Source organism: Delphinus delphis, chromosome 9 (genome assembly GCF_949987515.2).
Source record: "Delphinus delphis chromosome 9, mDelDel1.2, whole genome shotgun sequence".
NCBI classification, from domain to species: Eukaryota; Metazoa; Chordata; class Mammalia; order Artiodactyla; family Delphinidae; genus Delphinus; species Delphinus delphis.
In genome coordinates this window covers 7,426,801-7,498,889 of record NC_082691.1, presented here as the reverse complement: position 1 = coordinate 7,498,889, position 72,089 = coordinate 7,426,801, and the positions used below count along the sequence as shown (strand labels likewise).

Genomic DNA, 72,089 nt, shown 5'->3' with positions numbered 1-72,089 from the left:
GCCCCCTGCATTGGGAGTGCAAAGTCTAAACCACTGCACCACCAGGGAAGTCCCAGGAGGTCATCTTCCTCCTCCTCTCTTTCCCTCCTCCTTCCTCTCCTTTGTGAGATTTTGCAACTTTGAACTCACTGCTACACTGTTTCCTGGCTTCTGTTGAGCTGCTGAAAAGTCAAATGCCAGACTGATTCCAGTCCTTTGCAAAGTGACCAGTTTTCTGTCTGGGGGCTTTTAAGATTTGCTCTTTATCCTTGATGTTCTGAAATTCCAAAATCATGATCTTTCAATGTGGATCAGTTTTCATTCTTTTTCAATTTGACCAAGTTCTGTGAAAACCTGAATAGGTGAATTTGGGATGCACTGACATCTTTACCATATTTAGTCTCTCCACCCATGAACACAGAATCAATCTCTCCACTTGAAGATCTTCCTTTATGTTTTGCAACAAAATGTTTTATAATTTCCTCTTGAACAGCTTTGCATTTCTGTGAGATACATTCTTAGGTATTCAGTATTCCTAGGTATTCCTTTTTTTTCCCTATTGAAAATTATTTTGTTAAGAGTACATTTTATAATTTATACATTTTATATTTTTTTCTATTGGAAATTATTTTGTTAAGAGTACATTTTATAAATTATAAAAGGCTTATTGCTCGTACATAGACAAACTATTGAATTTTGTATATTGATCCTTAACTTACTAAAGTTAGTGGTAACTGTTCGAATAATTTTTCCATGGAGTCTTTGATTTTCTTTGTAATCAATCAAATTATCTGTAATTATCTGCAAATAGCAATTTTCTTTCTTCCTTTCATTGTAAACCTCTTATTCATTTTCATACCTAAATGTTTATTGATGACTAAGCAGTGTTAGCAGGTTTCTTTCACTGACACCTGCTAACACTTTGTTCCTGACTTTAAGCGGAAAGTGTCAACTACTCTAATATTAAGTAGGCTAATTGCTGGGGATCTCTAGTAGATGCACTATTAGGTTCAAAAAATTCACTTTGATTCCTAGTTTGCTAAGTGCTTTCTTTTTATCATAAGTGAGTGTCATATTATCCAATGCTTTTCCAGCATCTGTTATGGTCAGTATACTGTTTTCCTCATAGTATCTGTTAATAGATTATATTAATTGTTTTTCTAATGCCTTGAGTACTCTTGGTACTGCCATCCCTCTGGCTGGGTTCATACTGCCTGTTCATGGCTTGGACCAACCACCAGTGGGCCCCAACTGTCCCCAACAAGACCAATTCTTCCCTCCCTTTCAACACTCATCACCCTCAGGATTAATTCCATCCTGCCCTGCATCTCTGTTTATCTCCATTACCAAAAGAAGCCCAGATCTTCTAGATCATCCTTTATCACCCAGACTCTTACCTCTGTATGGCTGTACATCTCCTGTTGTGATTCAGACTTTCATGTTCCTCAACCTTACAAATCCTTTCAGGGTCTAGAGTCGGCAAAATGTTCCACATATTCAACTGCCTCTTTTAGCTTCTCGATGTAATTACATTTCCTGTTTTCCCTGAAGCCCTCTTACATGGTAGATGTTTTCTTTCCATACTTCTACAATTGATCCTAGAGTTAAGGCGGTTGGCTGTGGCAGACTACATTTTCCAAAGACGACCACATCATTAGACATCTGATCCCTGTGCTGTTCGTACAATAATGATGTTGACACTCCTTCATTGGAATGTGAGGTCTGAGTTCTTTCCTCTTGAATGTGGATGGGGCTTTGTAACTGCTTCAGTCTCTAGAATGTGACAGAGGTATTAGTGAGACAATAAAAGGCAATACCACCACTGCCTGGCTCTCTCTCCCTTAGGGGTTGCTTGCCCCTGGGAACCCTACCATCATGTGTAAGGCAACCCAGGCCACTGGGAGAGCCACGTGTGGGTGCTGCAGCCAACAGTCCCAGCTAGAAGGGAATGAAATGTCATGGATTCCAGCCCCTAGGCTTTATGTTTCTGGATGGGGCCCCAGACCTTTCAGAGTAGAGATTGACTGTCCCCGTCATGGTTTGTCTGAATTGACTCACAGAAACTATGAAGGATAATAAATGATTACTGTTCTTTTAGGTTTTGAGTTAATTTGTTATGCAACAATAAATAACTAATAGGGGTCCTTAATGTTTCTCATTTCTGTTTCCAGATCATTACCCCAGCTTCCTCCTCACAGAACCCAAGATTCTTTGAAGCTCATGTTATTTCAGCACATCACGCGCCATTCTTATTTCTTGCTATCCCCCATCCCCGGCATATTTTAGCTAATTTGTCACCTCTTTTCCTAACAACTTACGAGTCATCCTTTTTGCTATGTCAGTATTCCCATAGGAGATGTTTCCAATACCCCCGGGCCTCTCATTTTGAGATTTCCACGTCCAATGCACCTGTCCTCTCTCTGTATCAGTCCTCAGGATTTTACTTTCAATGTTGCCATTAGCAATAACTGCAGCCCCTCCATAACCTCAATTTTAAGTCTTTTACTTTCTGACTACCACCCTAAATCATTCCAGCTCACTCTCTCTACACTCCATTTTCAACAACGTTCATCCCAATGGGTCCTCCAATAAATTGACCCACAAACTTGTCCTTCAGATTCCACTCATGTTTCACTTCCCTTCTTCCCTAGGTTGGAGTTCATTGTCCATCATTGTAATCACTTCCAGATCCTTTGCCACTATTTCTTTTCATTCTTGGCAAAATCTCACACCTAGTTAATTCCATTCTCCATGAACACTATACCTGCAGCCATGAAGGGAAAGTAACCAGAGAAAAACATACAGTGATACTGAGTGGTTCTCCCATCAGTCATGACCAGTACACTTAAAAGAGTTTGGGGGGCTTCCTGCCAATCACATCACATCTCCCTTATCTCTTTGACTTCCCTCTCTCACAGAAGTCTCTTTCCCTCTCTTCATGCTCAAGTGATGACTTTTTTCTTGTTTCTATTCGTATGAGAAATATAAACATTAAGTGAGAGCATTCACAGTTCCCACACCAATCTACCTGCATTAGTATATACATGTTCTGCCTTGCTCTGTGCTCCCCTAACTGGCTCCTCCACTTGTGTAGTTATTTGCGTTTCCTCTTTCTGACTCAAGCATGCACTTGAAACATCTACTTTTTTTGTATCAGTAATTTCCTCACTACTGGACCATCTCCATCGTCGTATATGTATGCTTAAAAAAAAAAAAAACTTACTCCCTCCAGCAATGTCCCACTTCTGCGTTCATTTATTTAGAAAAATGTCTGGAAAACATTTCCTGTACTTCCTTTCTCCATTTCATGTTCTCTTATTCTCTCTTGAACCCATTCCAATAAATTTGCACTCCTACTTTTCCACCAAAACCTCATGTGACAAGGTCATCTATGAACTTTAAGTTTCCAAGTACAATGATAATTTCTCTTTCCTCATCTTTGTACCTGAGACAGCAGCAAGTAACACAACTTGCTCTTCTCTGCTGTTTTAAAGGGTGTATACTTCCAGCTATAAAAGGAATAAGTTATGGGGATCTAATGTAAGCTTAGTGATTATAGTTAATGATACCATATTGTACACTTGAAAGTTGCTGAGAGTAAATCTTAATGTGCTCACCACCTACATAAAAAGGTAACTATGTGAGGTGATGGATGTGTTAACTAACCTTATCGTGGGAAATCATTTTGCAACAAAGCTATATATCAAATCATCACAATATATGCCTTAAACATATACAATGTTGCATGTCAATTATATCTCAATAAAGCTGGGGAAAGAAGTTTCTTCACTTGGTTTCTGGGAATGATTTAAAGTTAATCTCCCACTTATTGAATTATCTGTAGTGAGGTGGATAGACCTAGAGTCTGTCATACAGAATGAAGTCAGTTAGAAAGAGAAAAACAAATACCGTACACTAACACATATATATGGAATCTTAAAAAAAAAAAAAAGGTTCTGTTGAACCTAGGAACAGGACAGGAATAAAGATGCAGATGTAGAGAATGGACTTCAGGACACGGGGAGGGGGAAGGGTAAGCTGGGACAAAGTGAGAGAGTAGCATTGACATATATACACTACCAAATGTAAAATAAATAGCTAGTGGGAAGCAGCTGCATAGCATAGGGAGATCAGCTTGGTGCTTTGTGACCACCTAGAAGGATGGGATAGGGAGGGTGGAAGGGAGACGCAAGAGAGAGGGGATATGGGGATATATGTATACGTATAGCTTATTCACTATGTTATACAGCAGAAACTAACACAGCATTGTAAAGCAATTATACTCCAATAAAGATGTTAATGTTGATCAAAAAAAAAAAGAAAAAAAAAGACTACAATACTGAATGTTAGCAAGGATGGCGAGCAATGGGAATTCTCAGCCATGCTGCTCCGAATGTACAGCCACTTTATGAAGTAAATTGGACTTTTCTTGTAAAATAAAATATATACCTTCCAAAAAAATAAAGTTAATCCCCCACCTCAAGGTGTTTTTGCCAATGTAGAATCTCTTCAAGAAAAATTCTTTAGAAGTCGGGTACCTCTAGGGAGTTGTTAAAGAGATGCCGTTTTTCATAAATAAAAATTACCTTTATTTATATAAATGGAGGAGATGAGTAGGCATCGGTTCCTTTTCTGCCTATAAAATTTGTTTACTCCCATTTGACTACTTATCTCAGGAAAAAGCCATTTCATGGTCAGCAAAGTTGTCTCTTGTTTGATCAATGCAATTTCATTTTTGTTGTTTTGTTTAATAAGAATTTAAATCACACAGTAGGATGCAGATGGCGGTTTCTAATTGGATTGCTCAGAAGGAGGTGTCCTTACAGTGTGACTAGCTTTAGGTGGACAGAGTGGGGTCTCTGATGGCAGTCATCTGGCCCTACTATTTATTTACACATTACCACATACGAGATGTATGGCACCTTCAGAGGAAACTAAAATCAAAGTAAATAATAAACGTTAAAACTGGAAGTGACAAAAAGAAAATAAACCGAACATGAAAACATAAAATAGTGCCAAGAATGAGGCAAAATTGAATGAACTGGGTCAGCCGTAAGCTTTTCAGCAGACAAAGCAAAAGGAAAATCTGTTAATTACATAATTCAGTTTCCTGAAAGTTAACTAAATTTTCAAAAGATGTACAACGAGTGTTGTATGAGTTCTGATGAGGACGTCCCCGTAGGGATAATCACTGCATGCAGTTAAAATTATCCTTGACAGAATCATTTATATAAGCTCTATTAATATGTTTATAGCTTCTTTATTTTTCATACTGACACGCATTAAATGTATATGCTATTGCGCTAAAGTGAATTAGAATGAGCAAGAAATCTTGTGGCAGGTGTGACACAGTCCAAATATGCAGCTCCCAGATTTTCTTTGACTTAGAGATGGAGGGAAAATATCTTCAGAGGAAGTTGGCAGTCCTTCCCCTGAATTGTGGATAATCTCAACAAAGCTTCTGATAAGTACTGGGTAGCCACCAGCTCAAGGTTGTTTGCCCATGATGTGTAGTATGGGTGGACCTAATCCATGTTTCCTAATGGGTTCCAGTCCTCATGATGCCGCAGATAATGGCTTGTGGATAAAGTTGATATTCTCTTTGAAACTTTGAGATTTACAAGGCATCTGCCTGGATGAAAATATGCTTTCATCCATTTCAGTGAGACTGTCTCTTAGAGGTAAACGAAGTGATCAGGAAACCAGAATAACAGCAAAGAGGCTGGCTAATGAGTAAGAGCAGATAAGTACAGTTGTGCTAGGAAGCAGGGCTTCAGTCAAGGAGTTTAACACTGGCTTGATTGTCCACACAGGACAGTCGACCCATAGATAAGTTAAATATTTGCTAGGGAAGTGCAAGATTCTAGTATTATTTTGGTGATTGAAGATGTTTTGGGGAGTTCTAAATGGCTCCAAGTTAAAATTGGGTGTCTTTTCTATTCATGCGTTTAAAAATGTCCCAATGTTTCCATCACCTCAGGCTCCATTTCTGGTTTCAGATACATGTTCAAGAGTTGTTGCTGATGCATATTTATAATGTTGGAGTCTTCTAGATCGTGTTCAATTAAACAAATCACCAGTGCATGACAAACTGCTTCCAATCACATAAAATCACTCCTGCCTTGTTAAAATCTCATTTGTTATAGGAACTGTTAAAAACATAAGGTGCCTCTGAGGAAAAATTATTACTACTCATATTGCAACAGGAAATTATGCTCTCCATAAATCAATACCGGCAGTGATGTTCTTATTACAAAGGGATCCACAGGTCAATTGCTAATTTCCAGTTGACAGGATAATTTAGTAAGTCACACTGTGCCCTTATGGTGGCTAGTGATCATTTTCGTCTGTATGTGTCCTTAGGTCTCAAGTGGGTCTCTTGTAGACAGCATATATAGTGGTCTTGTTTTTGTATCCATTCAGCCAGTCTATGTCTTTCCGTTGGAGCATTTAATCTCTTTACATTTAAGGTAATTATCGATATGAATGTTTTTATTGCCATTTTGTTCATTGTTTTGGATTTGTTTCTGAAGTTCATTTTTCTTCCCTTCCTCTTTTGTTCTCCTCTGTTGTGATTTGATGTCTACCTTTAGTGGTGTGTTTGGATTGCTTTTTCTTTTTTGTGTGTGTATCTATTGTAGAGTTTTGGTTTGTGGTTCCCATGAGGTTTTGATATAGCAGACTATATATAAACAAGATTGTTTTAAGTTGCTGCTCTTTTAATTTGAAATGCCTTTCCAATATCCTGCATTTGTACTCTCCTCTTGTCGTGATTGTTGGTGTTGATATCGTATTTGTGTGTGGATGATTTCCGTCCTTTATGTTTGCCTTTATTGGTGAGCTTCCCCATTTGTGTCTGTCTTGATTCTATTTGTGACCTTTCCTTTTCCACCTAGAGATGTTCCTTTAGCATTTGTTGTAAACCTGGTGTGGTGGCGCTGCATTCTCTAGATTTTGTTTGTCTGTAATGCTTTTGATTTCTCTGTCAAATCTGAATGAGAACCTTGCTGGGTAGAGTATTCTTGGTTGTAGTTTTTTCCCTTTTATCTAAATATATTATGCCACTCCCTTCTGGCCTGCAGAGTTTCTGCTGAAAAATCAGCTGATAATCTTATGGGGATTCCCTTGTATGTTATTTGTTGCTGTTCCCGTGTTGCTTTTAATATTTATTTCTTTAATTTTTTGTCAGTCTGATTATTATTTGTCTCAGCATATTCCTCCTTGGGTTTATATTGTATGGGACTCCATGAACTTTCTGGACTTTAGTGAGAGTTTTCTTTCTCATGTTATGGATTTTTTCGGCTATAATCTCCTCAAATATTTCCTCAGGCCCTTTCTCTCTCTTTTCTACTTCTGGGACCCCTGTAATGTGAACGTTGGTGTGTTTGATGTTGTTCCAGAGCTCTCGGAGACTGTCCTCATTCCTTTTCATTCTTTTTTCTTTATTCTGTTCCTTGGCAGTGATTTCCACCATTATGTCTTCCATCTCACTTATTCGTTCTTCTGTTTCAGTGATTCTGCTATTGATTCCTTGTGTATTTTTCATTCCAGTTATTGCATTGTTCATCTCTTTTTGTTTGTTCTTTAAATCTTCTAGCTCTTTGTTAAACGTCTCTTGTAACTTCTCAATCTGTGCCTCCATTCTTTTTCTGAGATCTTGGAACACCTTTACAATCATTACTCTAAATTCTTTTTCAGGTAGATTGCCTATCTCCTCTTCATTTAGTTGTTCTTCTGGGTTTTTGTCTTATTCCTTCATCTGAAACATATTTCTCTGTTGTCTCATTTTGTCTAACTTTCTGTGTTTGTGGTCTCTTTTCTCCCGGCTGGAGGATTGTAGCTCCTCTTGCTTATGGTGTCTGTCCTCTGGTGGGTGAGGTTGATTCTGAGGCTTGCACAGGGTTCCTGGTGGGAGGGACTGGTGCTTGCCCACTGGTGGGTGGATCTGGGTGTTGTCCCTCTGGTGGGCGGATCTGGGTCTTGTCCCTCTGGTGGGCAGGGCCGTGTCAAGGGACACGTTTATGGGTGGCTGTGATCTCAGGATGGCTTTAGGCACCCTGTCTGCTGATGGGTGGGTCCATGTTCCTATATTGTTGATTCTTTGGCTGGGGGTATTCCAGCACTGGAGCCTGTAGGTTGTTGGGTAGGGCTGGGTCTTGATGCCAAACTGGCGACCTCTGGTGAAGCTCACACTGATCAATATTCTCTGGGGCCTCTGACACCAGTGTCCTTGCCCCCACCCCCAGTGAGCCACATCCAACCCTCACCTCCCCAGGAGACCCTCCAAGACTCATAGGTAGGTCCAGCCCTGGCCCCTATGGAGTTACTGCTTTGTACAGGGTTCCAGTGTACATGACACCTTGTGTGTGCCCTCTAGGATTGGAGTCTCTTGTTTCCCCCAGTCCTTCCTGTGGAACTCCTGCCCTCAAACCCCATTGTCCTTCAAAGCCAAATGCTTTTGGGATTCCTCCTCTCAATGTCAGACCCTCAGGCTGGGGAGCCTAACGTGGAGCTCAGGACTCTTACTTTGTGGGAGAACCTCTGCAATGTGATTATTTTTCAGTTTGTGGATCTCCCATCTGGTGGGTGTGGGATTTGATTGTTGCAAAACACCCTTCCTGCCATCTTGTTGTGGCTTCTTCTTTGTCTTTGAATGTAAAATATCTTTTTTGGTAGGTTCTAGTCTTTTTTTATTGATGGTTGCTCAGCAGTTATTTGTGATTTTGGTGTTTTCATGAGAGGAGATGAGCGTAAGTCCTTCTACTCTGTTCTCTTTTCTGGAGTCAAGGGACTGCTTTTAGTTTGGGTGCTTGCTGTCTCTTTTCTCAGTGTGTGCTGACTGTTATCCACTTGATATGGGGCATGCAGTTACAGCAACCATTTCCCACTCCTCAGGCAGTGGGGGCAGGTCCTGGAATTTCTAGTGGCTGGAGCTGTCTGTGCCCTTCTGGGTCAGTGAGTGAGGGCAGAGCCTGACATCTGCCCATGGGTCTGGAAGAGGCTTCCAGTGCCTCCCTCTGGAGCCCAAGATGGCAGTGGAGACTCATGCCTGCCCCTTAAGTTCCTGTAGGCAGGGCCCTGTTGCCTGGGAGCGCTCATAGGGAAAGAAGTTCTTATGGTGGTCCTGCCCCTCTCCTCATGTGCCCCCTAGTAATGGTGCCTTGCCCCTCTGGTGGTCCCAGGCTTCTTCCTAGTATACCCTCAGTTACCAAGGCCTGACCTCTTCAGGCTGTTTCCTCACCTAACCCTGGTCCTCTCCCTGGGACTGAGCTTCAGAGTATAAGCTTCAGCAGCTGACCCCCATCCTCACTGACAGAGGAGTATCTCAGGTTGGGGAGCACAGGGTGGAGGTGCTGACCCTTTGTGCATGTTTCTCTCCATTTTTCCTTCCACAAACTGGTTGCTACTCTCCCCTCTCAGGCTCCCAAACTCCCCCTCCATCCAGTCTAATCTCTCTGCTGGTAAGGAGCCTTCCCAAGGTGCGGGAAGGTTTTCTCCTTCACAGCTCCCTCCCTGGGGTGCAGGCCCCACCCAGATTGCTTCTTTTTCCTTTTCCTTTTTTCCTACCCAGTTATGTGGAGGTTTACTTGTCTTTTTGGAAGTCTGAGGTCTTCTGTCAGTGCTCAGTAGCTGTTCTGGGTGAATCGTTCCACCTGTAGATGTATTTTCAATGTTTTTGTTGGTGAAGGTGAACCCCACGTCCTACTCCTTCGCCATCTTGATCCACTGGTCCTTTTGTTTCTTAATCTTTGTATACATGACTTTTCTCCTTTCGCAAAATTTGAACTGAGCTCTGTCAAGGCCTAGGATTTGCTCTCAGTTTACCGGGATTGGTCCCAGCCCTTCTGACATCCACCCTGGTCCTTCATGAATTCCCATCTCCAGTCTGCAGCTGCTGGACAAGCAAAGACTTTATGTAAATGTCCAGGGATTGATCTAATGTGGTTCTGCTACATTGAGATGATATCATCCTTCACTGCCACCTGGCTTGCTTATTGACACTGAAGAGATGGTGGCAGAGATGAAAACCCATAGTTCCCAGATTGCTAGTGTTAACCTTAAAAAGAAAACAGTTATTTATAAACAGCAAAATGGGTTTATTTGGGAATAGCAGAGAATTGCAATTTGGGACCTGCAAGCCAAAGGCAAGTCCGAAGAGACAAAGTGAATGGCAAGCTTTTATTAAGTTTTAGGGGGAACCTAGAGAGGGTTGCTTTGAATAAAGTTCACTGGAGGAGAACAAGTGTTCAAGGTTGTGGCAGTTTCTTCTTGGCTTCAGGGGTGGTGAGTGCATTGTTGCTGAGCCAGGGAGGGCCCTTCCTTCCTTTCCTTAAAAGCAGGAGATGAAATTCCCATGTGAAAAATGTTCTCCTTATAGCAGAAGAAAAGTAACATTCTTATCAACACAGACAAGAAGTTGAGATGAGAATTTTACACAAAGGATACTATACACACAGTCCTTCTTATCTTTGTTCTTTCTGTTGGTTTTGCCTGTGTGAGAGTCCCTCTCCAGGGCCTCCTGGCTCCATTGTAAATGAGGTTTTCCCTTATTTATTTTCACTAGGACATCAGAACTCTGTGCATCTTCTCCTGACAGGGTCCTCTGCCTTGGGGAGCAGAGTTCCCCAGCCACCGCATAGCAGCCACTGGTCAGCAGAGGACCTAGCTCATCTGCTCACAACCCAGCTGTTGTATCTAGGAGGGAGGGTGGAACGTTGGAGGGTTGGTCTGTGAGTGCGGCGGACCTTTGAGGGCAATTCTAAATCCAGCTTTGCTGATGTTTTAGTTAATATGAAATCCTCACTAATTCTGGCACTACACGAACTGCCAATCTCAGTCTTTGAAAATGGAATTTGTTTTCACTCCTCTTCATAGGCCCTATTTGGGAACTTTCTATTGAGACTGCAGTTTAATGTAGGCACAGTTGGTTTTCTTACTCAAAATCCTAAGGCATTGTGCTCTTGAAAAAATGTTTCTAAGAATTCATAAATGCTCAATCTTTTGCAAGTTTGGTACTTCTTTTGATATTTTAAAGGCTATTGGAAATTGGGAAAACGTGAATCAGACATCAGTTTAATCCAAACCTTGATTCAGTCCCTAGTGGGGACCTGTGTGATCATTTAGCTCATCATTTTTTGTGTCATAGTTGGAAAAAGCATTAGGTCCAAACAGCTTTCTTTCTTTTTTTTTTTTTTTTTGTAGTATGAGGGCCTCTCACTGTTGTGGCCTCTCCCGTTGTGGAGCACAGGCTCCGGACGTGCAGGCTCAGCGGCCATGGCTCACAGGCCCAGCCGTTCAGCGGCATGTGGGATCTTCCCAGACCGGGGCACGAACCCGTGTCCCCTGCATCGGCAGGCAGACTCTCAACCACTGTGCCATCAGGGAAGCCCCAGCTTTCATTTTTTGTCATGGGTAACACAGGTAGTAAGTGGTTAATTCTGGTATTTTGAATCCCAGCACTCTTCAGCTGTCTTCCATGTGAAGATAATAAAATGACACTTTTAATTTTTTATTAGCACTTCAGAAACTCCTTCACATACGTTATCTTATTTGCTTCTTGCAGCCGCCATGTGAAATAGGCAGGGCAGAACTCATAATTCCCACTGACAGATGAGGAAATTGGAGACCAGGGAGGTTAAGTGGCTCATCACGGTCATGCTGCTTCTCTGGTGAAAGGCATCATTTTCATTGAAAGGAGCGTGTACAGGAGAAAAGACACCAGTTTGGGAAGCAGAGTGTCTTAGAGTCCTGTCTTTTCCCAGCTGCACAGTCATAGCCTCGTAATTTAAGTTCCCTGAAGTCTGTGTGTATAAAAGAGAAACCTAAAATGGAATACACCAAATAACGATAACACCTTACATACAAACAAGCTTAAGATAATAAGTAAGATGAGCAGAGAGTGGGGAAGGCAGGCCAACAAACAGGGAAAAGTGACAAGATGTGGGATGAAATTGCTGAAAATGGAGTGAAAAGGCGATTTTATTATGAGTGTTTGTATTTATTTACTTTGTCGCAACACTTCTCTGGGCATGCAATTTATCACAGACCTACAGCATTTTTAGTTGTGAGGAACATGTGAACATTATAGTCCTGGATATTGTAACATGTTCCCAAAGCACCTTCCACTTCTGGAAAAGAATAGGATGGGCAGGTGTCATTTGGGGAGAGATACTTTAGAAATAGGTTGAGAAGTGCACCCCTGAGGCTTGAGTGATGTGTTTGTGGATTGCAGTGTATTGGGGTGTGGTGAGTATGATTTTGGCTGGACCAGAGGCTATCTGGGAAGAAGCATTGTGGGGTGGGACTGAGATGGTAGGCTGAATCCAGGTCTCAGAGACTTCCAACTACCTTTTTACATAATTTATGCTCCGCTAGCAAATTAGAGATATTGAAAAGTTTTGAACAAAGTCATACTGTGCATTCATTGGATGCATTCACTGGTTTCCAACTGGATTTAACAAAGTAAGTGACTTTTTAAAATTCCAAACTATGCACGCTATATCATTTGTATATAATTATAATTGTGGGCATGTTCCTTAATTTATTAGATGTTTACAATAAGTATGTAGACATTATAAAAAACATATAAGCTAATGCCTTGTAGCAACAGTGCATGAAGCTATTCAGTCTTTACATTCTCTCCTGTAGATTGTGGAGAGAGCAGCACAGGACCTAGAATGAAGAGTAGAATATCAGTATCTATTTCAGAGTCTAATTTTGCTGGAAGTTTAGTGCTGGCATCAGTAATGCTCTCTCTCCTTGTTCTCATACTATGAATGTCATTAATAGTTTGCTTTTAGAGATTTTTGATTGAATTTCTTCCTATAAAGATTGGTCTCCCAAGGCTATCTTTGTTGTTGTCCAATGCCAACAGCATATTCTTATCTTTGCAATTTTATTTCTGTAAATTTATTTCTGAGTGCCCAAACACACATTATTCTCAAGTTCATGAAATTTCTCTTTCCCCCCTCTTACTCCCTGAAAGAGTAAGAGAAGGATGATCAAATTAACATGTAACAGAAAAATGTGTCACTCACATCTACAAGCATATCTAATATCTCTACAGTTAGGTGTAATTTTAGAAGCTGGTACAAATCACTCTCATTCACTACCCCTAAACCATAGGTAATAAAATGCAAGCATGCATCAAACAAACATTTAAATAATGTGCCAATGCTGACCATCCAACCATGCTAGGAACAGGTATGTGTCCAGGCTGAAGAATATGAGAAAATGTACTGTTCTTGCCAATTTAAAAATGAAACGGTGCTCTCATGGAAAAAAAAAAAAAAGACATTCCTGTCTTAGTATATTAAAATATTTTAGATATGTCAGCCTTATTCATAACTGTAATTGAAGCGATACATACAGAAAACAAATGCTTTAAGAAAAATCTGCATGAGATAGAGGTGGAAATGAGCTCAGTTCCAAGGCAACCAATGGTGTCCCTAACACTTTCTGCATAGTCTCAGAAAGTTGAAGTATAAATTAAATACAGAAGAATCTGACTTATCATTATGATTCCCCAAGGTTCCTGGGCTGTCAAAAGGCTGGTGTTAAAACACTCAGAGCCCCATCAAGCTTAGAGAATGAATTCAGGCATTTGCATTAACGACCTCATCAATTCATCTTCATTTTTTTATCTTTCTTGTCTTTCTTTTCTCCCTCCCTTTTCTCTCTGCTTACATGCAAGCATTGCATTTTTACTCTAGGCAAGAGGATACAGCTATTAATGATACAGATATACAACTCATGGGGGCTTATGACATGTATTACTAGCTTCTGCCTGAAGATCTAAGATTCACATTTTCAAACGTTTGAATTTGAGATGCAGGCAGAATAAAATTTTATAGCAAAGGAATTCCTAACTGCATGCTGTGGAAATACATACAACGTTGTGCTTTAAGGGCTCATTGCTTGCATTATAGTTTTCTTTGCTTAATTATCTTCACCATAAAAGTTTTAGTAGTGTAAGGTTTTAATATATATTTTGCATCTTGGTGTGTGAAGATTTAATTGTTGTTTAGCTTGATTTTTAGTTGAAGATACTGACCTCGTGACTTAGTAACATTGGCATGCAGTTTTAAAGACATACAAATAATTGTGGAATGATTGTTACAATCCTATCACAATCTTTGACCTCAATGAGTATCTTGATTTTTTTTTTTTGGAAAGACAATAAAATGTGTTGACATATTTTGAAACATCTGAGTCAACTTTTTCTTTTAAATTAAAAGATTGTATTTTTTAGAAAAAAATTTAGGTTTACATAAAATTCAGCTGGTGGTACAGAGAGATAAGATACACTTTCTCTTTCTCCCACTGTTTCCCATATCATTAACATCTTCCATTAGTGTGGTATATTTATAACAATTGGTGAACTAATACTGATATATTAGTATTAACAGAAGTTTATAGTTTAATAGTAGAGATCACTTTTGCATTGGACAATTAGTTCTGTGGATTTCGACGAATGCACAATGTCATTTAACCAGCACTACGGTATAATACAGAATAGTTTCACTGCAGTAAAAGTCCCCTGTACTTCCATCTCTCCTTCCTCCTGCTAAGTCCCTGGCAACCACTGATCTTTTACTGTCTTCATAGTTTTGCCTTTCTGGAAGGTCATAGAGTTGGAATCATACAGTATGCAGCCTTTTTTTCACTTAGCAATATGCATCTAAGTTTCCTCTACATCTTTCCATGGCTTGATTACAAATTTCTTTCTATCACTGAATTACAGTGATAGATATACAATTCTTTACCCACTCACTTTTTAAAGGACATCTTGGTCACTTCCAGTTTTTGACAGTTATAAACAAAGCTGCTGTAAACATTTATGTGCAGGGTTTTATGGGGACATATGTTTTCAACTCATCTGGGTAATTGCTAGGAGTGCCATTGCTGAATTATGTAGTAAGACTATATTTAGCTATGCAAGAAACTGTCAAACTGTCTTCCAAAATGGCTGAAACCATTTTGTATTCCCACCATCAATGAATGAGAGCTTCTGTTTCTCCCTAACCTCACTAGCATTTGGTATAGTCAGTATTTTGAATTTTATCTGTTCAGTAGGTATGTAATGGTATCTCATTGTTTTAATTTGGAATTCCTCAATGACTTATGATGTTGAGCACCTTTTCATATGCTTAGTTTCCATCAATATATTTTTCTTTGGTGAGGTGTCTACTCAGATCTTTTGTATATTTTAAGATGGGTTACTTGTTTTCTTATTATTGTTTTAAGAGTTTATTGTTATTTTGGATACAAGTCCTTTGTCAGAAATGTGTTTTACCAGTATTTTCTCCTAGTCTATGACTTATCTTTTTTTTATATAATTTTATTTATTTTTGGCTGTGTCAGGTCTTTGTTGCTGCATGCAGGCTTTCTCTAGTTGTGGCGAGGTGGGGCTACTCTTCGTATGTGGGCTTCTCATTGCAGTGGCTTCTCTTGTTGCGGAGCACAGGCTCCAGGTGCGTGGGATTCAGTAGTTGCAGCACACGGGACCTAGAGTGCATGGGCTTCAGTAGTTATGGCGTACGGGCTCAGTAGTTGTGGCTTGTAGGCTCTAGAGTGCAGGCTCAGTAGTTATGGTGCACAGGCTCAGTTTCTCCATGGCATGTGGGATCTTCCTGGACCAGGGATCAAACGCATGTCCCCTGAATTGGCAGGCGGATTCTTAACCACTGCACCATCAGGGAAGTCCCTACGACTTATCTTTCCAGTCTTTTGTAAAAAATATCTTTCATAAAAGTTTTTAATTTTAGTAAAATTTGACATCAATTTTTCTTTCAGGTAGTATGCTTTTGGTGTTCTATCTAAAAGTTCTTCACCAAATCTATGGTCATCTATTTTCTTTTTTTTTTTTCTACGAGTTTTATAGTTTTGTGCTTCACATTTAGCTCTTATATTTAGAAACATTTTGAGTTAATTTTTGTGAAAGGTGTAACACCAGTTCCTGTATTTATTGTTTTTCAGGTGTCTGTCCAGTTGTTCCAGTACCATTTATTGAAAAGACTAACTTTTATCCATTAAATTTCCATTGCTTTTTTGTCAAAGATCATTGACTATATTTGTGTGGGTCTATTTCTAGGTCCTATATTCTGCTCCATTGATCTATTTGTCTATTCTTTTGCCAGTACCACACTGTCTTGATTATTGTAGCTCTATAGTAAGTCTTGAAGTCAGGCAGTGTCAGTCCTCCAACTTTGTTCTTCTTTAGTATTGCGTTGACTTGAGTCATCCTTTTTATCATTTGTATTGTGCTTTCCTAGATGTAGATTGACCTCCTTATCAGAAAATAAACCTTAGGTTGACACAACAGAAACGGAAATCTGAACCATTCCCTGAAGTGACCTCGTCATCAGAAGTAACAATAGAAGGATATATTTATTTTTCATGTACTGTGTGCCAGGACCTGGGCAAATCACTTTTGTAAACTTTTGTGAAAACAGGTAAGAGGACTGTCTACAAACTGTTTGTTGTCAGACAAGTGCCTTATAGTTTGGCAGTATGGTTATATATTTTCCTGCACACTTTGGGGTCTGTTATGAGCTCAGATTTAAAGCTAAAGGCAGTTTTTCTGACCAAAAGATTGCAAAACTTATATCTTCCAGCAACAAAAATGATGATATTTGAATTACGGTTGAAGAAATAATTTAGGTGAGAAAGAAATATCTTCACAACAAATTCAACATTAAGGATTTTTTTTTTTAAAGTCCTAAAAGCTTCTGGGGAAAAAGCAGTTGACCAATCCGGAGATAAAATTTGGTCTGGCTTTGGACATCCCACAATACCAGATGCCAAAAATCATCTGAGAAATATATACAGAATACTGAGTGGATGGAAAGAGTAGGTAATGTCTATATTTCTTCCATGGTTGCATAGCTTTAAAAAATGTCTTCTCTTGTAATTTCAATTTCCTCCATATCAGTTGTTTTATCCCTTAGAGAAAGACAAATACTGTGTGGTATCTCTTATATGTGGAATCTAAAAAACGGTACAAACGAACTTATTTACAAAACAAAAATAGAGTCACAGATGTAGAAAACAAACTTATGGTTACCAAGGGGGAAAGTGGGGGGGTGGATAAATTGGGAGATGGGAATTGACATATTCACACTACTATATATAAAATAGACAATAAGAACTTACTGTATAGCATAGGTAATGCTACTCAATACTCTGTAATAACCTATATGGGAAAAGAATCTAAAAAAAAGAGTGGAGGTATACATATATATAGTACAACTGATTCATTTTGCTGCATAGCAGAAACTAACATAATATTGTAAATCAACTATACTCCAATAAAAATTAATTTTAATATTTTTTTTCTTTTGTCTAATAGCTATTTGTGTCTTTAGCCAATTTTCCAACTGGGGTGTTACTGCCTTCCTTCCATATTTACGATCTCCTTAAATATTAAGGATATAATCTACTCATCTGCTTCTTTTTTGCCTGTTGTTCTTTCCAAGTTGTTACTTTTCAAAAGTTATATTACAGAAATTTTATATTTCTATATATTTTATCTATTGATTACTTGACTGTATAATTGTTTTTTCTAATCTTTTATGCTTACATTTTTTTACCAATTATTTCCTTTTTTCCATTTAATTGTCTAATCAACAATTTAATTGTCTAATGTTCATGAATTCAATCATAACTGCTGATTGAATAATTCGACTTTCCCAGCTGCTTGTTCATATCGCCTTTATCATGTATTATTTTTTATATACACTTGAGTACTTTCTGGAACATTCATTGTGTTCCATTTATCTTCCTGTCAATATTTGGACCCAAACCACATTATTTTAATTATCATGCTTTCATTACCTGGGAGGTTAACTCTGCATTCATTACTCTTGAAATATTTTCTTTGGCTATTTTCCTTCCTTTCTTCTCCAAGATTAAGTTTAAAATAATTTGGCAAAATTCCAATCCCCCCACCTGAAGAAAAACCCCCACCCAAACCCTAGCTAGGATATGTTTGGAAATGCATAGCTTTGGGAAAGATTGTCATCTTTATAAAGAATCATTCTGGAACATGGTATGCTTTCCAGTGATTAATTTTCTTTTGTGCCTTCAGTTTTGTTTTGTTTTTTTTTTTCAAGTTTTCTTCATTTAGGATTGGCATCTTTCTTGATATCATTATTCTTATTTAATTCATTATTCTTATTTGTGTATGTTCTCAATGTGAATGCATTTCTTTTCCATTAGGCTTTTCTAACTGGCATAGAGGAAAGTACATGCTGTTTTAGCATACTAACATTTACCTGTTATCGTATTATGGTCAATTACTAGCCCTAAAATATGTCACTTTACCCTCTTATGCTTTTTCAGCAGATAATTATTTACTGCCAATTTATACAGTCTTCTTTCCAGATTTTGTTTCTTATTTTTATATTATCAGAAATAATACAAAATTAGCTGTTCAAGTTTACAAAGTTTTTTAAAAAGAATTTTGAACTTTATCAAATATCATTTATTAACTGTAGAGGTGATTATTATTTTCTAGCCATATTACAATCTTTATTATATTACCCTATTTCATCTTATATTAACACATATGCTTGGCCTCAGTGGCTGCGGTTCCCCACACAAAGTCTGTTCTGGCCAAGTACCTGACTAACTAACTTGCCCATAGTGGAAACCAGTGCTGAGCCCCTGATATGTCACCACTCCCAGGAAGACCTGTTTGGTAGTTGGTTGATTACATTGGATTCTTTCCATCACAGAGAGGATACCACTTGTTCTGTGCGGAATATACAAACATTCTGCACAGGGGTTTTCTTCTTTTGGCACTATCATCCCAACATTACCTTTGATCAAGGAATTATTCCTCAGTAGTGTGCTAGAGGATGCATGCCCATAGAATTCACCAATGTCACTACACACCTCATCACCCAGAAGCAGCAGCAGTAGACACCGACATGGTCTACTGAGACTCAGTTATACCCTAATTGGTATCAACACCCAGAAAGATAATATATGGTTTGAATCAGCATCTGATACGTGGTACTGATGTTCCCAAAGTCAGCATACATGGGTGCAGGAACCAAGGCTGGGAGTGAAATTGTCTCCTCATACTATTATGCATAATTATCCACTCACAGGAGTTTTGCTTTCCGTCCCTTTCCACCTCTGCTCATTTGGCGAGTTTGGTTCTGGAGGGAGGCATGCCTCCATTAGGTGACAGACCGTGGCTTCCTTGAATTGGAAGTTGAGGTTACCAGTTGTCATTGGAAGCTTTTTATGCCACTGAACCTACTATGGATTATTGTGGACATATATGTTGTATTCTTGGGTAATGTTTAGTGTCTCATCTTTTGTTGTAAGTCTTAACCTTTCATTTTCTTCCACATTTGTTGACTCTATCACCCAGAATTTTGCCCATTTTACTACTTGTTCAAACAAGGTTCTCTTACATCTACTCTTTTAAGGTTTTTCTATTATATTGTTCGTTATTTTTGTGTTTATTATTTCTTCCAATCCTCTGGTTCACTCAAATGGTAATTTTTACCTTCTTGGGCTGAAGATATAATTTATACAATTTCTTACTTGTTTTATAATAAAACATTAAAAAATATCCATTTTTCTCAAATTCAGATTTACGTTTACAAAGTATTGCTCTTATTATCGCTTTCTTTTATTTTTAGTGACATTGAATATTTTCATGTATATTGGCTATTTATAGTTCTTCTCTTGAAAATTTTCGGTTATTTGCTTTCTAAAAAACTGATTTGTTTTTCTTTTGCTTACTGATTTAAGATTAAAAATTATGGAAAGGATATTGATTTGGGCATATCATATATGTTGAAGTCTTTTTTCCCTTAGTTCTTCTTTTGATTTTGAATTTTTACTGACATAAATTTTGTTTCATACTGCCCTTTAATTTATTCTTTCCTCACTTTATTTTGCTTGAGTTTTTTCCCCAAAGAGTTAAACAATTATTCCAAGATTGCTTATAGAACTCTCTTCTCAGTTGATTAGGAATGTTGTCTTTATCATATACTATCTGATATACTCATATGTAAAACAAGCATATATACAATTTTGATTGTCAAGGATCTGAGTTGGATATTTCACATCAAATTTTGTATGTTCTCTAGATATCTTAAACGAAGAGAATTTTCTGGTTTCAAAATTATCCATAAGTCGAATTTAAACTTCTTCCTTATGGAGAACTAATTCATCATGACACTATAATGTGGGTTGATAGAGGACTGATGGAATAGGGAAACTAAGGGCGTGACATTTTTATGCAATTACTTGTATTTTTCAGGACCTTCTTAGATACTTTCTTCTACTTGATGGTGCTATTGTGGTATCCCGGACTTTATAGATATTGCTAAATCCTGAGAGGTTGCTTAATTGCCTGGTGTACCATCTTTATTTAATCTCTACCAGGGAACAGTGGTAAATGGTTTCCTAAAAGGAAATGAGTGACTTGTCAGAGAAGGCATGGCTTTCTTACAAAAGTCTGTTGATGTTCATAATGATTCTCCTAGAAAGATTTTCAGTAGGCCCCAAAGAGAGTCCTGAAACTAACGAGACACTTTGAACATGGTGGGACCTATAGGGTTATAAGGGTCAATGGGCAAAGCTACTTCCATCATGGCCTGGACCAGGTAAAAGTTCTACTCTTCCTTTGGTTTACGCTCAAACTTGGAAAACTTTCAGGTCACTCAGTAAATTAATCAGAGCAGCACACAAAGCTGTAAAATGTGTTGTTTTCAAAATCCATGAAACATGGGACTCTTTCTTAGTGTTAGGAAGGACAAGGTGTGACAAATCTTGCCATTCTGGAGAGATTTTTCCAGCACACTTCAGACACTGATTCAATCTTACTTATTCTTGAATTTTGTATGAATGGAATACCACTGTATGTATCCCCTTATGTCTTTAATCAATTAACTATCAATTACGGCTTTAAGATTCACCCATAATGTTTTAAATAGCCTTGGTTGATTTATTTTCTTTGCTGTCCTGTATATCCTTTTATGAACATGACATTTATTTATATAATCTGCCATTAATGGTTATTTGTGTTCTTCCCAATTATGGATCATTAAAATGCTTCTAAGATCATTCTTATCTGGTAGATACATGTAGGATCGTGGGCTTTCCATTTCCAACTATAAAGGGAAAGTATTCAGTGTCATAATAGAGCATGGTGTTTGCTACAAAAGTTTTGAAAATACCCCTTTCCAGGGTAAGCAAGGACCTTTCTATTCTTAGTGTTCTGAGAGTTTTAAATCATGAACGGATGTTGAGTTTCATCAGATGCCTTTCTTTCATCTACTGAGATAAATGCATCGTTTCTCTTTTGTTTCGTTAATGTGGCAGCAGAAGCTGCTGTGGTCCACATCCAATGAGCCTCAGCACTTCACTGTATTCGAGCTCATTTCTCACTGCCAACACCTGCAGTCCTTTTCTTGAAAATTGCCTCCGAAGGTGCAGACGGCTGTTCTGTCTGTGAGCAAAGCAGGCTTGAAGGGCCTGGAAATGAACCCCCCTACCGTCTTCCTCCCCCACGGACAGCCACCCTCAACTGATTGCTGGCAGGGCTGGTATTTAACTACCCCACCTCTTCTGCGCAGGAGGGTAACTCTGAGGTGCGTCTTACACCGCTTGATTAGTTTCCGCAATGGTAGCTGGCTTGACACACAGCCTGCCTTCTCTCGTCTTACCTTCTCCTTTACTCGTGGTCCATGAATCCCCAGACAAACCAACTAGACCTGAATCCGTTTCAGGTCTCAGCATCTGCTTCTGGGGACAACAATCCAAGACCACTGTTGGTTTTTCCAACTTTGCATTCCTGAAATAAACCATGTTTATTCCATATGATGTATTATATATTGAATTCATTTTTGTTCTGTGGATGACTTTTGCAGCTACATTCATGAGTTAGCATCTGTAACGGCCCTTTCTCTCACTGCCATTGTTGGGTTTTCTTGCAAAGTAACGCTTGTCTCATAAAATGAATTGAGAGCAACCCTTATTTTTCCATTTACTGGAATACTTTGTGAAAGACTGAGATTATGACTTCCTTGAATGTTTAAAGGTATGCTCGAAGCTATCATGGCCTTAAATTTTTTATAGAGTTTATCTTCCATCCTGTGGAGTGTATGTATATTATTAAGGCCTCCAGGGTGCTGTTTCTTCCTGACCTCCAGATCTCACCATCATGCTGTCATCACTGTAACAGAGCAACAGGATGTCTGAGGGGCTGGTGAGGATTACTAGTGGATTCTCCAGTCCTGGAGAATCAATGTAACTTTGAGGCAAGACGGTAAAGGAGTATTTTCATCCCTGCCAGGTAAAAAAAAAAAAAAATCCCTTTAATTTATTCTAATTGCAATAAAGTAGAAAATTACCAAATTATTAACTGGAGCTCTGCTAATTTGTTCTAGTAAGTGCTCAAATTTGGACCAGCAGCTACAATTGCACTCAGCACCTAATTATGCTTATGATAACCCAGACTAAAGACTCAGCTATCCTTTGTACACCAAACTAAAGGGGAAATGCTTCATCCATGACTTTAGTAGTGTAATTCATTACTGTCATTTAAAAAAATTGACTACTCTGTCATGTTTTTTTAATCGACTATTTTGGTAAAGAGGAGAAACTCCAGGGTCCTTTAAAAACTTATAGCCATCACCTTATGGGACAGATACCAATGCAGCGTTTTTCTTCACTGCTAAATGTATACATATCAACTGTGTTTTTAGAAGCTGGGGAAATAATTGCAGGTGGGTATAGTGGTCTCCATAGGCCAACACTGGATTATGGTAAATATCCTATTAATCACTAGCCCCCTAAGTCTTGGACTAGTGCACCCCAGGGGCCCCAGGATATAGTATTAGGTCTGCCTGGTAACACAGGAAGGTCTGGATATTCCTCTTTCTTCGATGCACAGTTACTCTCCAAGCATCTTGGTTCCCTTTGGGGGAGGCTGAGAGAAATATTACCAGCGTACGTACAAAGGATTACCGTTGAGGCCAGTGATCGCTTCAGTGAATCTGACTCTGGTGATGGGTTTAGATGAGGATTGTGACTTCAGTGTCGTGGCTCAAAACTCTGTTTTCAAGAAATAAGGATTTTTCTTATAAGGTTTCACACAAATCAAGTGTGACTTCAAGAAGGCTGCCCTTCTAGTTCCTCCTGGAGATCCCACAATTAACTGACTATTCCAAACGGGGTCAGATGTTTCTTATTACCTTTTTGGGGTTGCTTCTTATTATGGTCACCACACATGCCTTTCCTCTAGTGGTTAAATATCACTGCCTCGATGTCCTCCACCACTTCCCTGGTCTCTGGGGACAACCATGGGAGTAGATTTCCATATGCTGGCATGCCACTCTCCAATGTACTTCTCAGCTTTGAAGAAGGAAAAGTCTTCTGGAGGACCTCATCAGCTGTAACTAGGGGCTGGGGATATCTCAAACAGGAAGGGGGTTCAGATAATGATAAACCAGCAAAGAAAAAGATAGGAACCTAAAACAGAACAGGAAGGGCACAGACACATACAACAGCCCTGTTACTCTCCTGCCCCCAACACAAGTCATGCCACTTTAGGAGAGACAAAGAATGCATTATTTTCTCCCTTGGATGGTCTCTAACTGCCTGTTTTTTTGAAGAGCATAGTAAGAGTTCAGAACTCAAATTATTGTTTCATATTATATACTGTCATTTAATTATGCTTGCCATTTGTACCAAATTTTGGAATAAAATACACCTGTGATATGTTTTTTTTCTCCAAATTTTGCATTGTAAAATCAATTTAATGTTTTGTGACAAGTGTCAACAAAATAAACGGAACAAAATAGAAAATACTAGAGTGCATTTCATTGCATGCACAAAATAAGGGTAAATATTGTTTTGTGAAACTTTTGTTTCATTCATATACAGTGAAATACAATGAAATATTCAATGACTCTTTGGATTTAACACTTTCAAAGCTCATATGGTAGACAGTTTATACTATGCCTATTTATTTTTAACATCACATTTGATTCCTATCTTGGTTGGAGCATTCAAGAGTACATACATGCTATTTTTCTATGAGCCTTGCCTACCTCAGAATAATTTTATTTCTTTAACAATGAAAATATAACTTAACTAGGTATAAAACTATCTTATTACAGTATTTTCCCCATTATACTCTTTAATCCATTGTCTTCTGGGATTTGTATTATAGAGAAGTCTAAGCTCCTATTTTCACATTATTGGATCACGTTTTTTCTTTTTTCTGGGTACATGTAGATTTCCCCCCCTCCTTCTACTGTTTTAATCACAATGTTTACCAACAAGCGTCTAGAGGCAAGTCTGCTTTCTTTCAATCTGTCTGCACTTTCAATTTATATACTCATGTTTATAGTTCAAATGACGTTTGTAATTATTGTAACTAGCTCAGTGCTACACAAAAAGCAGTCCTGGTAATCTTTCAGTTTTTCCTTTTCCTCCTCAAAATTATCAATTTCAAATTAGCATTAAAATGTTGAGTTCAATTCCCTCATGCTTAATATAGCCCTGCAGCTTCTATGCAAAAGTATAACTTGACTACTTCCCAAGGAAATCTTGCTTACAAGCTAAACTCTACCCAATAAGAAGTGGGCTCCAGGGAGAGCCTGTGTCCTGATGGCAGAACAACAGCTCACACTGGAATTTTCACAGCACTGTTCTGCTCCCCTGCCTTATCTGGCTTTCCCTTGGCCGCTCTGACCCTCACTTCCCACACCCCTGCCCTCCCTCCAGCCCAGGAGCCTGGATGCACTCACACTAGGAGCTTTGCACAAGTAGTTCCCTCTCTCTGGAGCCTCTTTTCCCAGATCCTCTCCTGACTGTCTTCTCATCATTCAACTTTTGCTCAGAGGTTAGCTCCTCAGAGCAGCCTCGCTTGACCACTCCTAGTCAAACTCCTTTATGTCATCTTACTGCGTTTTCTTGGAATTTACCGCCACCTTATATTTTCTTATTTTTGAATGTTTACTGTCTGTCTCTCCCTAGATACAGGAAACAATCTTATCTATTCCATCCCTGAAACCATGAGGTCTATAACACCTCCTGAATAATAGACTTCTCCCCTTACTAATGAAAAGTTCTAAAATTAAAATTATTTGACTGTAATACATATTTTGTAGCTTCATAGTCTTAATTCCAAGATGCAATCATCAGAGTTTATGTATTATCTGAGACAGATTACATTTGCCCTTTCTAATTATTTTTTATCATAGAATTTACCACTAAGTTAAATTAAGTATTTTGTCTTATATATATGATCAATACCAGGACTATTAATTTGAATTGTACCTGTGTATATTTTGTAAAATCATATTTTAAACTCTTAACATTCATTCTAAAAATTCAATGAACGTCATCCCATATCTGTTATTCCATGCTATACATGAGAAATTTAATAATTTCCTGTACTTAAAAATGTATGTTTTCTTTGCCTATATATATATATATATATATAATATTTCCCTAAATATGTCTTTCTCCAAGAACTTTATTATAATTTTGTTCTCCAAGAACAAAATTATAATAAGTAGGACCTTTTAGGTGCTCAGAAGCATCTAAGCATTCTTCTTTTAGGTCAGTAAGTCATAATTTAGTCACTTTCAGAATCAATGAATGTGAAGGACCATCTCCATAAAACAAATACACATATGCAAAAATATGCATATAGTTTCAGTGGGTTTATGAAGTCCACTGAGTTTATTTACTAACTCAGATTAAGAGCTCTTGCCTTAGATAAGTTTTGTTATTTTATCTTCAAGTGATTTCATTTGCATTGTTTCATTTGTAAGCAGTTCGTAAGTCTTTAAGAAATAACTCAAGAATTTGACTTGAATTCATGTAAGCAATTTGAACTTCTTGTGACTCCCTCTTTTAGAAATATTTATCATTTAACCTTGGAAATCAAGGTTGAGAAAGTCAAATAATTTATTTTTCGAGCTTATTTGTTTCTATAGTTACGGTTACACACCAAGTAATAGTCCCAGAGGGACAATATATGGTGAAAAGAACTAGATGTCTCTTTAAGTTGTTATAGCTTCTGTTCCAATATTTAAGATTCTACATTAAATTTTCTAGTTTGGAGAAACAGATTGTATGCCGTGTTCTTTCTCAAAGAAGTTAGCGAGTCAGACTCTTGGTAGCACACTGACAAAGAAATCTCTGTTATTCTGTACCCTGACACAATGAGTGTAATGAGAGTTCTTCCCAATCAACATAATGTCCTTTATTACAAGCGAGCATGGTGGACATCACTGATACACAGATACATGTCCATCTTGCTTTAGAACTGACCAATCTCATGACCTGAACTTTGGGTAAAAGTAAATTACATGGTGGATTTTCCCAGACTGACTGAATTGGCATCAGTATACTTATTTATACGTGAATGTATGCAATCTTTAGAGTCCAGATAGACTTAAGTAATATTTGTCTTATTATTTTATGCAGTTTAGGCATTAAACTTTGAAAGAAAATAATTTTTCTAGGTTAATAAAATAGTGCAATCAAATCTTTTATTTATTTTTCTCATTAGACTGAAATAATAAACCAAAGGAACAAAAAAAATGTCAATAAAATATTTAGCATGAAACATTTTCTCAGAAGATAATGTCAAGGATATTATGAAAATATCACATTGCTTGTAATTCAACTGCAGAAAATCAATGCATTTACCTTTGAAAAGCAGAGGTATTCATTGCCTTCAAGCTTCAGTCTAGGACCTTAGCCTTGGTGCTGACGGTCCTATAGAGATGAACTTCTGGTTTGTTATGAAAGAAAATGGAAGAATCTCTCTGGAAGGAAAACTTAGGTCATTTCCATCTCAACCATATCTACTCCACAGTGTATTCGGAACACATTGCTAGTCCTGCCTATAGTTCTTTGCCAGAGTAGAAAACAGGTTCTAAATTAAGTAGTCTGAATTATCATAAAGCCAAAAATAAGAATGTAATATTTAAAGTTATAATTCACTTAACTAGTGAACACTGAACACATTATCTTCTTTAGTCGGGGATCTGCAGTCATCTTTTGCATATTATATTTAGCCAACAACCAAATTTTAATTTTTAATTAGGAGACATTAAACTATAATTAGCAGCAAATAACAGAATGACAAAGCTACAAAAATTCATAAAGGTCAAAGGAAGCAGCATTTTTTTTAGCCACAGGAAGAAGTGTTCTTCTATGAATTTAGGGATTCACGATGACCACTTCACCTACCCCATATTCACTTCCAAGGCAAATTTTCTAGATGCGACATTGCTTTTTGACAATAATGATGATGATAATACAGGAATGGCTGTCAAAACCAGAGAGCTTACATTCTTCAGAGTCAAAAGATCCTCAAACCTCAATAAACACCACATATAAAGGAACATAGCAAATTTCAACACAGCATACACACAGCAAAATTAATTCATTTATCAGAGACCGATACGATTTTGAATATGCATTTTCCAGAAGGAAGCAGAGGGCAACAGAAACCATCTGCAACTGTCAAACCTGTTGAAGTGAAACAATGCATTACAAAATGCCCACAATGTAGGAATAAGTGAAAAACATATGTTTTATCCAAAAAAAAATTGGTTGATGACCCAACATATAGATACTTATTTGTATATATTTATACAGAGAATGGTAAAAATCAGCTTGCATGAGGCTCATAGTCTATCTACTTTGAAGTTATATCGCACATACTATAAGCAATTTACAGAATTTATCATTTGCGTATACAAGAATTGCAAAATGAATTAAAATGCACTGAAATATAGAACACTCAAAATGTTTTTATATAAACCTCCCAGGATTGACAGGGATTGGCCACAATCAGCACTTGCCATATTGAACAAGAACTACAATCAAGAAAAAGGAGAAAAACCCAAGAAAAGGGGAAAAATTCAAAAAGAAATTATCTTTTATTATTTCTTATTTAAAACAACGTTTTCATTGTTGACTCGCAGTGTTGAAAATTTTGTTCTTGCCCCCAGACAGGAGTTTTCTTTGATGATAGTTTATGTTCTGTAGCCTTTTGATCTCTGCTTACTTCCTGCAGATAATGGGTCTTTTAGTAGGAAATCAGTGGTATCTGTAGTAAATATTCACTATACCGATGACGGTCAGGCCAACCCCTGAGCAGTCAGTGAGATGATGCTTTGAGTAGCCGAAAGAAAAGGAAAAAAAAAATAGATCTTGCTATTAGAAAATGTTCTATCACTTCACACTAATTCTCTTGAAATAAAAGATCAGTGATTTGCCCAAGAAAATGTGATGAACAAAGTGAGATAGCCTCTTCGTTTGTTTCCGAAAGCAGGTGCTCCTTGTGTAGGTAATTAGAGTACAGTGGGTGCAGAGTGGTGCTTGGAGTTTAGGGTCAACTTTGCTGTCCGCTCCGTAGATTTTACAGGCGATTTGCTCTTTGCTTTAAGAAGAGAAAGTGATATTGGAAAAAAGTCAGCACTTTAGACTAAAGCAAAGCACCCTTCACAAAGCCACAGACAAGAAGCAGGACAGAAAGTCCATGGCTTGTAGCTATCCTCGCACCTGCGGAAGAAGTTATAAGATATTCGCTCATCTCGAAGATTTCCAATGCTCCTTATTAGGCTGTTTTAAACACATACATATATATATTTAATTAGCTCGCCAGCTTGGCTCTGGTGCCCATGAATGTCTTGGCATGCACTGCAAATAACAACACATACAAAGTATTTCAGTCCCAGGAAGTGGTCTTGTTTGCTTTGTCTGTTTTCAAGCCATGCCATCCCACAGTTGGGAACACTTAGAGGAACAAATGCAGATACTTTTCCCTCAAGTAATGCTTTGAGGATGATTCCCTAGAGTCACTTGGTTGTTCCTATATGGGTGTCTAAAACAAATCCCCTGTTTTACTACTGCAAGCGTAAAACCACAGGAGATAAAACCCAAACCGAGAGCAGCAGCCTTCTCAAGGGCCTGCAGAACGGGTTCTGGAGTGGGTGTGTTGGGGTATCTGCTTTTAGAGGAAGATCTTTCTCAACTTTTTATCCTTAAAATCTGAAGAAAAGTTAGTGCTATCAAGAATTGGAAATTTTTGAAAGCGCTCTGAGACTACATAAGGGAGAGAATGAAATAGTCTTTTTGCATTTTTCTTCACATATTTTATCCAGTAAGCTACAAATGAGGTATTTAATACCTTTATTAGTAAGAAAACAAAAATGTGATGGACCTCAAAGCATTTCTTTTCTTTCTTTTTTTTTTTTTAATTTAAGAGAGGTTAAAAATGTTTGAAGGGGTGAGGGTAGGAAAATTCAATCTTTTGAATATTTCATCATGTTCAGGTCCACATTGGCAATGATAGAAATTGTGGTGAAAACACACGCTCTCAAAAAATCTCTGCAAAGTAAATATTTGGGCTTCTAAAGGGGCTGTTTAGCAGACTCATATTCCTGTTTTCAGTTAGGTTACTTTAGTGTCATCATCGATTTGCCTTCGTTCAGGAGGTGAGTCATGTATTTAACACAGAAACGTAATGACTGAGGACCCAGAGGTTAGTGGTGGGTCTCTGGAGAGGGTTGCTTCACTCAAGCTGGGTGACAAGGTTCAAACTGCAAAAGTACAGTACAGTCCACATGCAGCTCTAAGTACAAAGATCATGCAAGGAAAACATATAAAATCTATGTAGAACCACTAGCATCAGAGCTTTCCAAAATTAAATATATGCCCTTGTTATCTTTTGAAGAGAGACTCTTTGACAGGGATTCAGTCAATTAAAAAAAAAAAGAAAGAAAATGATTACATGGCTCCTTAAATTGCTAACCGCACTTGACACAAAGTATGTCTGGTGTTGAATAAAGGTTTTAAGAATGCTAAAAACAATAAAACCAAGGAAAATGATTTGCTCTTCAAAAACAATATTTTGTGAAATAATGGTTTCCTTTTCAGCATGAACATTGCAGATGGGCTCAAACTTGCTGAAACTGTGAATTATGCAGCTCATTTCTTGACTAATCAACCCTTCACAGGAGATGCCCATCATTCCCGTGAGATTCGAAGGGAACAGCTATGTCATTCTAACCCAACATTTCCTATCACACTGTGTCCAGTATGTGCAAGTTAAAACAAAAGTTACATGAGCAGCATAATTGGAAACAAACCGAATGATATACTGTGAAGAGTAAAGTTAAAAATTTGAATAGCCATCAGATAGGCAATAAACCATTGCAACACACCACTTTTTTTTCCAGATTGTAATCATTCACCCACTCTAGGCACCTGCATTTCCTAGCATATTTTTCATTAAATGAAATTTATTTCTGTCAAGCCAAATATATATATTTTTCCTGCACAGTAAATTCTAAAGCAAATCTGTTTTGTCATCAAATCACTGTTTTGCTCTTCTTTCTAGGTTTTATTTATGTCTGGAATGAAGGGGTATGTGCTCCTTTATCTTTGTAATCCCAAAGACTTTGACAGTGAAATCTGAGAATCTAAAATGCTATAATTTATCCTGTGTAATTTTAACAAATAATCATCATAGTCAATTTCATTCAGATGTACACCATTCTGAATATAATATTACTATTTGTCAAACATGTTATGGTCTGTTCTAGAGAAAATTAAGCAAATGTTTTTTGTAAAATGCAAACTTTGGCCATGCGTCATACTCTAGTCTCATTTTTACAAATAGAAACATTTTACTGTTTTGAAACAAAGAGATTCAGGATTGCAATCAGAAGCCCTGAGTTCCAGTTTCCTCTGTAGCCACTCACTTCTGAAATCCCAAATAAGATATTTATTTCTTTGATGTTTTCTAAAATGAGCATAATAATTGTTTGCATATTATTGTTTTATATATATGTTTTCATGAGTATGCCAGACACTGTGTTTGGTTATCTGTTTTGCCTTATTTGGTTTCCTTTTGCTCTATGCCCAAGCCAAGCAGGATAACCTGTTATCCCCTAAGATGATCATGCATTTAAGCAACTCTTGCCCTCAGATAGCTGCGTTCCGTTGTGTCTGTTCCCACCAACTAGCTGTAAGCTCTCTCTCCTCTGAACTTCCTCTGTATTCTGGTTTTCCCTCTCTTGTGGCCTTAACATGGCTCACACTGACTTGTAATTCATTATATTCGTATCTTACCTCACTGATTACACTATAAGCTCATCAAAGGCAAGGATGCGATTTTAGCAATTTTTTATTATTCTCAAAGTTTAAAACAATGCCTTGAGTTTTTAAACTTTTGTCCCCAACACAAAATACCCTGTGAAGAAGAAAGGGAAATGCTATTATCTAAATTATGGGAAGAAAATGTGTAGATAACATGCCTCGATGAAGAGTAGCCTAATACAACCTAGAGATTTCTCTCTGACTCAGAGTGTGATTTCACGATGTCCTTTGACGTCAACTTAATAATGATGCCTTTCATTTGTTTTTATGCTTAAAGGTTTCCTCGGTGCTCTCTCAGGTGTAATTTCTCATGCCTTTGTAAGGTATGGGGAGGGAGGATTTGCTCCATTTTGCAAATGGAAAAGTCTAAGAAGTCTTCTTAGAAGTTTAATGAATATAGACACTTAGCTTCCATTTTTCAGCCCTTTTTATACTTTATGCGATAGTGCATCACATCGCCCTCACTGGGATGTGGACATCAGGCATGGCCCAAGACAGTGTCTGTGACAAATGAGTTTGGCCAAGGAGAAATAGGAAAAAAAAAGCCTCAAATATTTTATCTTCAGTATGTATAATTATTATTTCAGAGAATAACAGAAAATTCCATCTATTTATTAAAAGAAAAACAAAACAAAACAAAATAACGAATCACAACCACACAGAGTTGAGATCTTGGCATCCTCAGAGATCAGGTAGAGGAGGAGAAGTTTATCACTATTTGCTCAGAGTCACTGCATCCGCCTGCCTTGTTTAACTCAGCACAGCCTTCCAGCCAGGAAAGCCTGCCTGGCCCTCATCTGTCATGCCTGATGGAAGAACTTGGCTCCTTTTTGCACCTTCTATATACATTGCTATGTCTTTCCTGCATCTACAGCCATGAGGCTGGAAGACACTGGGCATACTGAACAAAGCTGCACCCTCTTCTCCTTCACATCAATCTGCAAAATGGCTACAGTGGACTGGGTACCTGCTATGTCAGGGAATATGCACACATGTTACATGCATACACTGTCTTAGTTCATCCTCTCATCAGCCCAGTATAGTAAACATACATGTTGGGAAAATGTAACTCAGTAGCATGGAATAACTCACCCTAGGTTACACGGTTAATAGGTAGTAAAGCAAAGGTACAGAAATGAAGAAAGAGCAATGCAGTCAGATCGACTCAGAGTCTGGATGTGCTTCTTTCTGAAACTCCCTGAGGTAAGCAACCTTGCTTCACTGTCTCCACACCTGTTAGATCAAGATGTGAAGCTATTATTTAAGTGTACATTTATCTTTTCAGCGAAAATGCACTGGCTATAACACACTTAAAAGAAAAATTAGAAAACTTCTTTTCCCCAAGTCTGAACTGATAAATATTGAATATGAAAACACTATCAGCTTCTGTTTTCCTAAACATTAATAAGTAAAGTTTGTTTTCCTCCATATAGTGTGCCAAATGTCTGATGATATAATATTTTGAACTTTTCATATTGTAGTCTTTTAAATCTTGAAGGTTCCTCCAAATTCATTTAAATATTTGAATGAGAGGTGGTTCCACCACTGTTCTTGCATGCCCTCTTCTTTCTATGAACTTCTCTTTTCTAAACTTTTAATGCAGATTTTATAGTCTGGGACCAGGAAAGGTTAAGTTGATGTTCAAAGTGCAACCATTAGCGACAGGAGAGAAAGACAACCAGAGCTCTTGGCCACCAGAAAAGATACGGGATATGGGTATTTAATTCAAAGAAGTAAGTAGAACGTTAAGACAACTAACTAGACAATTTATCCCATCTATATCTTGCCAGCTCTTCAAATATCCTCTTTCTCTTGGCTGGGATTATTTTGTGATGGGTTAATTTCCTCCCTGAGCACAACTTTTGGTTTCGATATACGGAAGAGTCGTAATTCAGGGCACCTGTCTACAGATTTAAGTACAATTCTCATAGGTTTTTCTCTTTTCTTGTTTGAGTATCAGGCAGGGTCAAAAGGAGCAAGAAAAGAAAAAGAACACAATTTCTCTCCTGCTGTGGCTCCCTGGTCTGACTCCAGCATCTTTAGTTTGTAGAAGTGAATATTCGTGATGCTTATCATATGAACAAACCTAAGAATGGAAATTTTCCAATAATAAAAGAAGCAACACTCAAATAATTGTTTTGCCTGTGAAGAGGCTAAGCTTATAAAGAATGGAGTGTCCGCTACAGCTCTAGGGATGGACAGGCCTTTGACTTACCTCTCTTTCATTACACATGCCAGCTTTAAGATATGAAAAGAGCTGTGTGAGAAAATTTGAGCTAGCTTTTAATGCAATTTTTATTCAGGTTTGCACACACTAAATCATGACTTAAGGGGAAAGGTCAAATAATAGGATGATTTTATTCTATAATTTTTTGAAAAGAATATCTTTTTATTAGATTCTTACGGGTCCAAGGCCGATTTCTTCCAGAACCCATTTTTTTTAGAAGAAACAGGCTTCATTTTGACCTGATACATAAATCGCCTGTTTTACTTTGCCCAGGCATGTCGGCAGCAGCTGTTTACATTTCCTTTCCTGCTTTCCTTTAGTCAGCAAATTTACACATCTATTCAGTTCTGAGGTCTCTTACTGTAGCTGAGGGAGCCAAGTGCAGCTGTCCACATACACAGGGTCTAGGTGACAAGGTGCATGGGTGATACCCCATTCACCACAGAATGTCCTAGACTTTCTTGCTTACAGCTAATCCCTGCAGGCTTTCAGGGCTCCTACCTTCTACAGCGACTCAAGAATGGGCAAAAAAATGATGCTGCCTCCTGCCTGCTAAGGCCACAGTGCATCTGTCAAAACAGCACATTTTCATTGTAATTTGACTTATTCAAGTAGGAACTGATCTTGGTGCAGACAGGGTGATGATTAGGACAGCAGCAGCTAATATTTACCTCTGACCATGGTCCCGGCAGGCTGCTATATGATCGTTTTGCTGATTAAGGAAGTGAAACTGAGAAGGACTATATAACACACTAAGTTTGCTCGGTGAGTACATGGCGGCCGCTGAGACTCAGAACCAGTTCTGTCTGACACTATAAACTGATTTGCTTCATAATCTCAGCTGGAGAGTCTTCATTCCAGAAAACTCTAAATTTTCTCAATTCTGCCTATTAGAAATATATGGAAATATGAGTGGTTTTGACAAAATGGGAGAACAATATAAATTCATGGAAAAACAAATAAATTGTTTTCCAAGAATTAAGTTTAATGCTACATATATTTAATCACTGCTTTAACGCATAAATAAGAATGATTCGTTGAGGGCACTCCATTTTACTGGTGTATAAATAAATGCTGCTAAAGTGCTTGAAACTATTTACTCACAGTTTAAATATGCCTTCTGTGGGTATGTTTTCATTATTAATGATCAATCTCTTTATTCATAATGAGAAGGTAGATATTCGTCCACACCTTGTTGGAATGATCACAAATCCACATTAGGGATTGCACACGTGTGTAGCCTTGTTGCGCTGACACTGTTGTTGAAGTATCGAGTTTGTCTGAGGGCTTAAAGAAGCACATTCAACTCAAGAATACCTATGAGGATAAGTGGTGCCAATGTGAGATGGCTTTGCTGAGGGGCTGTGATCCAGAGCACTTATCCCATCACAGGCGAGGACACTGTCCTAAGGAAGCCGATAAGAGGTGCTCTTAGCTTTTACAATTTGCTTTAATTCAAGCCTTGAGAGTGTAACCTATATTTCTATGCAGATAGGATTCTGAATTCATGAAGAAATGCTCTCTCAGACTTTTTCAAAGCAGTCATATGAAATAAAACATAATAATCATTTATAAATCTCCCAGTGTATTGATTTATAAATGATGGTGCAGTCATCATCTCCCAATGACCGCACCACTGCTCACCACTTTGATCTCCCTCCAAACTGGGGGCTCAGTGAGTCACACAATGGAGAGGAAAATGATTGCATGACATTTTATTTATGAAAGTTATACGTGCTTGCTTTATTTTATCAATATATTTATCAAGATCACACCCATTAAGTTTAGAAAAACAAAAAGAATAATTTGATGGTCAGATTCTCCACCCAGCTCCCAGGAAATAAGATATAACGTTCTTAATTTCAATGCTACTAGCAATTTCTGAGGACATCACTTTCACAGTAGTGCTTTCAATTTTCATATGCACATGTGTACCTGCATGTATGTATATTTTTGTCATGAGCTTCACAATCACACAACACCTTTATTTTACTTTGCCTTTCTTTGGTTATTTGTTGAATATATTTTGTTTGTTAGTTTGTTTTCTCAGGAGCTGTCTGTCATTGGCCTCTTTTTAAATTTGGGAAATTTAAAATAATATTATTTTTTTCTTATAACAAAAGTAATGAATTATCAATGTACAGATGTTATCAATACAAACAAAATAATCAAATAATTAAAAATTGTAAGATATCTTGACTTTTGATGGACATTTTCATATATTTCTTGTCATTTTTATACACACATATCTGAGATTGATTTAAAATTTAGTATTCTTTATTTTTTCACTTTAAAGTTTTGTATCCTATATTTTTTCACATTATATTATATAGTCTTATTTTTTCACTTTAAAGTTTTGTATCCTATATTTTTTGTGTCCTATATTTTTTCACATTATATATTGGTTGTTTTCTAATTTCATTAAACATTTTTGAAAACATGATTCTAGAAGGTGCTTAATACTCATTGTATGATTTCGTCACATTCACTGCGACACTTCTCTACTACTCTTGGCCCTTTGAGTACTTCCGGCTGTGGGCAGACCTCTGTGATACGCATCCCTGTTCTTGGGTCTGGGTCTGCCTCTCTCCTGAGCTCCTTGGAATTTCCTCCTGGGAGCATCATCTCAGGGACAATCTCAAGCCCTGTGACTTATCTTTCCTGCCAATTTTCCTCCAGAAGGGAAGTACCATTCACCTTGCAAGTAATGATACAGCAGAATGCCTGAGTCACTGTAAGCTTGACACATGTTGATTTTTAAAACCTTTGCCAAGATTATACGTGTCAGTTTTTTTTAAATGACTAGGGATTTGACTGGGACTGCAGTAAGTCTACAAATACTTTTGAAAAACCTGACATATTTATAATGGTGAGCTTGTTCATCCAAAAACACCATATTTACTCATTTATTCAAACCTAAACTCTTAACAAAGTGTTCTAATGATTTTCATCTTTATACTACTTATTTGCTACTGCCTTAAAAAATAAGATATTTCATACCTTTTTCTTGTTGCTACTGTTGAGGATTATATATTATGCCACAAATATTTTCTGTTCGGTTATTGCTGTCATATGGAGAATTAATTTAATTTTATCTTTACCTTGATTTTATCAATATTATTTGATCACATCTGATATCTCTAAGTCATTTGGAGTGGATCATATAACCACTGCATCTGTAAAATGGACATTTTCCCTTCTTTTCCTGAATATTAGACACAAATATTTCCTTGTCTGTTATATCACTTATTAGTTACACTTGATTTAATCAAACAAATGTTTTAAATTATTTATAGTAAAATATTATTTTCACTTGTATATTTTGTAACTTTAAATCTTCAAAGTCTCAGACCTCTAATTTCATGCTGATCTTCCTATGTCGAATATTTCTTTTCTGCTTAGCTCTTTAATTAATTGACGTTCATTTGGATATGTATCATAAATTGTAATAATATGTTTCTATTTATTAATTGAATAAATCCTCCCTTAGGTATTACATTTTTAATTCATCAGATATTATTTTATCTTACCAATTTTAGAGCTTCCACACTTCTTATTTTCTTTCATCTCTATTCATATTTCTGTTCCTTTATGGCCCTCTTAACTCATGGTTATTTGCTAATATACGTTAATATCTGGTAGGTAAAGGGGAAGAGAACTAATAAGAGCCAAGCTCACTCACGTGCCAGGTTTACTCTGCTAGACATTTAAAATACATCATGTCACTTAATGCTAACACGACCCTTGGGGCACATGTATTACTGCCTCAGTTTTACATAGAAAGAGTCTGAGATTCTGTGTGCAGCTCACTGAACAAATGAGCTGGTAGAGAGTGAATCTAGGAGTCAAATCTGTATCTATCTACCACCACAAACTATGCCATTCTTAGTATAAGGTTCTAAATCCATTTTGTTTTTCTCTCTTTTTAAAGCTTTTAATAATATTCTCACATGTTTATATTTTCAGTTACATTATCTATAACTATTTTGTGATTTAAGAAATTCCAAGGGTCTTTTTGGAAAGCTTGCATTCAATTATGGTGGCAGCCAGTGTGTATAACTTCAGCTTCCTAAGACACATTCTTTATTCAGGTCACACAGTTCAAAGTCCTAAAAATCCTTTGGAATTTTATTATTTTTTACCAATAAAGTTAACCATCTAGTTACAGCCTTAGGCAATACAGCTGGTGGCTAGTATGATATGTAGTTATGTTATGTAGGGGACAATTTATCATCAATTAACATCATTGTGATAGAAGGAAAAGAGGAAGCTCTGAAATTATGAACAATAAAACATAAGTCAGGAATGAAGACCCAGTCTCCTTTCTTTAACTCGGTCACCTACACACAGCCAACCAGGAAAATATTCGCCACAGTAGAGCCAGGTGGTGGAGACCATTTACTCTCATCATTTCATTGCTGCTGCTAATAATAATAGTATGTAAGCACATGCAATAATAGTTGTTAATAGAGCAGCTAGTTGTCACTTATTGGGAGTTGATCGGTGTCATGCTCTCTATGTATGTAATTTCATTTAATCCTCAAAACTCTGTGAGAATCATACTACAGTTTCCATTTAATAAACAAGGACTTGGAAGTACACGCAGCTCTGTGTGATGGCCATGAGGTGTGAACAGTCTCTCTCCTTAACAATTGTGCCCACCCCCTCTACTGGTGAGATGCCCCTGCAGGTCTAAGGAGCATCTTCCAGTGGATTTCTGCTCCTTTGCAGCTGAAATGAATGCACCTGTGTCAGGCTATAGGTGGCAGCAGTGTTCCCTGGGAGAAGGAGACTTTGCCTTTCTTTTCTCTTGGAGGGCTCTTGTTATTTTAACCAACAGAGTGAGGTCTTTCCAGCAACTTCTCAACCCGCTGGTCATCTACCCAGAAAACTGCTCCTCTGGAAGCTTCCTGAAATCTCAAGGATCATGAAATCATTCAAGACAAGACCTTAAAACATTGGCAAATTCTGCTTCATGGCTCCTCGATCACAGAGCTCCTAGTAATCACAAATGACCCTGAAGGAACCCTAAGGTGGCCACGCACTGAAAAACCCCTCCGGCACACAGCGGAGCCTTACTTTTACAGACCCAGCCAGTTACTGAATTTCAATGAGTTAAGTTAAATACAGCTTCCAGGAGAATTTAGCAAGTATAGACTCCTAATCTGCGTAATTCCGGTTCAAACATAGCTCTAGCAGATTCCTTAGCCTGTATTATCCAAAGCATTGCCTCAAATCTATTTTTCACCTTATTCATAGATGCTTGATTTACATAGCAGCCATTTAACTGATAGAATTACAATGATCAAATTAATTTAGCCTGTTTAAACAGCCAAGTTGGATTATTTAAACCAAAATCAACATTGAGGTCTGGATTATACAAGCGGACACTTCTCTCTACCTGGATGCCGTGCACCTGGATGCCGTGCACCATTTCCTCATATTTTAAATCAGGAACATAATTTCCTGCATGACACTCAGCCCCTTATCTCCCTCCCCTCAGTAGCTCTGAAATCTGTTGTAAGACCTTTCTTGCTAACTTCGGCCACTTTTGGAAAGCTGCCATGTTTGTCAGCCACAGAGGAGCTTCCGGAGCCCTTGGCTTCAGCAGCTGTAGCAGCAGCTGCCTCTGAATGCTCAGGTTCACATCATGTTGAAAACACAATCATCATATTTCTGAGTTCAGAGAATCAGTATTCCTGCTGAGCGACTACACGTGGAAACATAACTACACCTTAACCATGGCCAGTTTTCTTATGAGTGCCAGCTGTTGATCACAGGAGTAAAGAAAAGTTTCACAAAAGTCCATCACATTACTGGAAAAAATAATAGCAAAAGACCAGTTTCTAAAAGTGTACTTTGTAGCATCACACACATGCACACACATCTCATAGTAAATAATAAAAAGAAATTTTCTCTCACCCATAAGAACTCTTTAGAGATAATGATTCTCATAATTTACTGCACATAAAAATGCATATTTCTGCTTCTAGACTCAGAAATTTGTCCTGGGATACGAATTTTTAACAAGCTCTCTGGTAAGTCTGGCACAGGACATCTGCACTTTGAGAAACACTGTTTAGGAGTCTTGATCGTTTTTGCAATAGTGGCAATATTATCTATTTATGCAAATATAATTATAAGAGAAAGAAGATAAAAGCAGAGACATACTGGCCCTCTCTCTCTTTTCCTTTTCTTGCCACACATGAGCACCACGTGTTCTAGGCACTTAGAGGAATGCAAAAGGAAGTGGTGATCTTTGTAGCCAAGAAGCTATCTTTAGGGTGATCACCTACCCTGTTTTGCCTGAGGGTCAGGCCTCCCAGAAAGTGGGACTTCCAGCATAAAAAGGAGAAAAACCCCAGGGAAAAATTACTATAATATAAGACACAGCAGAGGGCTTCAGAGTAAGTGTAAACAAACTGCTGTGGGGACCTGAATGAGGAAACAGGCAATTCTAAGGCAATAGGAGGAAGAACATTTCTTTTTTGACAGCTAAGATGATAAATTTGATTTTGAATATTTGAGTTTAGGGGACTGACCTGAATATTGCCGTGAAACAAGCCACCCTAAAACCTAGTGCCTTAAATCAACAATTTATTATTCTCTCTCAGGAGTCTGGGGGGGCAGTCAGCTGGGGCTGAAGTCAAAGGCTGGCTTCAGTCAGCAACGTGTCTCAAGGCAGCTGCACTTCCTACTCGGTGGCTGGCTTTAAGCGGCCACAGCAGAGGCTGGCTGTCCCCTTGCAGGGTACGTCTGGAATTGGTTGGGGTGGCATTACTCCTTCCCATCTCACTGTCACAGTGGTCACAGGCCAGCCCAGCCTGGGGGGGGGGTGCGGAGGACAAGAGGCACCACACGTCAACGGCTGGTGTCAACAACATGCAGGGGCTCTGCTCTGCACGGTGCTCGTGGGACAGACATGGGGAGCATGACGGGGACAGCGGGGTGCTCTCGTCCGGCTCTCCAGAGGGAAATCAGAATCGGAATATCAACTGCTAAGTTTTCTAAGGAAACATTAGCGGTCGAAACCACAGAAACGGATGAGATCAGGGCGTTGAGAACGGGAAAAGAACTACACATAAGAGAGGAATTTAGGAGGAGAAGCCCACAAAGAGAGGGGAACACTAACAGCCAACAAGCAGGGGCCAGAGGGGAGTTTAGGAGACCAGCGACGGGAGAGCTTCCCCCCTGCCCGCCAGGACTCGGGACACGGGAAGGGGAGACGGGAGGTCCAGGGGTGCGGAGGGAGGGCGGAGCTGTGACCTTCGGGGGGCGGGGCTGGGCTGTAGTCACAGTTTTGTTGGCCTGTTGGCCAGGGTTGGGGGAGAGGACCCACAGAAGGGAACGTAGATGGGGGGAACAAAGGGAGGGAAGTGGGGTGGTGGTGAATGGAGGGGATGTTTGGCTTCTGTAAGGAGTAGATGTTCTCCATGAGACAAGAAGAAACACGTAGAGAACGGTGTAGTTTCTTGAGGTATTTGGGGATCTGTTCTCCGTGCAGGTGGAACTAAACCACTTCATGCTAGAATCAGGAACTGTTACCCTCAGAGCACCTACAGGATACTCTTCAATGTCAGTTATGGGTACAGACAAAGCTGGAGAAAAGAAACAACTAAGGGATGGCAAAAGCCAAGCTCTACCTATTTGCTTTATCGTTTTTCTTCATCGTTTTGGTTCTAATTGTGGATTATCAACTGGAGGTAGAATTAAAAGAACTTAAAGAGAGATATCATAAAGATACAGCCCAATGGGATAGTCACATGCTCACTAGCTTTTGGAAAAATATCTGGGAAAAGTAGCTATATTGAACGATAGTTAAACCTTTTCTTTATCTTGTGATATGTAGATGGTAATAGATTAGTTTTCCATCTTTTTTTCATGTAAATTTCTGCTTTAGGAAAACTAGGTAATTCTATAACAATTTGAACATTATATATGTGTATACAGCGTTATTTTCAGCTAATACTTTTCCTTCAGAGAGACACAGAACTTCTCTGACAGAAAAAAGTATGAATTAAGAGTTGAGTATTCAATCTAAATAGTTCAGTCAACTAAGTCAAAAACTATGGTGAAACTAAAAGGCTGACAGACCAGCCTTTGGTAACGGGTTGTATTACAGTGTCATATATACCACAGATGACGCATGCCTCCCTGTATGAAGTGAGAATAACAAAAGGCTAGTATAGCTTTTAGCCTGTAAAGGCAAGATTTTAATTTTTGTGTCTTCATCATGTCTTGCCTTTAACAGAATAAGAAAAGAAAGATGCATGGTTAATGGAATTTACAAATACTTTGTTTCTCACAAATGAAAATATTAAAAAAAATAAACCCTTTGAAGAATGGAAGTATGTCTTCCATTTCTGTGTCATTGTGCCTGGCATATAAGCTCTTGAAAGGATGGAGAGTGAATAAATGAGTGAATAAATGAAGCGTGGGTATTGAAATCAGCTTTATTTGAATATAACCTGAAGAATTATAAAGTGAAATTATAAATCAGGACGTGGGTGTTACAGGAAATATAATATTACATAAATATCCATCCCCAATATGGTATTTTATGCAATAATTGTGCAAGCACAGAAACTTACACATGAATAAAATGGGTGTGGCTGAGCCACCCGAGCTTCTGCACTAGAAGTTAGAAAATGTTAAATGTACCTAAAATATTTTCCAGTATTCACTGGTAGGAAAATATAGAAATGAAAAACGTTGATGTATTTCCGATTAATCTTTGCTAGAGCAGATAATTTTTAGTGGAAATTACTTTGAATGGATACGGGCTTCCATGAGTCAGCATCCCCTGTCTCCTTTCACTCTTCCTCTAGGACAAGCAATGAGTGAGGCTGGTAATGGGGTGGAAAATGAGCAGTGATTTTTATTTGAAAATTGTTAGAAGATGTGTAGAGTTTACCACTTAGCACCAATCACAATACTAAGAAAGAGACTAAAGTAAAATGGATCTTCTTAGAGTATGTTATTCAATCCAAAACGTAAAGAGTTTAGAAATAGAACATTTCATTCTATGCTTAGAATCCTTCACTTGGGATAGGTAATCTGTTTAATTCCACAGAATGGATTTATGATTTCTGGCTTGGAATAGTCTATGTAGGCTAATAATTTCAATTCCATGATTTGGAGTCCTCACCAATTAGGTTGTAAACTGTCGGCTGGGGGTACTCTGTAATTTTGCATATAGTGTCTTGCTTCTTCTTTTGATGGTATGAAAGGGAGGAGGGCAATGTCTCCAAAGATATAAAATCTTTACCAAATAATGGCTACAAAAATTATAACCATTAGGGGTGTGTGTGTGTGTGTGTGTGTCTATGTGTGTGTGTGTGTATATATATATATATATATATATATATAGGTGTGTATATATATGTGTGTGTGTGAATATATATACACACATTCTAGCTATGGTTTTTTTCTTTACTTTGGGATATAAAAGAGATGATAAAGAGGAAAATAAGGCAAAGTCACACAAATTTGGCTTCAGAGAGGCTAAGCTGTCTAGTCATCAGACTGACATAAGTTGCCATGACCAAGGCATGCTGGGATAGCTGCTCAACTACATTTAAAGGCAGGACAAACTCACAGAGACCCTGAGTTGAGCTCAGGACAAATCATCTCCATTAGCACATGAAGCCTAAGAAGGAACCTAGAGCGGCACACATTATTTTAAAAGTGTTGTTTACAAATAAGGATTTAAAGATATATATACATATTTCTCCATATAAATGTAAATATATAAAGATTTAAATATATATTTATATATATATAAATATCACCCTGATAAAATGATGAGATTTTTTAAATGTAATGGCTAAAAAGAATTTGAATGGTAGCAACAGAATTTTCTATTACCAACAGTAGTGTCAATAATTCTTCAATGATGAACTATAAAGGGAAAAGCTTAAAAATGAGAAATGATAGATTTTATGCTCCCTTCATCCTATAATATTACGTCAAGTGTGTTATCAAAATACAGAACAGTCTGGGGTGGTGTTAAGTACTGCCTACCCCAAGGTTAAAACTTCAATGAGTTTCCACGGGCTGAATGAGCGCATAAATTAATGCTATTCAGAGCGGCTTTCACTTGCACAGCTGACTTAGGAAGCGTGTGACTAAGCTTGACTAAGCTTCTAAATTGGCATCGGAGCCACACTGACAGGAGCTGCCTTATCTCTGCACCACTTTCTGCCTTTCGCCCCACCCCCCTCATTTCCTCCCATTATCATCATCACTTTCATCACAGGCAGCTGAAGTTTCTCCTTCAAAATCAGAAGCCCTTGGAGAGTGGTCCTGCTTAAGGCTACGGGTCCCTGAAAATGTGGTGTGTCTCTTTCATTTACATGTTGATTAAGTGAAAGTCTCTTAATTTGGGCTATTATCGATACATAAATCTGCAGAGAAAATAAACATGCATTTATAATGCAACCAAACATTACATGATTTATTGTGCTTATAATGTGTAAACACAGAAGGAAAAGAAGTCCAGCTCTCAGATCCCCTGGACATGAAGCACTGCCAGCGACTAATGGGCAATTCACATCCTCTGGGAAGGCCAGCCTCCCTGGCTCTCATAGCTCATCCTCATTTCAAGTGAACTAGGTCTCCAATTTTAAAACCGTCATACATAAATCTGTCTACTCTGACCATCTTCCTGCGGAGGGTTTGTGAGGGGTAAAATGGGTTTCCATACCTGATTGTGGACTTTGTTTGGGGATTTTGGCTACCGCTTGAGGGCTGGAAGTGGAGAGCACTCGCTGGTTGGCAGAGCTGTGCATGCTGCCGGGAGCGGCCGCCGAGACGTTCTTGCGGGGCTTCACATCCTGCAGCCACATGGGCGAGGCCTCGAAGGCCTGCATCCTCCGAGCATGGCTGTTGGCGTTGACTTTTAGGTAGGCCTGGGCTTTGTGTTCCTGAAGCTCTCCATAATTGGCGTCGGTCACCCTGCATTCATATAAGCCTTCATCCTTTTTCCTCACTTTGGAAATCTGAAGCTTGTGAGAGATGTCATTGCCTTGGACTTTCACTGTCTGAAAAATTGCAAGTAAAAAAATAAAGTGCTACATCAAGAGACTGGGTTCCAGTACCTTGTCCCGAGCTTGCTAACGCTGGAAAATTAAAGGGTCTCATTGGTCTCACAGCCATAGGCTGAAAGCTTTTTATTTTCTCAGCAGTCAAATTGGAAGACCTTATTTATCCTATTTCACTAACACCTGGCTTCACAAGATCATGGAGACATTAGTTCAATCCAGCTGGGCCAGATTCCATTAGCCATGTGGTTCCCATTTCCCAGGCTGTGGGACCAGCCCTGCCATGTTCCCATCATGGGACTGGCCTCTGCCTGGTGAGCTCAGCTGAATGAAGCAGGACCTCATGAGGCTGAGTGTATAGTTTACACAGCCTCTCTCACTTCCTCCCTGCTGACGACTGCTCTTGAGAGATCAAAAAGACACGTTGTTGGTCACGACTGAGTTGAAGTGAGAATGTGCTTTTATCCCCACTTTGGGATGATTACTAAAGGGACTGACAAAATAGACTTGGACAGTAATGTTTTTTTCTCAAATTGTTGGTGCAGTCTGACCTATAGTCATGGGGTGGCATGATTTAGGGAGCAGATTAATGTCACCAGAAATCCTATGGCTCAGAGTACATACCTCCTGCTACCATAGGGTCTGTGTGCTACTGGAACTTGAGATGCCATCAGTTAAACACTGCTTTGATTTTCAAAATAGAAACTGACTCTCGTTTCTACCAACAATTTATAGGCCAGATTAACAGCAAGATTATATAGAAGGTTATGTATAATATATAAAATTCTATAATATTTAATAGATATATATATCTATAAGCATCTTTATCAGAACTAGATTTGATAAACATCATATATAATCCATGATTGACAGAATGATGGACTTCATAAGACATTCAAGATTTAAGGGTTTGGATAATCTCAAAAGATAAGAAGCGAGGAAGGCATAAAGTTATTTCTCTACTGGCCCTTACACTCTCAAATAGCCATAAGTAATTAAGAAAATTTGGGAAGTGTTCATCTGGTTTTTACATACAGAGTTGTATATACAAATAGTTTCCAACATCTGAACCATAAGTATGCATTTATGTGTATGAAAAATTACATATGAATATTACTAATACTGTAAAAATAAAGGGAATCGATAGTTTCAAATATATTTTCAGCTGGGTCTCCGATTAAGGTTGGGGTAGTCAGAGTGCTTATATTATTATTATCCCACTTTACAGTATAGTAAACTGAGGCTTAGGGGGTTTGGGTCAGTGATTTTCAACACTGACTGCCCACTAGAATCATCTGAGGAGGTTTAGAAAATGCTCTCATTTGGATTAATGCAGAAACACTGTGTGCATCTCTGGGGGACAAAGGTCATATCAGTATTTTGTGAAAGCTCTCCTGAGAATTCAAATTAACTGCTGGTTTAGGACATATGTTCAAGGTCACACACCGGGTAAACTGGGAACACACCACTTTCTATCTCAGTTTGTGTCTAGAACTCTTTCCAGTTTACTAGATTATATGAACTCTGGCCATAGCAGTTAGCAGTTGTGTGCATGGCTGTGCATCTGATTGCATGCTTCCCTAGGTCAAGATGTGTGAGGCTGCTTCACCACTGGTCTTTGGAGGGTTGGGGTATGGGTGAAGGATGAAAGACGAATAGGAAATAAACAATCTATCTAACTGTATGTGTATGTGAAAAATGAAATATTTTAAAAAAACATCATTAATAATGGATCTTACCAATAAAGCTTTTCTAGCACTGTCAGAAAACAAGAGTTTCTGTGATATAAGAATAATTGAATTGAAAGATTCTAAAAAGTCCATGAGTTTATGAATAGAAACTGGAGTTTCTGGTTTCTATCTTATTTTTGTTTGATATTTTCTTCCATGTTGAGATTATACATTTAGATTAGAGAATCTGATTTTATTAGTATAATACATTTTTACACTTTTAGTTATAATAGCCTCAGAATAAATTTCTTTTTAAAATGTGGGTCATTGGATTTTTAGATTCTTTATACATATATTATTTCTAGTAATGGTAACTTGTTTACTAATTATCAACAAGCAGAGCAGTGGTACAGTATAAAATGATTCTAGATGGCTTCATCTGAGGTGTAGTAAAAAAAAGATTTTCTTTCTAATTTCACTCGCAAGTATGAAAAGTAATAACCAGCAGAGTAGAAATACATCTCTGTATTATCAACAGGTTAACCTCCTCCAATAATGTTTTTATATTGGCTTTTGGTTTTATATTTACATTTATATGATTTTGAACATTGGCATTAGAAATACGTTGCACGCATTATGAATGACGTTGAAGTTGAGCTGTTTTCATTACAACTTCAACACTCTGTTGGATGCTCTAATTTTTTTCAGCCTGGGAAGATTTTCGTACCGTTAGTGTTTTACTCGCTATTGAAGAATAATTACTGGTATAATTTTGAACGGATATTATTAGCATTGCAGCCCTTTAACAGTTATGTAACTGTTAATAAGAGCAAGAATAAAGTCTCACACACTTCTTTGGGTGGCAAAATGATTGCCTAGTAACTGTTCAAATATCTACGTCATTAAGATAAATAATTTTATTGTATGAACTCTGCTTCAGTGTGTATGTATCCAGTGCGGTAAGACACGACACAGACAGCGGGCTCTCGCCCTGCGCATGCAAGTTGCCTGTTTCAGGGGCAGTAAGTTAATAGGCTTTTGAAAACCTGAAATTCCCAAACTGGTGCCCCCGGGCCCGAGGGCAGCCGTCGCGGTGACACTCACGCTGATCTTGGTCCCGTCGCCGTCCGGGTCCCGGTATGGCAGCAGCTCCGTCTGCGGTGGGGAAGGGGGGGTGGACACCGACGCTCAGACCGGGCCCGACCTGAGCCCTCGGCCATGCAAACCTAGCGGGGTCGCGCTGCCCTGGGCCGCCCCGGGGCCGGGCTCGGGGACTCAGGAGCGGGGATTAGGGGTTCCGGAGGGTGGGGACTGGGGGGCGGGGGCTCGGGGAGCGGGAGAATTAGGGACTCCCGAGAGTGGGGATTCCGGGGCGGGGGACCGCGGAGGCTGGGATTCCGGAGGGTGGGGAATAAGGGGTACCCGGGAACTCGGTGGGGTCTGCGTTCGGGTCAGGCCCCCGGGGCGCGCCAGTCTGTGGGACGGCACCCTGCGTCGTCCCCGGCCCGCGTCCCCTGCCTGCGGTCCCTTCTACAGGCTTCCTCTCGCCCCCGCACGGCCGCCGCCTCTTCTGCAGAACTGTCTGCCCCTCAGTTCAGACCCTCGTTTCCCCGCCCCTCCGCTCCTGCTCAGTTCTCCTCCCCTCCCCGCCCCCTCTCCACTTGGGTCGCCTCGGGTCCCTCCGTCAGTCCCCATCCCCTTCTCCCCTGTCACCCGTTCCTCCCTCTCTCCCCGTCCTCCATCTCCCCCACCTCCCTCTCTCCCCCTCCACTTCCCCTCCTCTCTCTCTCTCCCCCCTCCCCCCTCTGATTACGGCGGAGGTGAGAGAAACCGACGGGGGTGGAGGGCCGGGGTGATGGAAACATCGACATAATTCCTGTCCTCACACCACCGTCCCGAAGGGGACATTGAGTGTCCGGAGACGTATCAACACGGCAGTGCCATCACGGACAGCTCACAATGACCCGTACGAAAAGGAGGAGGCTATTCCCAATCTTTAACCGGGAAAGACTGGACAACATGCCTTCCCTTGGTTTTAACGTGGTGTCACCAGGGCACGCGGCTCACTCCCTGGCATCCCTGGGCGTCCTCCTTGCCGAGAGAGCCAGGGGGCTCCCCATGGGCGCCCAGGCATCATCTTGGGCCCGACCCCGACTGGACACTCAGAGGTCTAAGTCAGTGGGTGGGACGGACGCGAAGGCGACGGGACTCCGCTACCTGTGCCCCGGCCACTTCAGCCCCGGGGTCCAGGTCCTCCGGCCCCCGCAGGAACCACCACTGGATCTCCAGGTACACCGAGGAGGAGCCGCTCTGGAAAGCGCAGGACATCTCCACATTCTGCCCCTCGGTTGCCGTCACGTTCCGTGGAAACTCGGTAAATTTTGCTGCAAAACAGAAACGCACCCTTTTGGAATATACACACCACTCTTGACAGCGTCTCTTGAGAGCTCACTACATTTTCCTTCGACTTAAAAATAAATAAATAAAAACCGCAACAAAAAGCCCTCTGTGACATCCCAGAGGCTCCCCAACCCCCTTTCCTTTGCCTCTTTCTTGTCTTACTTTTGGTATGGTGCCTAAGTCATTTTGTTTTTGATCAAGTCCAGATAATGGAAAGGTTAACAAGCTTGCCAATAACTCCCCTCTGTTAGCCAAGATGCCCACAGTTAGATACAAATACCCTTTGTCAAACTGCAGCATTCCCCAAAACTTACTGAGGGTTTCAGTGAAGTATATTTTACTTATATTTATATTTAAGTATATTTGACAAATCTGTCAAGCTGATACAAGAGGAGAGCCTCCTGCCTCCAAGTTTCTAAACAATCTATGACTAACTGGACGTTTCATGTTAATAGAGAAGGGATCGTGATTATCTGTCAAAAGATACATTCCTGATATATCATGACACTTATTAGCAATTGTGATTCAAAGCCTACAGCAGTGAAACAAGTTGCACACTTTCTAAGCTGTGGATATTTCTTTCCAAATTAACCTTCATCAAGCAACTGTATTGTAAACTGTCATACATCGTGGGATGTAAGAATCACACACCTGGGCTTGGTTCAGATTAAAGATTGTTCTGAAGTCACTAGAGACATTTTTTCCCAGCCTTTTCATTACCAATCTTGACACTGCTAGTTTGCAAGGTTCATGGAGTCATGGTGAAACTCACAAAAATATGTTTCCTCTCTCCCAAAGGCACTTCTCCAACATGGAATGCTTTGGATGGTTGTTCTTATCTTGTCTAAGAAATATTTTGCAAAGAGCTGATGATTCCCTAAAAGTCTTGGAGAGATTTGTGGCTGAAGGAAGTGCACAGCTACAATGAGAACTCATGGGGAGGAGGGCTGAGGGGGCTGCAGGGCCGATTCAGGGTGGATGCACTTTGCCCCCACTTTTCAATGCGAGGCACCATCAGTGTCCCTTTCCAAAATTTTTTTTTATAAAATCCCAACATGATCTCTATTGAAATTGAACTGTATTTATACTTAGAGGAAATGGGAGATGTTAAGAGGACATTCTGATCTGAAAAGGATTCTTCCGTTCAAGCTGGAAGGGAGAGTGTGGCATTTCTGTTTGCAGAAGCGATGCAGTCCTCTGACAGCAGAGGTGTGATCTGTTCATGGTGCTGAAATGATCACTGCAGCCTGCGAAGTCCTAACAACTGGATTTAGCAGGCTACTGCTGCTGCTGCAGCTTGTAATGCAAGTTGTACCTTTTTATGGGTCCTCAGAGGAGTCTGTCCTTTGATAAACACACAGGCAAACGAAGTCACACGGACCCAGAAAAAGGAAACTATAAGCTCATACTGCCTACATCGAGGAGGAGAGCTGGCCATGGAGAGTCCCCAATCCCCAGCTCTGTTTGCGATGATTATGTATGCACGAGTGGTCACCCTGTGCATGCACACAGATAGAAGGGACACACACACACACACACATACTTATAACCCTGTGTTTGTGCTCACCAAGGAACCCATCTCGTTGTCGGGCACCAACTAGATCTGCTCTCAAATCTAGCAGGGCTACTATTTAATAAACTTTAAAGAAAAATGCCAAACAGAACACTATTCCTCTGTTACTTGCTAAGAACCTCACCACAGCTGCCTGGCCATTCTTTGAACACAGAGAAGGCACACAAACACACACTCACAGTGCAAGCAAATGTATATTTGCCAGTGAGCACAGACTTACCTTGAGAAGAAAGCCCTTGCTGTACATATAAAACGGAAAAGAAAACAAATCCAACATACGCCAGAAAGATCCCCATCGTTCCAAAAAAAAAAAAAAAAAAAAATGAGGGGTGGGGGTCGTCACATCAGTGTAGCCAACAGCCAAAAAGCCCTAAAAGAAAGGAATGCCACTGTCTCGCGGGCTCGGTCTCAGCGCCCGGGGCGCGGCGCCGCTAACATCCTGCTGCTTGCCGGCGCGGAATGGCTCTGTGGACGCGGACCGGGGAGCCGGCGGCGCAGTGGCGGGCTGGGCACCGGGCTGGGCTCCGGCGGGCTGGGCTCCGGCGGGCTGCGCGTGCACACCCGGATCGCGGCGCGGGGCAGTGCCTGGCCACTCGACCGCCCGCCTTCCGCTTCCTGCGGCGGGTCCGGCGTCAGCCCGCGGCGTGGGGCGCGTGGCGCGGGGACTGGCGAGGGGCGGGGACCTCGCGGGCTCGCGCCGGCTCCCCTCTCAGCGCCGCGGCGCCTTTAACTCCGTGCGCGCCGGACCGGGCTCCGTCTATGCTCGCCTTCCGGAGAGCGGCGGCATAGTTCCTTCGTAAAGTGCTTCTTCCTCGTCGGCTGAACCTCTCTCGCCACGGCGGAGGCTCGAAGGGCGGACCGCGGTGGAGGGGGAGGTTGGGGCTTTGCTGAAGACGGGAGGGATGGGACGGGGCGAAAGACACTGCTCTGGGGCGATGAAAACAGCCATTGGAGGGAAATGTCTGTTAACCAGTTATTAACTGCTAACTAGAATGAGCGCAGGCTATTATTTCACACGAATTTATTGCTGAGCAGCCTCTAGTGGAAGAGAAGCAGCTCATGCAGGGACCGTACCACTCTCGCTGGTGAATGGAAGAGACGTAAAGTACAAAAAGTCACGTCTTGAGAGAATTTTCCAGAAAGAAAACCCAGAGCACGTTTACTTTTATTTTTATTTTAAAATTCTTTTGGCTAATTCGTATACCGCTCCGCAATCCCAGCCTCCATCTCACGTGTATTTTGTATTGTGGAGTGGAGGAGGGGTTTCAAACACCATTAAGGTCTTTATTGCAAGGTATATTTTTGTTTTATTTGCTCTTTTTTTTTTTTTTTTTTGCCTGACACAGTAATGATTTAATGTTCCCTAAGATTGTATTAATAAGGAATATTGTTTTAGGATGAAAAAGCCCAGTAAGGTTTAGGATTTGGAACACATCTAGCTATCTTCCCTGGAGAAGACCTGAGATGTATATTCTATTTCTTATTAAGAATCTAAAAACAGTATCTGTCGCCTTAAAGACTCTATTTGTGCATATGAAGTCTAAACGTTAGTGCATTTAAATCTTTTTAACAAAATTAAAATCATTTGCCATCTAAGCACAGTACCAGATATTTCATTCCCACGCTTACTTCTATGCAACTCTGCCACAGATCTTCGGTATTATTTAGAAATATAACTCAGTGTTAAAAATGCTGTCAGGAAACCAGGGCAGTATATGCATTTTCATCTTGTTGCTGTAAAATTTGTAGTTGGCTAATTCCTTCACTGACCAGAAAAAAAAAAATTACTGTCGGATTATTAAACCGCTTATCCTTCTGCAGAATACAGCAGTAACTTAAATGATCAGAAAATTAAGGCACAGTAGCTTCATAACAATATTATTTTCTGAAGATATATTTATTTTTCACTGTGGTGTGTGGCAGCATATAAGATGTGGAGAAAGTCGTGAAGGACATTTTGTATCTGTTCATGTTTAGGCCAGCAAGACTCCACATTCTTCTATTGAGCAAAGGATTCTGAAGGATGTCATTTCAAGAAAATAAATCTTTTTATACCCAAACACTCTCTCATGGGGAATGTGTTCACAATATAGGAAAAAAAAATCCAAGTTAATCCACCTACCCCGTATTAAACATTATCTGAAAAGTAAACAAAACTTTGCAGGTATTAGATCCTCAGAGGCTAGTCACCTCCAGCTTTCAATTGTATGCCTAACAAGATGTGTTCAGTGTTTACCACAAGGTTTTAGCTTTCTTTGAACATTTGACATAAACATGAGATTAATATGTCATGAATATGACCTGACTTGAAGGTTATCTGCTTTTAGAACAGTGTCCAATATAAAGAAAAGGGCATCCATTTTAAGCAAGGGAAGTTCTGAATTAATTTAGCAAAGCACTTCAGCTCCTTTTAAGGGGAACTTGGTCACTGTAACTGCAGAAGTACAATAAAAATAAGTCGAAAAAGGTGAAAAGTAAAGTGTGAGAAAATTTTTATAGGACAGATAAACCATCAGGCTACTTTAAATAGAAAATTATAAGCATTTAAGCAATGAAAGGAAGAAAAGGAATGATGGAAAGGAGCAAAGGAAAAAGTAAGAAATTAAGAAAGAAGGAAGATAAAATTAGGAAAGGATTTATGCTCTTTTCCTTACGAAAAGTGCCGATACATATTTTATTTTCAGTTCTGCCAATGTAGACCAAAAAAATTTTTTTTTACATCTTTATTGGAGTATAATTGCTTTACAATGGTGTGTTAGTTTCTGCTTTATAACAAAGTGAATCAGTTATACATATACATATGTTTCCATATCTCTTCCCTCTTGCGTCTCCCTCCCTCCCTCCCTCCCTCCCTCCCTATCCCACCCCTCTAGGTGGTCACAAAGCACCGAGCTGATCTCCCTGTGCTATGGGCTGCTTCCCACTAGCTATCGATTTTACGTTTGGTAGTGTATATATGTCCATGCCACTTTCTCGCTTTGTCACAGCTTCCCCTTCCCCCACCCCATATCCTCAAGTCCATTCTCTAGTAGGTCTGTGTCTTTATTCCTGTCTTAACCCTAGGTTCTTCATGACATTTTTTTCCTTAAATTCCGTATATATGTGTTAGCATACGGTATTTGTCTTTCTCCTTCTGACTTACTTCACTCTGTATGACAGACTCTAGGTCCATCCACCTCATTACAAATAGCTCAATTTCATTTCTTTTTATGGCTGAGTAATATTCCATTGTATATATTGCCACATCTTTATCCATTCATCCGATGATGGACACTTAGGTTGTTTCCATCTCTGGGCTATTGTAAATAGAGCTGCAATGAACATTTTGGTACATGACTCTTTTTGAATTATGGTTTTCTCAGGGTATATGCCCAGTAGTGGGATTGATGGGTCATATGGTAGTTCTATTTGTAGTTTCTTAAGGAACCTCCATACTGTTCTCCATAGTGGCTGTACCAATTCACATTCCCACTAGCAGTGCAAGAGTGTTCCCTTTTCTACACACCCTCTCCAGCATTTATTGTTTCTAGATTTTTTGATGATGGCCATTCTGACTGGTGTGAGATGATATCTCATTGTAGTTTTGATTTGCATTTCTCTAATGATTAATGATGTTGAGCATTCTTTCATGTGTTTGTTGGCAATCTATATATCTTCTTCGGAGAAATGTCTATTTAGGTCTTCTACCCATTTTTGGATTTGGTTGTTTGTTTTTTTGATATAGAGCTGCATGAGTTGCTTGTAAGTTTTGGAGATTAATCCTTTGTCAGTTGCTTCATTTGCAAATATTTTCTCCCATTCTGAGGGTTGTCTTTTCATCTTGTTTATGGTTTCCTTTGCTGTGCAAAAGCTTTGAAGTTTCATTAGGTCCCATTTGTTTATTTTTGTTTTTATTTCCATTTCTCTAGGAGGTGGGTCAAAAAGGATCTTGGTGTGATTTATGTCATAGAGTGTTCTGCCTATGTTTTCCTCTAAGAGTTTGATAGTTTCTGGCCTTACATTTAGGTCTTTAATCCATTTTGAGCTTATTTTTGTGTATGGTGTTAGGGAGTGATCTAATCTCATACTTTTACATGTACCTGTCCAGTTTTTTCAGCACCAGTTATTGAAGAGGCTGTCTTTTCTCCACTGTACAATTCCTGCCTCCTTTATCAAAGATAAGGTGACCATATGTGCGTGGGTTTAACTCTGGGCTTTCTATCCAGTTCCATTGATCTATCTTTCTGTTTTTGTGCCAGTACCATACTGTCTTGATTATTGTAGCTTTGTAGTATAGTCTGAAGTCAACAAGCCTGATTTCTTCAGCTCTGTTTTTCGTTCTCAAGATTGCTTTGGCTATTCGGGGTCTTTTGTGTTTCCATACAAATTGTGAAATTTTTTGTTCTAGTTCTGTGAAAAATGCCACTGGTAGTTTGATAGGGATTGCATTGAATCTGTAGATTGCTTTGGGTAGTAGAGTCATTTTCCCAATGTTGATTCTTCCAATCCAAGAACATGGTATATCTCTCCATTTATTTGTATCATCTTTAATTTCTTTCATCAGTATCTTATAATTTTCTGCATACAGGTCTTTTGTCTCCTTAGGTAGGTTTATTCCTAGATATTTTATTCTTTTTGTTGCAATGGTAAATGGAAGTGTTTTCTTGATTTCACTTTCATATTTTTCATTATTAGTGTATAGGAATGCCAGAGATTTCTGTGCATTAATTTTGTATCCTGCTACTTTACCAAATTCATTGATTAGCTCTAGTAGTTTTCTGGTAGCATCTGTAGGATTCTCTATTTATAGTATCATGTCATCTGCAAACAGTGACAGATTTACTTTTACTTTTCTGATTTGGATTCCTTTTATTTCTGTTTCTTCTCTGATTGCTGTGGCTAAAATTTCCAAAACTATGTTGAATAAGAGTAGTGAGAGTGGGCAACCTTGTCTTGTTCCTGATCTTAGTGGAAATGCTTTTAGTTTTTCACCATTGAGGACGATGTTGGCTGTGGGTTTGTCATATATGGCCTTTATTATGTTGAGGAAAGTTCCCTCTATGCCTACTTTCTGCATGGCTTTTATCATAAATGGGTGCTGAATTTTGTCGAAAGCTTTCTCTGCATCTATTGAGATGATCATATGTTTTTTCTCCTTCAATTTGTTAATATGGTGTATCACGTTGATTGATTTGTGTATATTGAAGAATCCTTGCATTCCTGGAAGAAACCCCACTTGATCATGGTGTATGATCCTTTCAATGTGCTGTTGGATTCTGTTTGCTAGTATTTTGTTGAGGATTTTTGCATCTATGTTCATCAGTGATATTGGCCTGTAGTTTTCTTTCTTTGTGACATCCTTGTCTGGTTTTGGTATCAGGGTGATGGTGGCCTCGTAGAATGAGTTAGGGAGTGTTCCTCCCTCTGCTATATTTTGGAAGAGTTTGAGAAGGATAGGTGTTAGCTCTCCTCTAAATGTTTGATAGAATTCGCCTGTGAAGCCATCTGGTCCTGGGCTTTTTTGGTTGGAAGATTTTTAATCACAGTTTCAATTTCAGTGCTTGTGATTGCTCTGTTCATACTTTCTATTTCTTCCTGATTCAGTCTTGGCAGGTTGTGCATTTCTAAGAATTTGTCCATTTCTTCCAGGTTGTCCATTTTATTGGCATAGAGTTGCTTGTAGTAATCTCTCATGATCTTTTGTATTTCTGCAGTGTCAGTTGTTACTTTACTTTTTCATTTCTATTTCTATTGATTTGAGTCTTCTCCCTTTTTTTCTTGATGAGTCTGGCTAATGGTTTATTCATTTTGTTTATCTTCTCAAAGAACCAGCTTTTAGTTTTATGGATCTTTGCTATCGTTTCCTTCATTTCTTTTTCATTTATTTCTGATCTGATTTTTATGATTTCTTTCCTTCTGCTAACTTTGGGGTTTTTTGTTCTTCTTTCTCTAATTGCTTTAGGTGCAAGGTTAGATTGTTTATTCGAGATGTTTCCTGTTTCTTAAGGTAGGATTGTATTGCTATAAACTTCGCTCTTAGAACTGCTTTTGCTGCATCCCATAGGTTTTGGTTCGTCTTGTCTCCATTGTCATTTGTTTCGAGGTATCTTTTGATTTCCTCTTTGATTTCTTCAGTGGCCTCTTGGTTATGAAGTAGTGTATTGTTTAACCTCCATGTGTTTGTATATTTTACAGATCTTTTCCTGTAATTGATATCTAGTATTATAGCGTTGTGGTCGGAAAAGATACTTGATACAATTTCAATTTTCTTAAATTTACCAAGGCTTGATTTGTGACCCAAGATATGATCTATCCTGGAGAATGTTCCATGAGCACTTGAGAAAAATGTGTATTCTGTTTTTTTTGGATGGAACGTCCTATAAATATCAATTAAGTCCATCTTGTTTAATGTATCATTTAAAGCTTGTGTTTCCTTATTTATTTTCATTTTGGATGATCTGTCCATTGGTGAAAGTGGGGTGTTAAAGTCCCCTACTATGAATGTGTTACTGTTGATTTACCCTTTTATGGCTGTTAGTATTTGCCTTATGTATTGAGGTGCTCCTATGTTGGGTGCATAAATATTTACAATTGTTATATCTTCTTCTTGGATCGATCCCTTGATCATTATGTAGTGCCCTTCTTTGTCTCTTCTAATAGTCTTTATTTTAAAGTCTATTTTGTCTGATATGAGAATTGCTACTCCAGCTTTTTTTGGTTTCCATTTGCATGGATTATCTTTTTCCATCCCCTCACCTTCAGTCTGTGTGTCTCTAGGTCTGAAGTGGGACTCTTGTAGACAGCATATATATGGGTCTTGTTTTAGTATCCATTCAGCCAATCTGTGTCTTTTGGTGGGAGCATTTAGTCCATTTACATTCAAGGTAATTATGGATATGTATGTTCCTATTCCCATTTTCTTAATTGTTTTGGGTTCGTTATTGTAGGTCTTTTCCTTCTGCTGTGTTTCTTGCCAAGAGAAGATCCTTTAGCATTTGTTGTAAAGCTGGTTTGGTGGTGCTGAACTCTCTCAGCTTTTGCTTGTCTGTAAAGGTTTTAATTTCTCCATCAAATCTGAATGAGATCCTTGTTGGGTAGAGTAATCTTGGTTGTAGGTTCTTCTCCTTCATCACTTTAAATATATCCTGCCAGTCCCTTCTGGCTTGTAGTTTCTGCTGAAAGATCAGCTATTAGCCTTATGGGGATTCCCTTGTGTGTTATTTGTTGTTTTTCCCTTGCTGCTTTTAATATGTGTTCTTTGTATTTAATTTTTGCCAGTTTGATTAATAGGTGTCTTGGCGTATTTCTCCTTGGATTTATCCTGTATGGGACTCTCTGTGCTTCCTGGACTTGATTAACTATTTCCTTTCCCATATTAGGGAAGTTTTCAACTATAATCTCTTCAAATATTTTCTCAGTCCCTTTCTTTTTCTCTTCTTCTTCTGGAACCCCTATAATTCAAATATTGGTGTGTTTAATGTTGTCCCAGAGGTCTCTGAGACTCTCCTCAGTTCTTTTCATTCTTCTTTGTTTATTCTGCTCTGCAGTAGTTATTTCTACTATTTTATCTTCCAGGTCACTTATCTGTTCTTCTGCCTCAGTTATTCTGCTATTGATCTCATCTAGAGTATTTTTAACTTCATTTATTATGTTGTTCATCATTGTTTGTTTACTCTTAATTCTTCTAGGTCCTTATTAAATGTTTCTTATATTTTCTCCATTGTATCTTCAAGATCTCGGATCATCTTTGCTATCATTATTCTGAATTCTTTTTCAAGTAGACTGCCTATTTCCTCTTTATTTGTTAGGTCTGTTGGGTCTTTATCTTGCTACTTCATCTGCTGTGTGTTTTTCTATATTCTCATTTTGCTTATCTTACTGTGTTTGGAGTCTCCTTTTTGCAGGCTGCAGGTTTGTAGTTCCCGTTGTTTTTGGTGTCTGTCCCCAGTGGCTAAAGTTGGTTCAGTAGGTTGTGTAGGCTTCCTGGTCGAGGGGACTAGTGCCTGTGTTCTGGTGGATGAGGCTGGATCTTGTATTTCTGGTGGGCAGCTCCACGTCTGGTCGTGTGTTTTGGGGTGTCTGTGGACTTATTATGATTTTAGGCAGCCTCTCTGCTAATGGGTGGAGTTGTGTTCCTGTCTTGTTAGTTGTTTGGCATAGGGTGTCCAGCTCTGTAGCTTGCTGGTCATTCAGTGAAGCTGGGTGCTGGTGTTGAGATGGAGATCTCTGGGAGATTTTCGCCATTTGATATTATGTGGAGCTGGGCGGTCTCTTGTGGACCAGTGTCCTGAAGTTGGCTCTCCCACCTAAGAGGCACAGCACTGACTCCTGGATGCAGCACCAAGAGCCTTTCATCCACACGGCTCAGAATAAAAGGGAGAAAATGTAGAAAGAAAGGAAGAAAGAAAGAGAGAGAGAAAGAAAGAAAGAAAGAAAGAAAGAAAGAGAAAGAATAAGAAAGAAAAAAGAAAGAAAGAAAGGAAGAAAGGAGGGGAAGGGAGGTAGGGAGGGAGGAAGGAAGGAAGGAAGGAGGGAAGGAAGGAAGGAAGGAAGGAAAGAAAGAAAGAAAGAAGATAAAATAAAGAAAGAAAAAATAAAGTTATTAAAATAAAAAATAATTATTAAGAACAAAAATTTTTTTTTAAGAAAAAGAAAAACAACAACAAGAAAAAACGGATGGATAGAACCCTAGGACAAATGGTGGAAGCAAAGCTATACAGACAAAATCTTACACAGAAGCATACACATACACACTCTCAAAAAGAGGAAAAGGGGAAAAAATCATAAATCTTGCTCTCAAAGTCCACCTCCTCAATTTGGGTTGATTCGTTGTCTATTCATGTATTCCACAGATGCAGGGTACATCAAGTTGATCGTGGAGCTTTAATCTGCTGCTCCTGAGGCTGCTGGGAGAGATTTCCCTTTCTCTTCTTTGTTCTCTCAGCTCCCAGGGGCTCAGCTTTGGATTTGGACCCGCCTCTGCGTGTAGGTCGCCAGAGGGCGTCTGTTCTTCGCTCAGACAGGACGGGGTTAAAGGAGCAGCTGCTTCGGTGCGTCTGGCTCACTCAGGCCGGGGGGAGGGAGGGGCACAGAGTGCGGGGCGGGCCTGCGGCGGCAGAGGCCAGCTTGATGTTGCACCAGCCTGAGGCGCGCCATGCATTCTCCCGGGGAAGTTGTCCCTGGATCCCGGGACCCTGGCAGTGGCGGGCTGCACAGGCTCCCGGGAGGGAGGTGTGGATAGTGACCTGTGCTCGCACACAGGCTCCTTGGTGGTGGCAGCAGCAGCCTTAGCGTCTCATGCCCGTCTCTGGGGTCCGCGCTTTTTGCTGCGGCTCGCGCCCATCCCTGGAGCTCCTTTAAGCAGCGCTCTTAATCCCCTCTCCTCGTGCACCAGGAAACAAAGAGGGAAGAAAAAGTCTCTTGCCTCTTCGGCAGGTCTAGACTTTTCCCCAGACTCCCTCCCGGCTAGCCGTGGTGCACTAAACCCTTCAGGCTATGTTCAAGCCACCAACCCCACTCCTCTCCCTGCACTTCGACTGAAGCCCGAGCCTCAGCTCCCAGCCCCGCCCGCCCCGGCGGTGAGCAGACAAGCATCTCGGACTGGTGAGTGCCGGTCGGCCCCAATCCTCTGTGTGGGAATCTCTCCGCTTTGCCCTCCGCACCCCTGTTGCTGTGCTCTCCTCCGCGGCCCCGAAGCTCCCCCCTCCGCCTCCCGCAGTCTCCGCCCGCGGAGGGGCTTCCTAGTGTGTGGAAACTTTTCCTCCTTCACAGCTCCCTCCCACTGGTGCAGGTGCCGTCCCTATTCTTTTGTCTCCGTTTATTCTTTTTTCTTTTACCCTACCCAGGTACGTGGGGACTTCCTTGCCTTTTGGGAGGTCTGAGGTCTGCCAGCGTTCAGTAGGTGTTCTGTAGGAGTTGTTCCACATGTAGATGTATTTCTGGTGTATCTGTGGGGAGGAAGCTGATCTACGCGTCTTACTCTTCCACCATCTTCCCCTCGTCCTCCAAAAATTTTATCTTAATACCTGGTACATCATCTCAAGGACTGTAAATAGTGCTTCTAAACACATTTGTATTATCTCCTTTAGAACATTTGCCTTATTAAAGACAAAGCGTCTCTGTATAAACAGTTTGAAATAAGAAAATTGAATTAAAAACCAAATACATCCAGTATATCAAATGACACAGTTCTGAGACTAAGGCCCATTATTTTAAATAAGTCCTTGTAAAACACTATATTCGCGGCAAGATTGGAAGTAACTTTTGAGGAAAGACAACTGGTCTGCATCCAGATGTGGGAGAGATATTTCCTGCCCATTTCTGCCTACCCGAAATTATTGCTGATGCCTTATCCTATAAGAATGATTGCATATCTCTTCTTTAAAAATACTTATTTATGAAATAGATGCTCCAAAAATAAAATCCTATGATCTCATTTTTATTATTTTGTTCTTGCCCTTTAAATTAGCTTTTCGTTTCTTATTTTTCTTTTTAAACTTTAAATATATGTAGTGTCACAGCTACTTTTCCCCTAAAATTTATAATACGAATGTTTATATACTCCTTCCTCAGTTTGAGTTCATTCCATTGCCTTCCTTTGGTATCTTATTTTGATTGTGATTTATTCTTTGTGTGTGTGTGTATAAAAACTTGTTTAACTTTGTCTTTCAAATACTGCTCCCTTATGATATCTGTAGGCATTTACAAAGGCTTTCAGAGCCATTGATCCATCCAAGAGCTAACTGGAGAGGGGTCTCTTCAAGTTCTGTGATTATAGACTATATCATTTCTTTCTCCTAAGAAGACTTTGGGGCATTTTTGCATCTTGGACTTAAAGGGGAATCACCATATTTCACCTGCGTAGGCTCATGGTAGAATGATGTTTCATATTACATTTTCATCATCTCTCCTAAATTGGGACTTAAGTGCCCAATGTAAAAATTTTTCATTTTCTGAATAATTGGAAGACACAAAATTAGGTATTTTATTTAGAAATAACCTTTACAATAAAGCCAACTATGGAATAGGAAGATCACCCTTAGGGATTGGAGGCATAAGCTTCATTTCTTCACCTCTCTTGCAGGCATCTCACTGGGTTATGGAGCTGAGCACGCTTTTCCATTCCTGCACCTAAAGTGCATCCCTCTGTGGTCTTGAACACATTCTTTGGAGAAGCTCAAAACTGAGTAAGGAGAGAATATTTCAGGGTATTGAGGAAATTTTTAATTTGTAACCTAATGCCTTTATTATTTCTTTCTCACTTGGGGAAATAAGAGGAATTATTACAGAGTCTTTAAATATGGAAGCAATATTAAAAATCCAAAGAAACTCTATTTCAACTGAAGAAAGTGTCCAGGAGAAAGCCACTAACTCATATCAACTAAAGATGACCTTTTAAAATTTGTTTTCCACTGAATTCTAGAAGCCTTGGTAATGCTGTGTTTACCAGTATCCTCCACATTGTTGAATTTCCAAAGATTGACAGTCAAGGACACACAATAATGACAGAAGAAACAGCATGTATAATCTTTTCAGACATGCACACAGCATTTCTTCACAAAATGAGTGAATTTCAGAACCGGAATGGAGCTCAGTAAGGAATTAATCCAAACCACTCATTCTCCATGCGAAGTACTAGGGCTGCTAGTATAGTCACTAGAGTCACAAAAATCAAATCAGGACCTTATTTCTTCAGGTTCTCAGCTCCAAAATACTTAGAGGGCAGAGGATTAAATATTTTAAGGCAAACAAACAAAAAACCCTTGTTGTTCATGCTCTAGGTTCTACTATTTATACTGAAAAAATGACAATTAAAAACAAAATTAATTGCACCCAAGCTCTTTCCTAGACACTAGTACACAGATCACTTGAATTTTCAGACTCTGAGAATAGTCTTTGAATCTCCTCTATACAACTTCTTGTTGTCTCGTATCTCGTGTCTTATAAAGTAAACAGAGAGGGAGGATACTGATGGTTGTTGGAAGTGATCAACCATTTCAAAGAGCCAGGTGGCCTATATGGACTCTAACTGTCCATCATATGACTCCTGTTCATTTTACACTTCTGCGTGGGATTTCTCCCTTTATCTTTTCCTTTTGCACATGACTAAAATGTAAATTACTTAGATCTAACTTATATTCTGTGGAGCTCTATGTAACTTTGGAACTGACATTCACGAAGTTAGAACTCATGTTATTCATGAGGTCATGTTATGTCATTTTAAAACTGTAATGTGTGGCCTAGAGGTGACCTCTGAAAAGAGCAAAGGTAAGCTTCACATTTTCTCTAAAAGTTAATATCATGATCCACTTAGATGCCCTCTACAAACCCATGGACACTTTTATTTTTATTATGATATAGTTGATGTACAATGTTATATAAATAACAGGTGTACAACAAAGTGATTCACAATTTTTAAAGGTTATACTCCATTTATAGTTATTCTAAACTATCGGCTATATTCCCTGTGTTGTACAATATATCCTTGTAACTTATTTATTTTATACATAATAGTTTGTACCTCTTAATCCCCTACCCCGATCTTGCCCCTCCCAAAACTCATGAACCCTTATATCCATTTTTTTTTCTCTTAGGAGAGTTTAAAATGGGCTAATAATCAAATATAAATTGTGTCTGTTCAGTTCTTCATTAGCAAAAAAACTAACATGAATGGTATGTGTCCATCTCATAGTAAAATATCTGTAACTAGAAGCCACGAGGTAAAGAAAGCTGAGGATCTTGTAACTGAATCTACTACCTCCAGATTGTTTCTTCTTGCTTCAAAGTTATGCTGCAGTAGAAACACAGCGTTTATGATGTTAATTTTAACGTATGCTTTTTATTCATTAAAAATTCTGTGGGTTTGATTAGACATGAATAACTACCTTCTACACCTATTTTTGTACAACGGATAATTATTTGGGGAAAGAAAACCAAAATACAAGAAAACCAGCAATTTTTAGTAGAGTCTATAATTTTCAAACTTGTCCATGGTTCTTTGCCTATATTTACAATTTGAAGGAAAGTTAATAATAACTTATAATAATGCTGTTGAAAAGCTTTCAAGAAACAAAAGCAATTTATAAACATTTAACTAGCCGTACATTTTTAAGTACACGTTTCCCAATTATTGAGTGTTATAGACTGAGTTCAAGGTTCCCCTCAGTATTTATTATCTCTAAATCCTTAAGCAAGTGAAGTGACTTGTCATCTCTAGATGTCACCCAGTTTCCCCGTAAATAAGAGTTCCTGTTTTGTACCTTGTGAGGAAAATGCCATGTCACAGTAAAGGCTCAGTAAAAGCTAGCTATTATTTTATTGTCATTTATCCCATTTTTGACTCATGAGCCTTTTTATAAAATTCAGACTGAATGAAAAGGGAAGTCTTGTTAAACCTTACAATGAGTTTTTAAGAGGAAAGTATTGGAGTATTCTGGGCTCCTCCAAAGGCAAACAGTAATAAATTAAAATTGTGTTTCTGGGATAAAGAGCCTGATGTTTGAGAGAAACACTGGAGTTAGTTCAAAACATCAACACTAAATAAAAAATACACTAGCGCCTTGAGGCTGTATTCATGAGATGTGTATGAGGAGGTACCAAGGCAACAGTCCAGAATTCTATATTTGATGGAGCTATGTTCTATCTAACATAGTTACATCAGGGAAAGGGCTTGGCATGATTTCAGTGTGTACCCAGGTCCCATCTGTGATCTAACCTCTGTCTGGAAACTTAGAGGATTTTAAAAAAAATTTTTTGATAATGACCGAAGTCATGTTTCTGTTCATCAGACATAAAGGTTTTTTTTTTTTTTCTCCCGAGTTGTACAGATTGAGTAATGCTCTGAAAGAGTAGTCATCTATTTTATTTCTAGTGCTCTCATGATCAATTGGCCACAACCAGAGATCCCTAGAGGTCAAAACCCTTTGACTACCAGAGCATTCCTTTGGCTTATTATTGTATTTTTGTGGTTGAGTGCTGCCACCAGGTAATTATTCCCATCAGAAAAGGAGCTCATTACAATGATGCCCTACAGAACATTGACCCCATGGCACTGGTTTCATGGAAGCTGGTGACACTTCACTAAGGTATTTGTCGAAGTCTTCATGAATGAGGTGTCTTCCTATCTTTCATAGGGAAGAGTGGGAAGGTTAATGTGTTTCATATAATAAATACATACAGCACTCCTATGTTTCTAAACATTTAGCTATCCTCCTCCACATTATACTAAGGAAATTTATCATTTTTGACCTTGTTGAATGTAAGCTATCTTTAAATCCAAGTTTTAGTTACTGAGTCAAGTCAATTCTGAAGGTTACTTTTAACTTCTAATGCTACCACCTTAAATCTTGAATCTCATTTAGTGAACCATTTTGTTAAATTAATAAAAATATGATAAAATTAAATATCCATTTACGATTATTGTAAAAAATCCTTTAGTACACAAAGAATATAACGGAACTTCCTTAATCTTATAAGGAATATCTATTAGATATCAATATTAAGCATCATATTTAATCACAAAGTCTTAATGCATACCTCTGAGTTTGTGAATTAGATGAAGATTTCCACAATCTTTACTACCACCCATCATTGTACTTAAGGTACTTAATGCATTAAGTTAAGAAAAATAAATAAAATAGGTAAGGATAAAAAAGGTTGAAACTATTAATATTTTCAGTTGATATGATTATATATGTAGAAAATATAAAATATGCAGATAATTTGTCAGAATTTATGAGTAAGTCCTGAAAAAATTGTTGGACAAGAGGTCAATATATCAAATCAATTGCATTGCTATATTCTAGCAATAAAGATTAGGCTATTACAATTATAAAAAATATATAGAATTTACAATAGAATAAAACTGTCAAATACCCAGGGATAAATCTAATGAAAAATATCAAGTGTCTTTATAAAGAAAACTATAAACGTTTGGGGAGAAATAAGGGAAGACCTAAATAAAATGAATGTACTTCCAACTTTATTGATTGGAAGACAAATGGACATATGTATCTATGCAATTCCAATCAAGATCTCAAGAAGTTATTTTCATTAGTTGATAAACTAATTTGAAATTTCTTTTGTAAATTTTTGAGTATAAAAATAGGCAAGATTAGAAGAAAAGAGAAATGAAGACTTGGTCTACTAGATATATCAAGACAGTGTAAAGAATTTTTAAGATATTGTCACATTAGCATGATTACAAATGGACAAATGAAATGAAAACAGATCTATTCTACAGTAGATAGACATCTAGTTTATTTCCAGTTTTGAGTTATTAAAATTAGTGCTACTGTAAATATATTTGTACAAGTTTCTCTTGTATATATAGATATATACACATTCATATGGTATATATACATAGGAGGGGAATTACAGTTTGTAGTGTTAAGTACACCTTAGATTTAATAGATATATCAAACTCTGTTTAAAAATGGTACCACCAATTTGCCACTCCTCCTACTAAATAACATGAGTTTTCCTATATTGCTACACAGACAGGCCAACACTTGGGAATATCAATTTCTTAGTTTTAGCTATTCTGATATTAGAATAGGAATGTGTATATATGTATTCTAAGAGGCTTGTGCAAATATATTTACAGTAGCACTACTTTTTTTTTTTTGTGGTACACAGGCCTCTCACTGTTGTGGCCTCTCCCATTGCAGAGCACAGGCTCCGGACGCGCAGGCTCAGTGGCCATGGTTCATGGGCCTAGCCTCACTGCAGCATGTGCGATCTTCCTGAACCGGGGCATGAACCCATGTCCCCTGCATCGGCAGGCGGACTCTCAACCACTGTGCCACCAGGGAAGCCCAGTAGCACTACTTTTAATAACTCAAAACTGGAAATAAACCAGAGGTCTATCTACAGTAGAATAAATAAATTGTGCCATATTCATATATCAGACATCAGAGAAAATTAACAAATACAGCTATAGACAACAAAATTGACACACCTCATACACATATTGAGCAAAAAATCAGACACAGAATATGTACTGTATTGTACTATTCAATACAATTACAAACCCCCCCAGATATCACTACACCACACAACTGGAAGTCAATATTGAAATTGTAGAAAGTGGCACGAAGGGGGCTGGTCATATCTGTTTTTTGACCTGGGAACTGGTTCTGTGGGTATCCTCAGTGTGATAATTTATTGATTTGAACATTTATGTTTTCTGTAGTTCCCTTTAATAAAAAGTTAACAAGAAATTCAAAATCATTACCATTAAATTGACATCTTTAAACATTCATTTTCACCAGCCTCAAACGGCCCTCAATGAAGCCTGTAACTATGTTATTTTCACCGCAGCAATAGCAAATCTATTATTTTCTTAGTTGGGTCACTCCACATTCTCCACAGTGACTATTTCAGACTTTTGCCGGCTTCTTCAACCTTCAGCCTCAGAGCTCCCCTTTTGTGATGCGCAGATACCTTCTGCTCTCACTCCAGATATTAAATAGAATCTCTCAATCAGAAGAAAAGCTCATCTAACTTTCTGTCACCAGACACACAAACTTACCTGCAGGATTGAAGTTAGTTATTTAAAGAGGACAGATTTATCAGTAAGAATTCAGTTCTGCTCAGAGTGATTAAAAAAAACCAAACAAACCCAAATAATAATAACCTTAAGCAAGACTGAACCTCATCTCTCAGTCCCGTAAACAACAGGGTCAGTGGAAGTCGGTGGTTCAGGACCCATCAGGCTTTCTACTCTTGGGAGCCTCAGAAGGGCAGAATGTGCCTTTGTCTTCATGGTTCAGCATGGCCACATGTGCGTTCCAGACAGCAGCATAGGAGAAAGGAAAGGACACAGGACAAACGTGAAGATGGGCAGGGGACTTGTGATGGACAATGCACGTTCCTCTAGGTCTGCTTTTCTGTTTTACTGATTTTCTGTACTTCACTCCACACTCACTCTATTGGAATCACTTTTTCCCTGACCATCCTCATGGGCCAAATTTAGAATCGTTCTAAACTGGCTCTCTCCCATTTGTAATACATTTTATCCATAAGAACTTCTATAAAGTGCAGCCAGCTCCAGTGCAAACAACCCATCCATTTGCACAAGTAAAAAAGGACGTAATATACTCACTCTCATTCATTACTTAATCCAGTGTAATTTAGATTTTGCCAAAAAAAATTCCCTGAAATTGCTTCACCATGATGACTTAAATCTCTTTTGCAAAATAAAACCCATAGACATTGTTCACGTCTTACCTACTTTGATTTCTTAACATCATTTCATCCTGAAGGCTACCCCATTCTTCACCAACTGTCTTTTCCCTTGATTTCTGAACATCTTTCTCTTGACTTTTTACCTCCAATCAAAAGACCCAAACTCCCTGATGGCTTTCAGGGAACTGTTTATAAAGGCAACATTTGAGGCGAGGGCTGCAGGGTGCATGACTTTCTTCTGATTGTTTGGTAGTGAGATAACAGGAATCTTAACTGTCAACCTTCTGGTTCCAACCAGTCTGGGATCTACGTGCTTGTGCTCAGCATGTAATCACCATCCTCCACATGGGTAGGGGTCTTCTTAGTTTCTGCAGAACAACTCAAAGATATGCATCAGATTGTTATGTTTATCTCTTGAGGAAGAACTAGGACTCTGTTTTATCATTGACTATTGTTTAACCTCTCATTACTCTTCTGGTTGGATTGCTTTTCCTTTGTTTCTGCATTCACTCACTTCCCTGATTAGTAACTACTTAAGTCTACTCTTTGGAACTAAGGGAAGGCCTAAGAGACTAACACCTTTTACTACAAACAAGAAACAGGGAACACCTGGGAGAGCCCTGCAGGATCCTGCTCAGTTTCACTCAGTATCTTTTTTTCCAAGACCCTGTTTTCCACCCTCCACTAAATGTCAGTACTGCTAAGAACTCTGTTCCATGCCACCTTTTGTTTGTTCTTTATCTAATTCTTAACAGTTTCAGCTACTTCAATTTCATTACACTATTGGTAACTCCTGAGCCTGCAATTTAATCTAAAATGTCTTTCCTGAGATCTAGGACTATTGAAAATATCCAACTCTAATATCTCCCAGGCACACTAAACTCAGCATGTCCAGGACTTATCTTGTGGTCTTCTCTCCAAATCTGTACTTATTTTGCTTTCTAACTCAGGAATGGCCTTAGATTGTAAATCACTCTGCAATTAAAAGAGTTGAGAGTCACCTCGCTTCCTTCATTTTTTTTTCTTTCCCTGTGTTCACTGAGCCAACAAGTGCTGCTGATTTTACCTGCTGTTATTACTCAAATTTCAATTCTTAGCTTCAACACCAGGTCACTAGAATCACTTACCTGAATCACACACAACTTTCGAATGTGATCATTTCCCTCCACTCTTCACTACCCATGTCTTTTCCACTCTGTAGGAATAAGGCTTTTTCAAAACTGCAAATCAGATATTGTCACTATCTCAACATGATCACTGGAATAATTGCTGCAAAGTCTTAGAGTGACTTCTATGACCAGATTCCTGCCTACCTCTTTAGCCGTATCTCTTGCCACTGACACATTTAAATGTTACATTGCTTCTCATACTTGGTGAAGAACTGAGCTTTGTCAGCACAAAAATCTTCTCTCTCTGAACAATAACTTCCCTACTCGCACCCCTGCCATTTCTAGTCCCCACCCCAACCCTATGACTCTAAATCAACATAAAAATAGTACACTCCCAATCCTTTCATACTAGAATACACTGTCCTATGATTCCTAATCATCCTGTATTTCTCTTGTGAAACTTGTTATACTGTTTGGTAATTGCTTATTTAATATTCTGTTTCTCCTGACAGACTATTAGCTCTGTTGATGCAGAATCTGAGTTATTTTGCTCAATATCTTTTCTTCAGTTCCTAACTTGGTGTCTGTCAATAAAAAAGTTGTTCCTGGGAAGGAATAGCAAACACAACTCAATAAAATATTATATACCTAGAAACTGGATGTATTTTTTGTTCAATGCCTGGACCATTGCTGAGATAAATACTTGCTCATTAAATAATGAAACTAGTCTAAATCTATTATCCTTACTTCAAAAGATTTTGGAATATGTGCCCATGTCAGTGATTAAAAATACATTAAGAGACAAAGGCACAAAGATAACTCAATGTAGAAAAATAGTATTCAACATATGGTGCTTTAATAATTGGACTTCTGTATGTAAAATAATGCACCTAGACATATACACTATACTTTTCACAAAATTTATCTGAAGAAAGAATAATAGACATAAATCTAAAATGGAAAATTATGTAACTTCTAGAAGGAAATGGGAGACAATCAATGTGACTTTGGGTTTTGTGATGATTTTGTAGATACGAAGCCAAAAGCATAATCCATGAAAAAATATAGTTAAGTTGGACTTTATTAAATTTAAAAATGTCTACCATGTGAAAGACAGTCTTAAGAGAATAAATAGACAAGCTGCAGACTTGGAGAAAATGTTTGAAAAACGTATTTGATAAGGAACTTAACAATATTTGATCTCAAACATACAAAGACTCTTAAATATCAACAATAAGAAAACAACAAAATTAAAATATAACAAAGGATTTGAACAGATACCTCACCAAGGAGATTAGGATACCCAAAGGGGATATCTGCAGACAAGACACACAGAGTGAAAACAAGCATGTGAAGAGACACTCAGCATCTTTTTCATCAGGGAGATGAAACTAAAATTATAATTATAACCCTATACATATTACAATGGTTAAAATCCAAAAAACTAACAATACCAATTGCTGATGAGGATGCAGAACAATAAGAACTCTCATTCATTGCTTGTGGGAATGCAGTATGGTACAACCACTTTAGAAGACATGTTGGCAGCTTTTTACAGAGCTAATCATGGCCTTACTGTATGATGAGCAATAGTGCTTCTAGGTGTTTACCAAACTTATTTGAATACATATGTCCACACAAAAACCAGCATGCAAAATTGCCATATAAAGCTTCATTCATAATGGTTAGAAGCAAGTAAGATATCTTACAATAGGTTAATTGATAAATAAACTATAAGACATCCATGTAATGGAATACTCTTAAGCAATGAAAAGGAATTAACTAACTAATCCATACAACAACATGGATGAATCTTAAATGCGAATTACTAAGTGAAAAAAAAATCAGTCTGAAAAGACTACGTACAGTTTGATTCCAGTTATATGACATTCGGTAAATAGAACAGTGGTTGCCAGGGGATCAAAGAGGGTGACAATGTTGACTAGATGAACATTACATTTTTAGGGTGATGTAACTATCCTGTATGATATTGTGATGGTGGATATATAATATTATGTTTTTTTGAAAACTCATAGAACTTTACCGCACGAAGACTGAACCTTAGCACATGCACATTTAAAAAATCAAGTAGAAGTTTGAGGATTCTGGGATGGAATGCAGAATATAACAAAGGGATCTAACTCTATTACATGTGTGTGAAACAAATGTGCTGAGTGTAGTGGGGGAAAGGTGCTGACCTCAGTAACTTTGGAATGGAGTGGAGTCTGTAGGAAAGTCTAACGAGAAGAGGAAATGCACACAAGCATTGTGCTCTAGTTGATAGAGCTGTTTTCTATGAGGGCATGAATTAACAATTCACAAGCCACTGCACGTTACATGAATTAATGTGAACAGGTGGTAGGTGGTTGGGAGCCAAGTCACTGTTGGAGTGGGAAGTTACAGACAAGCAATGAGAGGAGGCTAGAAGGACCATGTGGTCATAGATTAGAGTTAGAGACATCAGTATGTACTCATGTCTAACATAATTTAGATGCAGCTGGTTACCCACAGAAATAAATATATATGTGTGCACATATTGATATATAGTTAGTACCTACTTATATTTCCATTTCCATCAGATGAGAAGACCTAGATGCAGTAGCAATGAGCACACCTACCTCTCAGAAGTTGGTTTCTAACACCCTTCTCCAGTAAAAGTAACCAGAGATCCTTGGAGAAATGGCTGATTCTAGGACAGTGGCAGGATATACACAAAATGAGCCTGGAGCGTCTTGTAGTGCCAGAGAGTAAGGAAGTGCTGAAGACAACAATGAACAATGATGAGGACATTTCAAAGGGACACCGGGGCCAACAGAAAGAATTCTCAGAGGTCAAGACTGGAACAATTTGAACAAAACGTAAGTGAGGTAGTACTGTATTATAACCCAAAGTATAAAATAAATATATATGAATCTATATTTATATAGACCTTTGGTATGGTGTAATGAAAATGGCTTTCAGGAGTCTACCTCCGCAAAACCCTAAGTCTAATCATGAAAAAAAACATCAGATAAATATCAGTTGAGGGGCATTTTACAAAACATGTGACCAGCGCTCTTCAAAACTATCAAAAATAAGGAAAGTCTGAAAAACTGTCACAACCAAGAGGGACCTAAGGACAAATGATGGCTAAATGTATTGTGGTAACCTGAATGGAATCCTGGAACAGGAATATTAGGTAAAAACTAAGAAAATCTGAATAAACTATCAACTTTAGGTAATAATAATTTATCAGTATTTGTTTATTATTTGTAAAAAATGTACCATACAAATGTAAGATGCTAATAACTGGGGAACCTGGGTGTGGAGTGTACAATATAGGAATTATCTGTATGATATTTTAATCTTTCTATAAATCTAAATCTGTTCTAAAATAAAAAGTTTATTTAATAATACATGAAGATTTTACTTTTAAAAATTATATATCCATTGTAAAAATTCAGAGAATTATTAACAGACATAAAAAAGAATTTAACCACTAGTAATTTTTACTGTTTTCTTGTCTTGAATTTGATGGGCCATTCTATTCTACATCATTGTTTTTCTTCAACTAAATGTTTTTTTCATTTATAACTTTGATTATTAATTGAGATCCATTTGATTTGTTCCCTTTATACAGTTTATCACTATTCTTCTGTCTTCCCTATCTATTATCTCGTCTTTCATTATATTCTATTCTGATTTTTTCTGCTGCGTTTTTGAATAGCTTTTTTTTCTAATATATTTAAAATTTTTATTTATCTATTTATGACTACGTTG

The 72,089-nt window shown here is 38.7% G+C and overlaps 1 protein-coding gene across 4 annotated transcripts; it reads right to left on the bottom strand.

The window, feature by feature from the left end:
• Positions 1 to 27,606: 27,606 nt before the first annotated feature.
• Positions 27,607 to 50,667, bottom strand: VSTM2A (V-set and transmembrane domain containing 2A). Of its 4 annotated transcripts, none has more exons than XM_060020109.1 (5): positions 50,276 to 50,667; positions 48,300 to 48,466; positions 47,187 to 47,237; positions 44,076 to 44,412; positions 27,607 to 28,542 (listed from the first exon to the last, which is right to left on the bottom strand). In XM_060020109.1, exons 1-5 carry the CDS (start codon positions 50,349 to 50,351, stop codon positions 28,466 to 28,468), a joined length of 708 nt encoding a protein of 235 aa, XP_059876092.1. In that variant the 5' UTR covers positions 50,352 to 50,667; the 3' UTR covers positions 27,607 to 28,465. The 4 variants fall into 4 exon arrangements, with proteins under 4 accessions (XP_059876092.1, XP_059876091.1, XP_059876095.1 ...); XM_060020108.1 differs by having other exon boundaries at positions 27,607 to 28,420; XM_060020112.1 differs by having other exon boundaries at positions 27,607 to 28,152.
• Positions 50,668 to 72,089: the final 21,422 nt, after the last annotated feature.

What these genes read in the sequence shown, in the direction of transcription:
- VSTM2A (XM_060020108.1), bottom strand. Translation starts at nt 50,351, where the DNA reads ATGGGGATCTTTCTGGCGTATGTTGGATTTGTTTTCTTTTCCGTTTTA. An exon ending in GCGACGGGACCAAGATCAGC is followed by an intron (nt 44,413 to 47,186) that starts GTGAGTGTCACC and finishes GCAATTTTTCAG; the next exon opens with ACAGTGAAAGTCCAAGGCAA. An exon ending in CAAACAAAGTCCACAATCAG is followed by an intron (nt 28,421 to 44,075) that starts GTATGGAAACCC and finishes CTCTTCTTAAAG; the next exon opens with CAAAGAGCAAATCGCCTGTA.